The sequence below is a fragment of the Macrosteles quadrilineatus genome, unplaced genomic scaffold (assembly GCF_028750875.1).
Source record: "Macrosteles quadrilineatus isolate MER2022 unplaced genomic scaffold, UCM_ALF_1.0 Scaffold_9__3_contigs__length_116548681, whole genome shotgun sequence".
Classification (NCBI taxonomy): domain Eukaryota; kingdom Metazoa; phylum Arthropoda; class Insecta; order Hemiptera; family Cicadellidae; genus Macrosteles; species Macrosteles quadrilineatus.
The window spans coordinates 69,231,251-69,303,339 of NW_026542602.1; the positions used below are offsets into that span (position 1 = coordinate 69,231,251).

A 72,089-nucleotide genomic window follows, 5' to 3' on the forward strand; every position below is an offset into this window, starting at 1 on the left:
CAATCCAATACCTTAAAGTTACGGATAGAAGACTGTCACAGATCAGAAATAATACAGCATCAGACCCTACAATGGTGAAGCTAATGGATGTTATTCAGAAAGGGTGGCCTTCTTCACGAAGACAGTTATCAGATGATCTGAAAGCATTTTGGCCATTCCGTGATAAGCTAGCAGTTGAGGAGGGTATAATTTCCAAAGGAGAGCGAATTGTAATTCCGTACAGTTTAATACAAGATTTAATCCAAGTTATACATTCATCTCACCAGGGATCAGATTCGTGCATTAGGAGAGCAAGGAATGTTTTCTTCTGGCCGTGCTTAAGTCAAGATGTGAGAAATGCTATAAGCTCCTGTAAAATATGTAAGAAATATGCTCCAAACCAAAATACCCCGCCGCAGCAAACCTGCAGATTAAGCGAATTTCATTTGCCTGATTGGATTTACACTAAAATGTCTCCTTAAAAATATCACATTTATTCCCTATCTAAATAGAATAAGTTAACACGTACTTAGGTTTGCTGCAACAGGGAGGGTAAAAGTTTTTTTTATGTAAAATGTTAATAGTTAGTAAGAAATAAAAGATTTGTCTAAATTTGGGCAAAATGTGTTAATATACAAGCTAACTACAAAGTTTACTTATTCTCCATAAGAATAACTGGGAATTTTTAATTTACAATTTTTTTTTAATTTTCTCCGTAACCATTAGGCGCATTATAACGCTTTAGTATCTATCTATCTATCTATCTATCTATATTAATGTATATTAATTACGTAAGCCGATTCTTTGCGTCAAAATTGTGGGCGACTGGGAAGTCGTAAAACGACGGGAGAGTGCTCATATTAAAGGTCTTGATCCCGTGACGGCGGGAAAAATAGTGAAATTCCAAAAATCTTAACACAAAATTAGATATAACGTAAAATGTTCTCCATAAGAATAGTATCAGAAGGCATTTACTGCTGATTTTTGTTTACTTCACTACTACAGCTGATCGTGATTTATCATTAAGCAAGTAAGCTTACATTTGGATTACTCATTTGCCAGTCAATTCTGCAATGTAATGTATACTATATAAAACCAACTACATAAAGGGATAAAGTTACCCTTAATAATCAAAACTTTTTAGCTATGTCAAAATTGAAATAAATTGTTTTCAAGATTAAAGAAACGATTCGAGATTAAAAGAAGATCTTCTTTGTTTTGATTTCAAAACTTATGTTAAAGATTTATTCAACACTTTTTTGTACATTTACTAACATTTATATTTGAGATTTATTGTAGTCGTAGTGTTTAATCAATATTTTGTATGAAGTGGAATAACCTCAACGGTTAGGCCTACTCTTAGAAAACAATTTGGGAATAAAGATGAAGTAGGTTCGTAAAGTTGAAATGAAATGAAATAATATTATGTATTTCCAAACTGCTTAGTACAATGTGTGGTATTTACATAATTATTATACAAACCTTAACTTAAAAAAAAATAATTACAAAAGTATACTATATCTAAATGGCACAAAGAGAAAAAAAAATACCTTATCAAATTATGAGGAAAATGTCTACATAGGCAGGGGCCTGTGCGCAGACAAGAGTTGCGGGTAATTTGTATAATGGGAAATTTAATCTTGAGTGTAAATGTTAGCACGTCTTGCTGGATAAAAATTTTTGTCTTGCTTGGAACTGGACTACGATATTTTTATGAACTTAACAGGTATGTTCGTTAAATACTTAAGTACTTTGTTAATTTCTCCAAACAAAAAAGGTTCAAATAATATAGCCTAGCATGCACAGTAGAAAAGAAAACACCTATATACAGGGTGTTCATTTGAAAACTTTCCATATCTGTTGTGTGCAAAGGTAAGGCTTTTAACACTTGTTTGTTCTCATTTCCCCCTAATTTGGACATGCCAAATCCAATAAAATTATTTTCAATTTTGAAAAATGCCCCAAAAGGGCCCAATTTGGGGGGTAGGGGTGCTTTTTGAGAAATTTTCAAATGTAAACATGGGTTGTGTGATACGTCAATTTAAAGGTCTAATCACCCCGATCATCTTGGTGCAAAAAAAGTTCAATTATCTTTAACCGTATTTACAGGGTGGGTCAAAACGTTTTAAAAAAGGACTTTGAAGTTAAGTACCGTATTACCCTAACTACTGAACGGAACAGCACCAAATTTCTTTCCAAGCTTATTCTTGAGCTATTCTTTAAGATAACTTGTAGGAAGGGCATTTTCCAAGTTATTTTCTAATTTTTAAAAAATCTCAAATTTTAAGAATAAAAGAAAGCTGAAAACTCAAAGTTCTTAAATAGCAAGGTATAACAAATTTCATACCACGTGAAAGGTCCTTTTTTAACAAACATTTTACGTATTTAAGTTTTCTTTCTATCTCTTACCGTTAAAAAATTACAGTAGAAAAACATAATTTTCCATGGTAAAATTGTATCTAGTTTTCTAATAAAACAGCCAAAATTCGTCTCTAGACACATTAAATGGTGCAATAACTGAAGGAAACAATTCATAATTATTTTTAGGCAGATAGGCAAACAAGTCATTGCGTTTTACTTTGTGAAAAACAAGTTTTATAGCTGATTAGAAAAACCCAAGCGTGGGCCGCTTCCTGTAGTACCATTGACTAGTCAATGGTAGTACTAATTTCAAAAGTACCATTTCCTGTAGTACCTAATCAAATATGGTGTAAACTTAAAAAAATAGACTTTATTTTACTTATTGGTCATAACAAAAGTGTTCCAGGATAACTGCAAAGTGTTTAACAATAGATATCCAGGTATAACCTTGAGTCATATGGCTGTAAATGATTTAGTTAGGAAGTTTTCTGAAACTGGCTCAGTTACCAATGAGAAAAGAACAGGATGAAGGGTCCAAGATGAATTCTGACACACGTAAAAGTAGTCGATCAATTTGTTATGAATCCTACTACATCGTTGAACAAAGTGTAATGTGTTTTATTAGAAAACTAGTTATAATTTTACAATGGAAAATTATGTTTTTCCACTGCAATTTTTAAACGGTAGTGTTATATAGTCAATGGTATAAACCGTACGGCAAAGTATAAACCGTATGGCAAAGTATAAATATGCAGCAATTAGCAGCTTTCTGTACTATAAACAGTACAAGGAAGCCAACTTTGTCGGGTGACTGCAGGAAATAGTTATTTGTGTAGTGGTGAAAGTGGCACTTTGCTGCACACGAGAGCAATGTTTACGCACGAGCCGCAGGCGGGGTAGCGGATTTTTATCCCCCTGGAATTTTACCCCCTGGGCAAACGTGACGTCACAAACCAGGGGGTAAAATTCCGGCCGCGAACTTTTGAGTTTCGCGACATCAGCTCGATGGATTAAACGCGGAATTAAACATATACTTTCACGGTTGTGAGTTTAATCAGAACACATCAAATTATAAAAACCTAGAATGTACGGCCCGGATTTTTACCCCCGGAATTTTACCCCCGGAATTTTACCCCCCGGATTTTTACCCCCGGAATTTTACCCTCGGAATTTTACCCCCCGGAATTTTACCCCCCGGAATTTTACCCCCTGGCCAGATATAAATTAGTGAGAATGATTAATTATCGTCATTCAGTTTTAATTTAATGGTAAACATTTTATTATTAAGTAATATTAAGTCTTAATTTATATGTAACATTGACTAATCGAACAGGGTTTTAATATTAATTTTGAGATTCGAGTGTCAGGATTCGATCTTTGAAGCCAAGTTGGTTAATATGATCAAAATAAAACAGCGAATTCTGTTTACTTAGTTGAGATTACAAAATAAATAAATAAAGATAGGCTACTAAATAATGAAATGTTTACAATTAATTAAAAACAGAAATAAGAAAATCAATCATTAAATTTCTAAAATCAGCCAGGGGTAAAATTCCGGGGGGTAAAATTCCGGGGGTAAAATTCCGGGGGGTAAAATTCCGGGGGTAAAAATCCGGCCCGTACATCTTCAGTTGCCTAAACGCTAGTTATATGGACAGGGGGTAAAATTCCGGGGTTTATTGCTAATCTAATTAATCACGCTCTGACTATTTTCATTAGACTTCCAAATCCGCGAGGGTAAAATTCCGGCCGCGAACAAACTTTTGGCCACTCAGGTTACTACGTCATAGTGACGTCAGATTTGCCCAGGGGGTAAAATTCCGGCGACCCCCGCAGGCGAGTGTGGAATGATCTCGAGGGGGTAGCGGATTTTTATCCCCTTGGAATTTTACCCCCTGGGCAAACGTGACGTCACAAACCAGGGGGTAAAATTCCGGCCGCGAACTTTTGAGTTTCGCGACATCAGCTCGATGGATTAAATGAGGAATTAAACATATATTTTCACGGTTGTGAATTTAATCAGAACACATCAAATTATCAAAACCTAAAATGTACGGCCCGGATTTTTACCCCCCGGAATTTTACCCCCGGAATTTTACCCCCCGGAATTTTACCCCCCGGATTTTTACCCCCGGATTTTTACCCTCCGGAATTTTACCCCCTAGTCAGATGTATAAATTAGTGAGAATGATTAATTATCTTCATTCAGTTTTAATTTAATAGTAAGCATTTTATTATTAAGTAGCCTCTTAATTTATTTGTAACATTAACAAATCGAACATGTTAATAATTTTAATTTTGAGATTCGAGTATCAGGATTCGATCTTGTAGGACTGTTGGTTAATACGATCAAAATGAAACAGCGAATTCTGTTTACTTAGTTGAGATTACAAAATAAATAAAGAAAGAAAGGCTACTAAATAATGAACTGCTTACAATTAATTAAACACAGAAATAAGGATATCAATAATTCCATTTCTAAAATCGGCCAGGGGGTAAATTTCCGGGGGGTAAAATTCCGGGGGGTAAAAATCTGGGGGTAAAATTCCGGGGGGTAAAAATCCGAGGGGGTAAAATTCCGGGGGGTAAAATTCCGGGGGTAAAATTCCGGTTTATATCGCTAATCTAATTAATCACGCTCTGACTACTTTCATTAGACTTCTAAATCCGCGGGGGTAAAATTCCGGCCGCGAACAAACTTTTGGCCACTCAGGTTACTACGTCATAGTGACGTCAACTTTGCCCAGGGGGTAAAATTCCAGGGGGATAAAATTCCGGCGACCCATCTCGAGTGCAGCAAAGGCCTTTTCACTCGTGTTACACATTATATTTTTCCTGCAGTCACTATAAAGCATATAAATAATTAGTCTTTCAAACACTATGCAACACGTTTTTAGGTTCAGCTGGCAACACAAATGGTGACCTAGAGAAAGTAGTACCCGCGGTCCATATCACTCCGCTATTTTTCCTCGGCAAGAAATGTGCTCCGCGTTTTGAGAATATAGTTCCGTATGTTTTTGTAATTTGAAGTGGTTTCCGCGCCTAAAAAAAAAATGCTTAAAAGGCATTTTCTTGTTTATTAAGATCGTAGGAAGGTTTTAAAAACGTTTAAAAGAAAAGTCCAGAAAGTTCAGAAATACCGAAACTATAAACACGAAATGACAGGTTAAATCGTAGTTATAATAGTCAAACAGCTGCTCATAGTATAATTATCTTTAAGTGTTGCCAACCTATTTCCAAGCGTACACGGATTACGTGCATAATGGAACCACGCTGTTTTGTGTTGTTTCGTTGGAATCCTGATGTGCGGCAAAGTGTAAACCGTACGGCAAAGTATAAACCGTACAGCAAAGTATAAATATGCAGCAATTAGCAGCTTTCTGTACTATAAAAAGTAGGGTAGAGTGGGGGAATTGGGACCCGGGGGTAATTGGGAGCTATTTTTTAAAATTTTTAAATTTTGTATTATTTATTTTCTTAACAAAATTGTAAATACGTTGAAGTTTAGGCATTCTAAAGGGGTTTCATCACAAATTATTGGGTAATTGTAATCTTGTGTTTAATGTATAAAAAAAATAAAAAAATTAAGCCGTGTTTTTTCCCGAATGTTAAACATATGGCAAAACTTCAGCGTGGTAGTATTTCGAGCTATTTTTTATATATTCTATGAATTAATAATCATACCAAAATGCATTTTTTGACACATTAAAGGTTTAAGCAATAGTTTGTTAGGGCTTTAAAATTTAAAAAAAATTATAAATTAATTTTATAATTTTTTTTTAAATGGGTCCCAATTACCCCGGCGTGGGGAAATGGGACCCATATTTTTTATCCCACATATAATTAATATTAATATTATAATTAATCCCACATATAATTAATCAATAATTTATTAATTGTGGCTGCAGTGGTGATTATCATGTATTATGTGTAAAAACAGAATTTTGAAGTAGGTCCCAATTACCCCAGCATGGAGTAATTGGGAACCAGTCTCATCGCGTGGTTACATCGGTTTGGAATCACAGATGTACAGAAAAGTGAAAAATTTATTTTACAACCACTTGATAAAAAAATAGGGCCTAAAAGAGTGAGCTAAGCCCATAATTGGCCTGTTTTAACTTATAATTGGACTGATAACAACCATTTATTAGAAATTCTTTCGGCTGAAAAAGCGAAATTCCGGAAAGTTTGCATATGACCAGAGAAGAAGTTCGACATAAAATATACTTGTAGTTTTTTTTTATTTAACTATACATGTCTATTAACAGTTTAAATCTATATTTTCTGGCTGTTATCTGCTCTGATGGTTAATTTTTCCTATTTTATTTAGAAAAAAGTGTAATGTTTTGGAAAAAATAGTTTGAACCGTTCTAATGTCCTAAAATTTTTTTTTTAATAAAAGTATGTTGCATTTTGTTTATTATGTTTTCATTTTCAGAACCCTATTACCCCCACAAATTAATATTAGGTGCTTATGGGTATAAGAAGACAAATTACAGTTGGAAACCTTGTGCATGCTCATATTTTGATTTTTTCTGACAATAAACATATAATTGAAAAAAATAAAAACGTGGGTCCCAATTCCCCCACTCTACCCTACAAGGAAGCCAACTTTGTCGGGTGACTGTAGGAAAAACAAATTGTGCTACTCGCCTGAGAGAGAAGAAAAGAAGTAAAATGTTGCTATTTGAACTTTAACCAGTTCAGGCCAATTTCAATTTAATAATTGAATTTAATAGTGGAATGTGGAATTGTCTCCAAGTCTCCTCAAGTCCTCAATTAGTGTCTTTGCGTTAAGTGCAGTCTTTGATTAGCTTTAATTGAGTGGTACAATATTAATATTTGTGTTCAGTTTCAATATCAGCCGTTTCAGTTTCGTTTCAGTGTTTGTCTGGTACCACCATTAGTACAAGCAATAAACTTCGTTGTGTATCATTGTCAGTGGCAATGAGGGGTTATAAACAAAATCATAACCTCTCTTAGATGTTATGATGTTATGCTAGTGATTTTTAGTACCGGTAACTAAAACTAAAACACTGTCGTGGATAAAGTAACTTAAGAAGTGTAAGCAACTGATACTGGTATTGTTATAATTAACTTAAGTTATTAATTGTAAAGTCGTTATTATGAGTGAACAAGAAAGGACTCTTTCAGAATTTTTCAAATATTTTTTTGCGACTCTGTGTTCCTGGAAGTCAATAATGGAACAAATTAGTTTATTTTTGAGCCCTATATTTAGGCAATGTGAACAGTTGAGGTTATGTGAAAGGTAAGCAGATTGTTGCACACAGGCTAACTTACTTGATTGCACGTAAGTTAGACCTCCGTATCTGTTGGCACAAACAAACGAATGAAATTATTGGCTGCACTTTACTTTACGTCCTACACTCATTCGAATGAAACAACCGATATTTTCATTTGAATGAATGTAGGACGTAAAGTGAAGTGCAGCCAATATAGCCTATTGAACGATATATCGATTGAAACAAACAAATAGGTAGCCTAATCAATATTTTCATTTGGTTGTTTGTGCCAACAGATACGGAAGTTCACCCTAGATTGCCATTAGCCTAAGTTAACAGTAGCCTACATTATCATTCTTATGAAGAAAGATAATTAAGTTAAGTTCGGCCAAAGTTTCTGTGTGGGCGACCAGATCTGGATGGGTCTAGGAGAGGGTATTTTTGTGAAAACATTTGTGTCATGCTACTCTCTCACCCCTACCCCCAGCACTGCCAATAGCCGGTACCCTTATGTTTTAGTTCGGCTAGTAGCGATCCGTCCATATCCACAGAAGTTTTGGCCGAAGTGTACCATAGCCTAACTTATATTGTGTTGTAGAAGTTGCGGACCTACGGTCCCTCCATGTCAACCAAAGCTTAAGTTGCATTCCCCACTTGCCACTTGCTAACTTACTAACTAGGCCTAGTTAAGCCTATTACTTAAGTTACCTTAGATGTCCTTGACCAGGCGCAGGAGCTTTTGCCTAATATTAGAGCCTGGTTCATCACTTGGCTGCTTTAGAGCAAACAGAGCCCTTCTCAGAGGTTTTACAGTCTCATCAGACTGGTTGCAAAGTTGTTACTCCTTATAAGCTAGTCATTGGCGATTCCTACCGTGTGGAGTTGCTTCCTAAAATGACCGTGTCCAGTCATGAGAGCAAGGAGGCCTACTTGACCTGCCCTCTGCCCAGCTGAAGCGAGTGAAGAGGGTGCTAGGTTCTGAGAGCAGTTTCTTATCAAGTGATTGTCCAGGATAATTATTCCAACACTCTAGGTGTTTTTCCCTAAACTAAAACACAAAAAACCCATTGAAAACCTTGGCTTCGGTCTAAGGAATGGCATGCTTGCACCTTTTTTTTTGAACGCTCGTTACCACCCAAGTTATGCCTGCATCGCTCGGAACCTAGCCGAGAGTTAGGCTTACATAGTGGCATGTGGTAAGTTTGCTGAAGGTGCTGAAGCAATCCCAAATTAGATTTGAAGTGACTTTATTTGAGTCAACAGCTTTAAGAGCCACCTGACGATCAGACACTAGGTTAGCTTCTTGTCTTGGTAGCGTCTGGCCAGTCCTAGGTTGGCGCAAGCCAAGATGCCACAGATTTCTTCCCGGAAGATGGTTCAAAGTGATCTCAGACTGCCAAAAAGTTATTTTCTGACTGATGCAAACTGTAGGCCTAGGCAAACTGCATAAACTTACTCCAAAGCCTGATTTTCCATTGACGAGAGAGTCGTCTGTACCAGACAAAGCTCTCTGTTTCTGGGAGTTACCCTTTCTGATGTTTCAAATTCTAAGGTTTCTGATGGTTCCATTGCAGCTATAAAGTTTTCTTACGATTCTTGACCTGCAGCTTGTCAATATAGTCTATTTTCCACGAGAGAAGCAAAGTCAATTATTCACTAAAAGATTCCTGGCATAGGTTCCTGATAGTGATTGTTTACACTTAGATTACATACCGAAACAAAACCTTGAATATGATTTTAAGCAGCAAATCTTATAAAATTGACTATGAAACCGGTAATGGGAAACTAGATAACAAAACACAGTTAGCAAAAGAATTGAAGAGCAGCACTAAGTTACTGAGAGAAAAGGTCAGTAACGCAGCACCCACCGTTATGCATAAATGTTCTCATAGGACTCAATATAAAAGTATATAGCTTAAAGTCCCGGGTAAGACCTAGATCTGGGATTAATGTAGCCTACTATTTAATTTTGATGTCCCCACAGGTCAAAATTACAATCCGTTTACATTCATACGCCTATCGGTGGTAGGCTTCATCGTATTCATTAGTAGACGATAACTTGATTAAAAATAATCTGATTTTTTTGAAATTTCTTACTTAAATACATCTAGGTTTATTCTAATGATTTTGCGAACCAGCTTAATTAGACTATTGGGATGGGATTAATAGGAGAGTTCACGGGGTAAAAATTTGGTTTTTCTACAGATACCTGACAAAGCAGACTTTGCACTGATTATAGCACGCCATGTAGCTAGGCCTTACTGCCATATTTACTTACCTACTTTTGTTGCACTCATTTTAATTTGCTGCACTCCAGTATTCCAACCAAACAACACAAAACAGTGTGCTTTTATTGTATGTAATACATGTACCCTTGAAAATAAGTTGGCAACATTCACTTAAACATATTACAACACGATCAGCTGGTGCAGTGTTTCTCAGCTTCTGACTAGAGCCTATTGATGCTACGACTTAATTCGTTGTTTTGTGTTAATTCTATTTTCGTTTAATGCTTGGAATAAACCTAACCTAAAACGTGTTTAGTGTTTGAAATAGGCCTACTAATTATTTATAGCCTTAGTAACTGTAGGAAAAATATAATGTGCAACGTGAAAGTATAAAGTGTCACTTCGCCCCTAGTTACACTAATAATTATTTCCCATTTTCCCCTTTTAAATATATATATTAAATTTGCAATTTCCGGACTATTTTGTGGAGCTTTAAAACCAATTAATTTAGTAAAATTGAAGCTTGGTTACTGTAGGCCTATGTTAATGGTTACGGACTGTAGTTCAATTTTTTCCTATATAATTTATCTTAGAATAACTTTTAATTGTTGTATTTTGCTTGTTTAAAGTTTGATATTTGTTTGTTCATATTTCTATCAAATCTGGCAAATTTATTTACTGTGTTCAATAGCCTCAGAGGTACTAAGCTATGAACATTTCACTAAAAATAATTTTAACGTTTCCTGCAGCAAAACCAAATATTCATTAGGTACACCTAATGTTCTGTAGAGAATAAATTTGATAATTTTAAGGAAATGTTTAAATGAAAATAAAATCAGGCTAATGGAAATTGGCTTAGTCGGCAGGTTTTCTGCCGTGTAGCTGGATCTATATGCAGAGCTCGGTTTGTAAAAAATGAGGTGCCGGAACTGTCACTAATTTAATGTGATTTGTACCTATTTGTGCCAATTTTATTTTCTTTCCAAAAGAAAGTTAGCAGAACTCCGTTCCGCCGTGTTCTTCCGCAAATCGAGCACTGTCTATATGATAATGAGTACCACAGCAAGTTTTTCTAACGCTAGCTGTAACTTTTTCAAAACTGTGATGCCTCAGGCTAGGGACACACGAGCTAGCAAAATTTGCCGGCAGTTGGTTCCGTTGGAGCCGGCGATAGTTAAAGTACACAGGAAGGCCCGGAAGGACACATTGCGCCGGGCCGACGAAACTGCAGTGTCCCTGTCCTAAGTATCTTGTATGGTTTAGAAAAGAGAGAACAATGTTTAATTTGTTATTTGTTTTGTTTAAGAATTATATAGTTATTTAAATGTTTGGTTTCAGAGTACAACTGGATGAAAAGTTTCTTCAGAAATTCCCCTGTGTCAAAACAAAACTGTTAGGAAAGATTCGATTGGGTATAGAAGAAGAAATCAGCTCCGTTTCTAAACTTGAGTAAGTTGCAAATAAAATAAAATAAAACCAATTTATAATACAATGTAATGAATAAATAAAAAAAACTATGTACTTAAAAAAACAAGTTACTACAATCCCAAATCTTTACAATCATTAAAAAAATATAAAAATGTAACTGGCATTAGTAATAAGCGTAATCGTAATAAGCGTTATTTCACACTTTGCCTGATTTATTTTGATAATGTAGGCTACAGAATGCCTGTTTGGCGTTAAAAAATACTTTACCGGTAACATATACAATAAATGACATAATTTAATTTTGCATATATTGGTAAACAAAATAGTTGTTCTCAATTTTAGTTGACTGTACAGTTTGAGATATTTAATAGATTCTTTTTTCAGAACATGTCTTTACCTTTACATTTATACTTTAATCTCACCAATAATCTGCCTTTACTATTCTTTTCTTAGCCCACATTATGAAATTAATTTCTACTAAATTTCTTAATTAGAAAAGGCTTGGAACTATTGACATTTTACTTACACTTTGTCTTCTTTTTGTTTCAGAGAAGAAATGAAGAGTCACGTTGATGGTTTGAAAACCAGACTCACATCAGTGGAGAAAGCCTTTTTAAAGTCTAAGAACGAGGAGTCGTCAGATATCAATCCGTTGATACCATCATTTGATGACCTCTTTGAACATGCGTCAGATATTTGGAAGTGTTTTCACATTCTGTATCCTTTATCATGAGTTTACTTTTGAGCATTATTTACAGTTTAATGTTTTACGTATGTTTTCTAATCAGCAACCTTTGTCAGTAAAACATCCTGGTTATAAAAACGACCAAATCAAGTTTGATAACAAATTAGGCTTTTGTACCTTTGTCTGTAGTACATCATTTTCATCCACTGGCTAGTTTTGTTGCAAAGGTAACATTGTCAACTCGTGCAAACGTAAACGTCAAAATAAATATTTACTTAAAACACAAACACGACTTGGGCAGCTTGTTTGGATTAAAGTTTAGTAAAATATGAACTTATGGATTTTACTCATTTTTATATTGAATAAAATTAAGACATCTACAAAGAATGGTATTTATTTTGTATATATCTTATGTAGTATCCTATAGACTTCAAGTGGAAAGAGTGGAAAAGCCCACAAAAAATCAATATGAATATTTTAATAATATAGATAGCCTAGGTAAGAAATATTATTGTGGTGATGAGTTTTCTTGACACCAAATTTTAGATGGATGGGCCTGAAGACATCAATAGAAACTGTTAATTATTCAAGTAAAAGTTCTGTTAACAAAATATCTGAATCTCTGCAGAAATTTGAAAAGTTTGAACACCATTTCAATTGTGAGTATTGTATTTTCAAGTTTATTTATACAATTTTTATTTTAGTGAACATTTTTAGCTTTTATCACATTTTGATATAGTAATGTAGGTATTAATTAAGTCTATAAAAAGTAGATAACTTAAGGTGAACTGGTGTGAGGCTTAAAAGAATTTCAATGTCTAGTTAGACATATTAAAACTACAAGCAGAAGTGTGATAAAAAATCAGTCGAGCTTCAAAAATGCTTCATTAGAAGAGGTATGCTTTTGTAATTTTAGTTTAAATGCAACAATCGCGTAGTGATAGTCTTTACGGCACGAGTAAAAATTCACTTAAAGTAAAGGTGAATTACGCAAGTAAATTATACTGGGTACTTTAGTTATGACCATTTCACAAGAACTATCCGACATTCTCAAAATCTTACAATACACCTTCCTGCATTTGTTGGTTAGGAAATCGTTTAATTCTTTTTAGGTTAAGGAAAGAATGTATGATTTTCCGGCGGAAATCGGTAGATTAACAATTTAAATGGTCGTTGCCAGCTGATAAGTTGGCATTCAAGGCATTACAATTTTCTCTCAATCCTTGAACCCAATTGGTCTGTTACTTATACCATACTGGTGATGTAATGTTAACATTTTCAGAATGAATTAAATTTAAAAATTCCTATTTTATTCAAAGCTCCAAAACAATCAAGCCTACTTACGACCATTGATTAAACCATTAATGGGTATGCTTTGTTTGTGCTCCAATATAAACATAAAGACAGTGAAAAAATGAAGATCTCCAACGACACAATAGAGATTAATGTACTGTGGTTTGCGTCGTTGTGGGAAGCAGTCTGGTCAGTAATTGACTCACTGTGGTTGCAATAGCATTTTCCGATCGTAGGTCTTGTCATCCTGGACAAGCCACCGACATGGTAACAGACAACCGGGGATCGGAAAACGCTGTAGCAACCACAGTGAGTAAAACATCAGCCAGGCGTCACTGTGCTTCCCCTTGGACTTTGATTCCCAAGATTTTAAGTCATACAGGGAACAGTCATTTTTCAAAAGAATTGTTTAGCACCATTTACATATTACTTCACGGATACAGTGTGACAAACCTTTATATTCTAACTCTTTGATAAAACAAAATTTATATAAATCTTTGTGGGGCAGCCTTTAACCCCCCCCCCCCCCCCCCAATTCCCTCCGTATGGCCGCTCATGCTTCCCCAGTTGATGTAAAGTGTTAAAAAAAGGGCATTCACATTTCTAGGGTTTCCCTCCGTACGCAAGACACAACTACTTCATATTGTAAGTAATCACATGTTTTTTCTTTACTGCTCATCTAACACCTCTACAATACCTTTGTTGATGCAGATATATAAAATTATCTATTTTTGTTGCAGATATTGCGGATTTGACCCAGTACTTGAGGACATGACATATTTTCATCTTATCAGCCGAGAATATTCTATACACCTTGATATTGTCGGAAAAAAGGTATCATTCTGTAACTGTAGACTTTTCATACTAATAAGACTTTGTATCAATTACGTTGTTATTTTTTTTTCCTTAGTGAGTTTGAAAATCCAATATTTTCACAAAAAAACCCCTATACATTCTTAATATTAATCCAAACTGCCCTCAAAGCATGGTCAGTTAAAACAAACTGTATTTTTTTAGAATTTTTACGATTGAGGGTGGATAATCCGATTATCGGATAATGCAAGGTCGGTTATGAGGGGGTCTACTGTATAGTTGTACAAGTTGGTAAGATCAATGCCCTCTCTTTGGCACAACAAAAAATGTACACAATTAGTTGTTGTGTAATCATAAGAAACCATAACTAAAGGCTAAATATTTATTTGATTTATATTTATAAAATAATAAGATAAGTAATAATGCGTAAAACACAGTCTTTTTTTGGTCCTTTAAGTCACCGTTTTCCTCTTCCAGCTGTGACGTCACTTGATGATCTGAAAAAATAAAATAAAAAATAGAGTATTGATTAATGAGTTCGCTAAAATCATACGACTATATTTAGCTAAACACCTTTTTCATGTTGTGAAATATTACAAAATAAATACAACCTGTTTGACTGTTAAGAATAAGAATAGAAAAAGAAGAATAAGAATATGTTTATTGTCTTTCAGGCTACATAAGCATTGACAAAGTCATATATATTCAGCAGAAATGCCAAGTCACTATTCTACGTAGGCCTAAGGGTAATAGGGATAATAGGTAACATCAGTAGTAGAATACTCATTGACTTAAAGATACTTTGTCAGCAAAGCCAGGCGTTCGTGTTTTTTATATAGCCTACTATTAAACTTTTGAAGAACCCCACGATGAGGAATATTTAATGACTTTTGACATTCTTCAGACCTGATGATGTGCTTCATACAAAGCACAAAACTATATAGGATTGCTTTGGACAGTTACAAGGTAACACAAACCCCTATACGTTTTAAAAAGCAAAGCCAGGAAAGTTTGTTTATAAAATTCAAGATAAGTTCTGTTAAAACCTTGTATCATTAATACAATTTGTTGGCAACAAATTAACTATTAAATCACCTATGAAAATAAGTCATAAGTTTCTTACCTTGAGTTTCAATTATTTTATATACAATCAGTTATTCCTATTCAATGGATTTTGTCCAGCCCATGTTCGATATATACCTGTGATAAAACATGTAAAAGTAAATTAAAATCTTCCCACAAGACATTGGAGGCTGTTTATTTTTGCTAAAACATGTGTACCATGTACATTCATGTAATTTATATTTGAATCCTTTCTTTCCTGTTTAGTTGAGGAAATTCAACAAATTTTAAGCTGATTAGAAGGGAATAACTTCAAAAGTATATCTATAAACTGGTTAAAGTTGACCAGGCTGTTCTTAAAGTCCAGTACAGACCGTTTCACCGTACTTGGCGTGTAGGGGAGGCAGTGCGAGAGAGACAGGAAATCTCCCCCACCACGCTTCCCCTCCAGCCGTCAAGTACAGTCGCCTGCTCGCCTCCACTCCAATACAAATACAAACTCTACCAAAACCTTGTCTCCATGACAACCCGAAAAATACAAAAACGTAAACATATTTGACAGCTGATGCTAGTTCACAACTTCAGCATTTGAACGTGACTGTACCGTACCGCGAGGCGTAGTGGGGGAAAGCTCTCAGTGCGCATGCTCCAGCGAGACGCCAAGCACCGTGACACTATCTGTAGATGATAAACAATTTAGTATTTCCTTAGTTTTATGATGATTTACTTTACTGAAATAGTGAAATATAGCTATGGGCAGCTTAATGATCATGCAGTAGAGCCAGATAGTCACTGGATCAACCCTGAAAAAGGTCAGTTGTGTCACAAAAGTCAGTTGGTGTGAGGAAAGTATGTAGGTAGCTTTTTGGTAGTTCGAAACCGGACCCAGCTGTCCCTGATCCAGCAACGGTAAGTGCGTTATGGCTTCAAATAAATGATCCTAGCGGTGAAACAGCTGATCTTGGTAATAAAGCCACACAGATCATCACATACTTTTCTACACTCATCCTTCACTCATATTTGGGTTAAAATATGCACTTAGGTGGCGTCCTTATCATCTCAATAAATTGTAATTGACTGATTGGTTCTCAACGAGTGCAAAGCACAGGCATAGCAAATAGTTGACATTTAAAGTATTACCATGAAACGAAGGTGGTTCAGGGTTAGCCGTGTGTTCTAGATCTCTGTAATAAGAGTTGTAGGCCAAGACCAACATGAGAATGCAGGCGACCATCGCACAAACACACACCAACGGGGCCTCACTGATAGCACCGAGCATACTCCTGAGAAAGTAAAACCATTGACTATTGGAAGGTAAAACATTACTGGTATTCTTGATATTGGATACTACAAGCATTGACTATTGGATACTGCAGTGCTTGATTTGTAAAAAAATTGAGGTGCCCGAACTGTACCTAATGTGATTAAATTTATGTACCTTCTTTTTATGCCAATATTTTATCTTCCCGAAAGAGAAGTACCAGAACTCCATTTCGCCGTGTTCCACTGCAAATAAAGCACTGGTTATAGCTATTATTTAGTAAAAAATATTTTGCCATCCAAGAATTTTTTTAAATTTGTTTTACAAGCAACCCATAAAACCACTTGGAAGGAGATAAGACCTATACAAGGCCTATATAAGCCTATATAAGGCCTATACAGTTTCCCTAAGATAGAGGTTTTTGAGTTTCTACAAAATGAGCAGTACAAAAACTTCTTTGCTAACTTGTTTTACATTTTTACCAACTACTTATTCCAGACCTGAATGATTTGTACCCTTAACAAAAGCTGCTACTTTAGTACTAAAATACTGAATAGGTACCCCTTGATATTTTAAGTGACTCACAACCAATATGTAAACAATCCACAATGTTCTCTACAGCTTACAAAACACAGACTGCCTAAATCAATTATGAACTTATATGTTAGAGATAAGAAATGTGGAGGCCTACATCATAACACAAGTGACTCATACATATTGTGTAAAAAAATCATCGTTAATTTAACAAACAAAAAAATATCTTAAGAGTTATAATAAAAAAAGTACAATACCTGCAACATTGGTGAAAAAAATTTAAAAGTGCAAAAATAAGATGAATTAAATTTATTTGTTGATGTTGTTAATTTATAGTAAAAAGTTTCTAAAAACCTCATTGGATTAGGAAGCTTGAAGAAAAGTGAAACCTTAATAATGTGAATTTTAATCAAGTAAAACTCCTCAAACTAAGTGGTACTTTTATGTTCAACATGTTCAAATGTTCAAGTGTGTTTGTTATTTTCGTTCTCTATTCTACCCAAATAATAAATATAGATTTTTTTTCAAATTTGCATTATTGACAAAAAAGTAACAAGTAAACTTTATTATGTGGATGTGTATTCTGTTTGTTATCAATTATTGAAATCAAATAGTGATAGTGATCTACTCATAACGCTAACATCAGTAGTGTTTGCTAGTTTACCTTTTGTAGGAAATCTCATATTTTCACGGTATGTATAAACAAAACAAAACCACCATTCTGATCTATTATATAATATTAAAAATATAATATTTTTTAATTTAACATTGCTCAAATATATTTCCTTTTTAAATTTTAATTTTTTGGCGATCATACAATGTCACAAATTTTTAAGCTAAACAAATGTGCCTATTTTTTGTTGCTAACCATGTTGATGGGTCATACCAGTCACATAGATGGATCACAATAATCACAATAATAGATCAATAATGATCACAATAATAGATCACAATAATCATAGATCACAATAAGTCATTCCATTAGTTTCATTTGGTGAAAAGTTTTGTATAGTTAACTGAAATTAGTACGGTAATTTAAATAGGAAAAATCTGTTGTTGGCTCACATCAACTACGATGATTTGGTAAAAAATCTGGTGGCAACCTTAACATGGGGATGGAATGTCTTGTTGCATCATTAGTCAAAGGTTCTATACACACATTTTAATTGTTTACTTATTCTAACAAAGTATAGTACGTAACTTACTCAATAACTCAATAACTCATTTATTGAACCAAGTAGACACAATTACATGTATAGGTTAGGTCAAAATAATATAATATGCATTGGAATTGAACTTAAAATACTACAAAACATACATGTGAAGCATGTGCCCATGCATATTCTGGAGGTGTTAACTACAAGAACAAAAATGCTAGGTCAACAAAGGTATTTTATAAATCTTAAATTTTTTTAGAGATAAAAAAAAATTATATTGTTCCAGATGGATATTATGCTGATAAAGGCAACTCCCATGTTTTCTATATTGGTATCTTTCGTCTGTATTCTCTCCACGTTGTTTGCTTACAACAAATATTTTGAGCATAAAGAGTATGGACCTCATCCTCTTGGTTAGTATTTGAATCTTTTTCTGCCAAACTCAATGTATTGATTGGTTATTTAACCAATAATTAACAAACATGGGGGTAGGGTTAATTAATACTTATACAGTACTTCATTAAAATAAACGGTATTAGCGAATTGGCACATACTTCATCCAATATGCTTGACATTAAAATTGAACATCCAAGTACTTTTATGAGTAAAAAGTTCAAAATATTTTATTGGGTCACTGGAAGGGGTAACTATGGGTTTTTATAGGGAAAATCACTAAAATCTCACTAGCTTTTGAAATGTAACTTTAACGGGATTGGTCGACTTGATGCTTCAGTCTCATTGGTGGCGTCATTGCGACCAGTGCGATTAGTGTTCCATTGTTGAAGAACTCAAACTGGTTACAACTTTGGGGGTTGTGCCATTTTGTTTAAGTTCATAAGGACCATAACTTGCTAAATTTTACAAAATCGTCCCAGTAGTTTTTGTGAAAATCAGATTTTTCCTTTTTTTGGGTTTTGAGAATCACAATTAACAACTCCTAAGGATGCCATGAATTAAGTATGTACAAACCAAGTTTCATCAAAATCGCACTAAAGGTGTAGTTTGTATCTCTGTTACTGGGGGAGAAAGCTGGTCTAGCGCAGGACATCGGTCTCTGAGGTCCCGGGTTCAAATCCTGCTAAACCACCAGTGGATTTTAACTGTTATTATGCCACAACCCCTAGGTTTAGCCTGAAGTAATGTGAAAAACAATCCCGGGCTCTTGCCTAGTGTCCTAGGACTAAAAAATTTATCTGTTCACACTATATGTATGGGCAGAAAGAAAAACTATCCAGGAAGTTTCTTTGGTTTCCCCTCCATTACCGCTGTTTAATTAAGATAAAAGATTGTGAGGTATAAAAATAGAGTCGGGTATGATGTTTACGTCAAGACAATACTTAAATGCTCAAGATCCTAGGCATTTACTGAGATATAATTGAGAGTATGTACATTGTTATGTTTATCTACAGCTGTGGTATTTTCACCTTTCTTGAAAGAAAATGTTTAGGCCTTTGGATTAGTAGAGACTTATTCTAATTTGTGAATAGTTCATTTTGAAAAATGCATAAACTATAAGTTCCTACTCACTCAAATAAGAGAAAAACTCTATTCTCGAAAATCGAAAAAAGTTTCAAACCTTTTTCGATTAGGTTATACACTTATTGGGAGTAGATTTTAATAAATATGCCTCATTTTAGTTGATTTAAGGAGCCATTATCTTGTCTGGAGTTGGCAAATGGGCTTTTAGCAAGTTATATTCCATCTAAAACGTTGTTCAGCAGACATTGATTAAACAGAGTTGTGTCGTCTGTTGCAGATGGATCTGTCAACATCACTTCAACTCAAACTACCGTCCAGACCTTACTCAACACTACTAATTGACTAAATTTAAGCCGTTATGGTTAGGTGTTATAAAATATTAAAAAGTTATTTTGAGAATTTGTGTTTTATTTTACATGAATAAGGTATCATAACCGCTAAATTTATCAGAATGTAAAAACAATTTTGTGAAGTGCAAGTTGATTTGACTTAAAATAAGTAGTTGTAGTATCCAAAGTCAATGATAGAGTTAGTATATTAGTTGCATCTTCTTGGGTCAGTGGTGGTTCTTAGACCCTGTCAAGGATGTTTCTAGGAAAGGAGGATCCTCCACTCCCACTTGTCCTCTCCTGAAAAATTTGGTATTTTTAAAGCAGTATTGTGACTTTCTAGAGCCATTTTTATGGCAAGGGAATATTGTCTGAGCATCAGTCCATTACAGAGATGCATTACCGTATCACATCGGAGATTATAGACTGGCCAATAAAGGAGGATGCAAACATTTCTGAACGTTTGGTAGGTGATCCTCTGCTATGAATGCTGCTCAGATTCAACGTCTGTATCATCACCAAGTGTTAATGTTCTAAGTGGTAAAAACTGCAATACATTGTTGGGGTCTAAAAGAAGGCACCAGTCCCATGTCCCTCCCAAATTAAAGTGCAGTTCAAAAATGTCCATCACGCTCAATGTGCAAAATTGAGAGGAAATTGAAATGAAGTCCAGTCGTCAGCGAGCCATTTCCTACCATGAGATGGCTGCGTTTTAGTCTGAGGAATCGACTAAGACTTTTAAAATGACAAAACTGCATGGAGGAATAAACCTTTGCTTCTGCTAACACAACTGCAATCACAACATTGTGGATGGGAAGGTTGTATTATTTTATTTGTATTTGTGACTTGTCCAACAAATAAACTGAATCATAGATAAATCCACATGTGCCACTCATTTGAAATCAGTAATTTTTATCACATTAGATTAACGTATGAAAAGAAATGTTTTGGATAAAGATGTCAGTAAGTACCATTATTTTTTTAAATCCTACTAATCCTACTAATATTATAAATGAGAAAGTTTGGATGTATGGATGTATGTTTGTGACAAGTGAACGCGAAAAATACTGGTCGGATTGGGCTGAAATTTGGCATGATGATAGCTCACATTCCCGATTAACATATAGGCATATTCTTATTTCAAAAATCCTTTTGGGCTCTGCCCCAGTGGCTCTGGAGTTTCCCATGTTAACCTTATGAGAGATGGAATTATTGAATCTTAACAGCTGTTTCAATTAAACAAGTTGGTTCTGTTCTATGCTGTTCAATAGCATTAAAGTTACAAGGATTACCAACAGGGTGCAGCACTATTATTTCTTTTACATTTATGACAACAGCTAATTTGCAACCAAAAGGTGAGTGAGCGTAGCGAAAGAACTTCAACCTGGAGGTGAGTGAGCGTAGCGAACGAGCTCCAACCTAAAGATGAGTGAGCGTAGCGAACAAAATTCAACCAGGATGTGATTGAGCCATGCGAACGAGATAATCTTGAAAATTAAGAAGTTAAACGGGACAAAGCCCGCGGGTTACAGCTAGTAGTAAATATACTAGCAGTTACCCGTGAGTTTATTTTACTGTTTATTTAGCTACGCTAAACAATCTATATCTATCTATATATATATATAATAGGCTAAGCCGTTTTTTGTTAATCGAACTCCTCCGTTATTATTCGCCCGATTTTGACGTTTGAGGTCTCAAAATAAAGGTTAAAACGTGTAGTTGTGCCCAACGGTATTAGATTTTTTGATAAAGTTGTTGGCAAGGGCGTCAGAGGCCCTTAAAGTCAGTTTTTTCTCCATAAGGATAACATGGGAGATAATTTTTATTTATAAAAACATATGTTTTTAGTTTAAAATAGTGAAAGTCTACTACATAAGAAATTGGTGTGTATTATGCCTGTAAATGTATATAAAGTTTAATAATGTTTTGGGTAAATTAAAGTGTACTCATAATGGATCATACTACCGGTACTTTATTTTAATGCCGAGAATAGTAAAATTTCGTTTAGAATAAGCTACCATGATTTACAACTGTACTGTAATATTTAAAATCACAAATCTTTGACATTCATTATTTTGACATGAAACAGCTGATCTACCAGACAATTTATTTATAAATCAAAACAAAACAAAACCTCTACTACAAGTTTGATGCTATACAAAAATATAAATTATTTGTTGTGTATTCTAAAAATGGGACCCCAGAAGATTTGTCTGTACAATGTTCAGGTCTTGATCCAATAGCCATAGCCACTGATTGATCGGGCAACTTACACACAGGAACACTGTAACACAACTGCAGTTCGCAGCTCACACGCCTGTTTTGAAGGTAATCTTAGGCCTAGGCTTCAGTATTCTGCTGTTGTGGTAAGGTTACACTTCCATACTTGACATTTTTACGAGAATTGAAGGTGAACGTCTCGGTTTAGGGAACAGTCAAAACTTCGAGCAGAGCTATATGAATCTTCATGACGCAATACGTGCACGAGCAGAAAATGAAAGAGTCCAAATAGGCTAAAGCTGATGGATTCCCTATTTTGCCAGCAAGATTGTTTAGAGTTGGATGCCCTGTTGATTTCATCCACCCAAACGTCGTTGAAAGTATACAAAATGGTAAAATGAAAGACCGCTATTTTAGCGCCCAAAAAAAGTGACTGTAATTTGATCAACAACAAAGTCTTGCATAAATTGCCAGGTGAGCCCAAGGTGTACGAAAGCATTGATAGTTTGCTTGCAGATAATTTAAACGCCCATCTAGAATGTCCAAAAGAGTTTTTAAACAATATAGAGGTCAGTGGATTGCCAAGACACAGATCTTAAACAAGGGGGCAGTGGTTTTATTGATGAGGAATATCTATACACCAGAGGGCCTCATTAATGGAACAAAAGTGAACAAAACGTTTAACAGTTTAATAGAATGAAAAGTCCTAACTGGTACAAGTGAGAGGGACATATTTTGATTCCGATGATAAAAATGTGCCCGTCTGAAACAAACTTACCATATAAAATGGGAAGATGCCAATTTCCATAAGCTTTGTCATTTGCAATGACAATCAATAAAGCACAAGGGCAATCACTTAAAAGAGTGCCCTAACACTGTTCTTACCCAGACCAGTTTTCAGTCATGGGCAACTATATGTTGCTTTAAGTAGGGCTACACATTTTGATGGTGTATGCATATTCATTACGGAAAATTCTGACCAGGTGATTTCACGAATAAAAACTTAGTAGCCTAAGTTATTCAAGGAAGTTCTTTTGTACCTACATAAAATATATATTTTTGGGATTATTTTTAAAAGGGGTCTCTTCAAGAAAAATTTTTATGTTCTTAAAATATGATATATATTGGTTTTATTAAAATGTTTTATTAAATGTGTTTGAAATCTTAAAATAACTATAAAATGCTTGATAACTTATTAATTTACTAAATATAAGACATGTACAGCTAGAAAATGGATGGTCTGCTTTCCTTAAAGGCTTCATTCATTAATGTATTTTACTGTATTTAAAGACTTAGGAGTCAATGTATAACACGATGAATTTGTTTTCTAAATTCATATGTTTTTTTGTGGCGCATTGAGCCGCACGGGTTCACTAGTTATTATTTAATTAATTTAATTTATTATTTAAAGAATTGTAAGAAAGGATATGTAATGAATGCTTGGGAAGAATTGTATATTTATAAGGAAAAATGTAAAGATAGAAATAAGTTGATTAATGAACAAATACATTTTGATTCCAGTTGTACTTATAAAAATGTATTGGCCGGTGCTTCCGGTAGCCAATAGGGTATAAGTAGGGACGCCATTCAAGATTCTTGTCATTCACCTATTGGGTCTGATGATGATTGGAGTGTCCAATCGAAATCGATCACCACTTACCATCGTTTTTGTATATTTACCGTCTTGTGAGTAACAGTATAAGCGTAAATATATGTTTTAAGTGTTATAAGACGTTTCTTTTATTTACTTTCCGTAAATTTAATAACACGTACAATGCTGATCAAGAAGTTATTTAATTATTATTTTAAATGGTAATTTGTTCTTTACAATCTATATCTGTATATATTTATTAGGCTTTTTATGTTTACATACTTAGTACAGTAGGGTAGAATTTAAACGTTGTTGAGTGCACAGGTGAGCTGCGATTGGGGTTTAAGTATTTGGACTTATCTAAAAGTAAAATAGTTTTCTTTGCTGCGTTCTGTGGAAACATTGAGCCGTATTAATAAAGAACCCAGACAGCACACTTTCTCCTCAGGACATCCCACGGATATTGCGACAGGATATGCAAGATATCCCATAGTGGTCCTATGGTCAACTTGGGATATCACAGGATATCCACAGGAATGCCTAATGTCCCCGCCCGGGGATGTCCTACGGATAAGCTCACACGCATATCCATGGGACATCCGAGGTCATCCCAGGGTAGTCCTCAGGACATTCTCAGGACATATGGGACTACTATGGGATGTCCCTGGGATAAAGTGTGGTCTGGGCCTGAACATAAAAAACACAAAATAATATAGATTTAGTATGAAAAGCTTAATTATAAGTTTAGTAAATTGATTAAATAGTTAATAAACACAAATTTTGAAGAAAAAAACGAGAAAAAAGTTTTTGGCCCAGACGGGTTTTGAACCTGGTACCTTCGCCTTGTGAGCCTCTTACCTTACCTCCTGAGCTATCTGCGCTTGTTGATTATGGGTGTTTTCAAGTGGTTAAAGAGTAGCCGACAGTTGCAATGGTCGCAATACTTAAAATATTTTTGATACTACAGTATAGGCTATATATGGTTCTGTTAATCTGTTTAGACCTCAAGTAGTTGAATTGTTCAATTCAATTCAATTCATTTATTTCCACGGTAACACCATTTTTACAAGAGGTACAGTAAGTAGTAGCTATCAAACTCAAATTTAACAACAAACAAAGGCTATTCTGAATAAATTACAATAACAAGAACAAGAAAAACATAACAATGAAGATGGAAACCATGATAAACTTTTTAAAACAATAACAAAACAAGACTTAACAAAACAATAAATACACGGTTTGGAATCCTCTAAGCAAGACTTACATGACAAAAACAGATATAAATACTAAAGTGACAAAAATAAATAGCTGATCGAAGGTTGAACACAGTGCCGTTAACATGATGTAAGCATTAACTACAAATTATTTACAGAGAAGAGGCGACACAGATTGGAGCGGAAAGCAGCCACGCTGGAACGGTGAAAATCCAACACTGCGCCGACCTCGTTGCCGACCCGCAAAAGGCGAGGGATAGTGCTTCGCTGTAAATATACAGTATTGTAGTGCCTCCGCTCAAACGTATCCTTGGATCTTGTGCGGACAGGAACGTGGAATGGTATTCCTCCCAAAAGCTCAGGGCAGTCGATATTTCCACTTACAATCTTCATGAGAAACAGAGCGTCCGAAATTTTCCTCCGATCTTCCAAGCAGCATAGATTAAACTGAGATCTGATGAGATTCACGGGAGCATCAAGGTAGCGATATCCCATTCTGCAGCCAAGGACCCTAATGAAACGAACTTGAACTCTCTCCAGCGAAGATATGAGTCCAGTCTGATATGGAGCCCAGACAGGAGAGTTGTATTCGAGGGTGGGACGAACCAGTGCACGAAAAAGCAACACCAAGGCATTAATGGAGAGTCCTCGAGTGAAGCGGAAGAGAAAGCCCAGAGTGGAACTTGATTTGTGGCAAATTTGTTGGATATGCTCTCCTGGATGAAGTGTTGGTGTAGCTAGTGTTTTTCTGGTAGTTGGAGAGGATACTGGTATTTGAATATAGATTATTTAATCACCATTAGATTAGCACTGTAATAATTGATTGTTATATGATTAAAATTAGTTTTTTGTTGTTTTATTAATTTAAAGTTATAATTAAATTCACATTTCACACAACTATGATAGAACTCTAGTTTTCCTGAACTCAGTGGTAGTAATATGTCAGTAAAGTAAAGTCAACCCTTGCTAGCCATAGTATTAACAAGACATATTTTCAATCTGGGAAACCTTAAACTTTTAAAATAAATTATAAAACCTCAACATCTTAATGCGTAGGAATCTTATTTTTAGAAAAAAAAAACAGACCAAAATTATTTGTTAAATAATGAAGACGGCCCAATTATAAATTCGGAATTACTGAAAATAATTACATCAAGAACAACACTGTAACATATCCAAAATTCAAAAGATTAATTTTTCTAATATTATTTTTTATTTTTCCAATATCCTTTAAATCATCTGTTTTAACTTTGTTTAAAATTAATTTATTAAGTAAATATTTACTTTTTGTACTAGTGTAAACACAGCCTGAAGATGGAAACCAAGTTTCTGAAAGCACCAGTGAAAAAAACAAATTATTATATATTGGCCTTGTTGAACATTTCAATTTAGATATACTGTACATTTCATCAGTGGTAGTATTTTTTTTCTTCAGTTTGTTCCCGGGACATTACGGTACATTACAGGATATCCAGTGGATTTTGTACATGTCCCGGGATGTCATGGGACATTCTGGGATATCCTATGGCATTCGTACATATCCCGGGACTTTACAGGATATCCTGAGGTTAACTTACAAATCCCGGGACATTATGGTATATTGTAGGATATCCTGTGGATTTCGTACTCGTCCCGGGATTTTGCGGGATATCCTGAGGATAGCGCACATATCCCAAGACATTCTCAGGACATATGGGACTACTATGGGATGTCCCTGGGATAAAGTGTGCTGTCTGGGAAGAGGTAAACCTTTTACTTGCGAAAATTCAAGGAAATCCTTCTATCTGTATTAATAAAAACTCAAGCAAAACCTTTTACTTTACAAGGAAAAGGTAATCTATAGAAAGTTGAGGTTTTCCTCGTGACTTAAGTAAATGGTTATTAATAAAACTGACCATTTACTTTTTCTTTGAAGTAAATCCTTCAAAAATGATGCATCTGATCAGTAGCAGATTATACGTTTAAGTAAAAGGTGTATGGTAGTTTTACAGTGTGGTGCTAAATTTTAGCGAATTTCCTAAATAGGGAAAAAGCTATTCCGTATGTCTCATGGTAAGACCTAGACCCATGACCCATTTACTTTTCCGTTTTCAGGTCCCCAGAGGCCAAAAACCTCCTCCGTTCAAATTCATATATATGTTTAGCACGATAACTCGAGCAAAGGTGATCCGTATTTGATTAAATTTGTTGCAAACGTGTAAACCTACGTTTATTCTAAGGGATTCGCGAATCAGCATAATACTTTATGGAAACGGGGGTTTATGGGCGGTTTTATGGGGTAATTGGATTTTAACATTTTTTACCCTAAAAACATAGAATTTAGCAACTTCTTTCAAAGCCATTTTGTAGAGTTTAAAAACACTATTAATTTAGTATCGAAGCGATACTATGCGCCTAATGGCTACGGAGAAAATAAAAAAAAAACTGTAGATTAAAAATTTCCATGTTATTTTTATGGAGAAATTTTTAAACTGTTGTAGTTTTCTTGTTTATGATCCTTTTTTGATCAAATTTCCATTCATTTCATACTAAACTATTACATTTTACAAAAAAAAAAACACCTTTTTACCCTCCCTGTAGCAGTAAACCTAAGTACTCAGTTAAACTAAAGCTATATAAATAGGGAATGAATGTGATATTGGAGACATTTTAGTGTACATCCAATCAGGCAAATGGAAATTTACTTAGTCTGCAGGTTTGCTGTGGCGGGAGTATTTTGTTTACATCCTACTAAGCTATCAACATTTCAATAAAAACACACCTCAACACCTTCCTTGAATCATCAAACCTAGCTACTAGTTAAAATTAATATTATTTAAATAGGAAATAAATCTGACAATTTTCAGGGAATATTTTATAAGAAATCCAGGCAGAAAAGGAAATTTATTTAGTCTGCAGCTGCGGCGAGGGTACCTGTGGTTATACCGTACTGCATGCTATCTACAAAGCATATGATGATATGATGATTTCTATAAACAAATTTAGCCCGACTGACTATTATCATCAACCAAATTCTATGTCTAGAAAGGGGTTAAGATTCTGGGGGTAAGATTCCGGCCCACACACTCTAGATTTTATAATTTAGTTTGTTATGATTAAATTCAAAGCCGGATGTTGGCACGGAGTTTGTACAGTTAAGCCTTCGAGGGATATCAGTACACAAAAATGGACAGGATCAGACGTGTAACATGTGATGTTCCTAAAGAACCATTTACTTCCGAGCAGAAGGATTTGCTCGTAAGTAAAAGGTAATCATTATTAATACGGTTTGAAGGATATGCTTTTACTTTTACCTTTTACTAGAAGCAAATGCTTTTGCTTCATACCTTTTCCTTTTGAGCATATCCTTCTTTTTATTAATACGGCTCATTGTGGAACTATTCCAAATCATGACTAATACAGAATGTTGTGGTTATTCAAACCAACAGTCGGTGAACGCGTGTAAATAAACATACGCTTTTAAATTTTATTTTATTTATTTGTAAACATTGTAGTTCTAAAAGTCTGACATTGGATCCCTTAAAACCCTTTGGGGCGGAGCACTTTTGACGAATCTGCACCAAACTTCACACAAACCATCCTTGAATAATGCTTAATAATGCCTGAAAATTTCATTACAATATGTCAAGCGGTTTCAGAGTTCATAAGGTACACACTTATATACATACATACATAGTTTATCTTAGTTTCTCTTACATACACATAGTTACATAGTTTCTCTTTTATAAATATAGATTTATTTCTTCAGATAGTTTGTATTTGACCATAATTCATCATAATCAAGTATATCCATCATCATGACCTGTCCAATTCCAAGGACTACATGGGACACAACATGTATCCTACCTAATGTTAGTGCTTATACAAATTTTATGGAAGTTAAAATTTGCTCATATTACTTTTGATGGCTGATATAACCTTAGTTCAACGGATTTAGTCAAATCAATTAATATCAACGACACATCCCATAACATAATTTAATTAGTTACAAATGCAAATATTACCATTTTTTAAAATATACTTTTAAAAATAGTTTGAGTGAGATTGACTTTGCTCACAGACTTTTTCGAGACTAAATAATAACAAATTAGAACGCCTTCGCAAAGCAAACGCAATAACAACGCGCTCCTGTATTGCGGGTATTGTAGAGACTTTCTGGAGGCGTTTTCGAACTTTGGACAACTCGAAAATCGGTAAAATCGGGTAATTCGGTAATTTGTTTGCCCGTTCCCTTTATTACACTGGTCCTTGTGTACCGGATTTAATAGATTTTACTGTATATGATACTGTTAATACTGTTAATACTATTCGATGAAATGGCGACCATACATAGTAGGTATTTTAAGCCAAGTATGAATGGAGATGAGTGTAGGATATAGTCGTAGTACTCACTGGTGCGGACGTTAATCCACACCAGGGAGTATCACATCCACAGTGCATGCCTATAAATATCCACAATTCGTGACCTCCTAGTAGCTGGATTACAGGACGACGCCACCCGTCCCTATCACTCCTTTTGTATCTTATAGACTGTTTTTGTTGTGATACAGTTAGTTGTGGAGTGCATGTTACAGTTTTACATTAAAGATGTCTTATTTATTTGTTTCTATCATGCTAAGATTTTCATATAACGATTTAACTTTCTGTAAGTTTTGTAATTTTGTACCATTTTTTATAAACCTTTGTAATAAATAATTAGTTATTTTACTTTTGTTGTTTTAATAGTGCTTTATTGTTATATATTAAAGGGGTTGTAAAGCCCCGCAAACGTATAATTTCCGATGTAAATGATATCTATAATCTCGACTCGAACTTAAAATCCAGTCTCGTTTATCCATAGACTTCACTAAGAATGATTTAGGAGGATAATCATACTACATCACGTTGTATCAAAATTAAATGGGGATTTTCTTTCTTGGCATAATAAAAGGAATGATTTATTTTTAATGCATTCTTCTACAATACATGATGGTACTTTTTGAACTTGTGAAAATACCATGTTATATTGTATTAACAATAAATTCTATCATACCTAGTTGTATGCTGAATTCTTGAAAGTGGATTACAGTTAAGTAATAATTTACTAGTAGCCTCAAAATTTAGTAACGGAAATTCTGTGATTGGTTGAATCAGGTTGGTTCATATTCATGACCCGTTAATAATCCAGCACTAATTATGATTATAGTGGCTTAGACTGTCAGAATTAATTGTAGCGCTTAAATACTCATAAACTATCGAATTAATAATTGGTTTATTATTGATAGCTTTAAGAAGAGATTAAGTTTTACATTCTATTTGGGATTAAATCAATTGCACCTATTCTTTTTTTTATATTGCTTTTTGAGGGATAGAAATCTTGGTTATGTTGGACCAATTTAGACTTTAGATTATTGGGGTTTTATCCAATCTACAGTACAGGAATTTTAGATATACTAATCAGTTGTACCACTTTGTTGAATTCTTGTCAATGTAGTTCAACTAATCGATAGCATAATGTACACTAAAACAATCATAATAGACAACATGATTGAACTAAACAGTTGCTTTGTTGCATTGGCAAAATTAAGACGAACAATATAGGCTAGTTAATCACAGAACAAAAAGTGTCTTTTCAACCCTCGCACCTTTTCCGAAACTTAAGTTCGGGTGCAAAAGAGCCACTTTACGCGTTATTGATGAAATATACTATTTCTGTGATTGACCTAAGACAAAATATTTTCACACAGCTGTATTTCGATGATTTGTTTCAACTTCCCATATTGCCTATTAAGTAGCTTATCTATATAATTAGCTGAAATACTACACGATACCAATGTAGTCCAACGATTAAGTGTCGTGAAATCAATTAAATTGATCATTACCCAAATTAGCAATGTTTGAATATGATCCCCAATTAAATCACATGGTTCAGTGTGTTCTGCCACTAAAATGGAGTAATAACAGCCTCAGGTGGGCACGTGTATAAGCTGCAATCATAGAGGCTATGACGGGAATTATTGGTGCAATATTTGACATGCAAAGAGTAGTTAATGATTTTGTTAGTAATCACTTGACAAGCCGTTGTGTAAGGTTAAAGTGTACCAGTGCTTACTATTCTTATCTTATAATGTTGTGCAGTTTCTGTATTTGTGTTTTTTTTTAACTGAAAGGAAAAAAAACTATTGAACCCATTGGGCTGAAATTTGACATAAAAGTAGATCACAAGCCAGTATAGGCCAAATCTTGTCTTTAAAATCCCCAATTGTTATCTGTAGCAAATGTTTTATACAAACATAAATCAATACCCAAGAGTTAGAAAATTGAATACTCACAAAAAAAACTTACTTTCAAATTATTTATTGAACAAATTATTTTGAGATTTTCAATCAGATAAGCCAATAAAAGATATTGTTTTACTCAAGCTTACTAGCCCGTGATCCTCTATATGGATTATCGCAACTGAAGTTCGTGGCAACTCTTTGATAACTCAGATTGAAAACGTGAAGTGCATTATCTGTTTCACAAACATATAACATATACTGTGAGACTGGTATATCTAATCACTATTGTTGTGCTTTATCTTTGTATACGAGTCTTAGTCGATGTGATCAAAACTGGAAACTTATGTAATGGATACACTTTTATTTTTTAATGGATAATTTTAGGTTTTAAATTTGTTTGGATTCAAATTTTCATGATAATTATTAATATATGATTTTGGAGTTACTTGTGTCTTAAGAAAATGTGAAAATGGTCGACTCACAGCAAAAATGTTACAAAAAAGTTTTTGTAGGATAAAGGTATACATATTTCTAACGTGTTTTGTTGTATTTTTAGATAAAAAAAATACATTTATTGTTCGAGATGTTTCATCTCAAGAATGAATTATGATTTTCTCCCATACTAACATCCTTTTGGTGAGTTTTAGCAAAATACCCATTTATGGAATTAGCTATTGTCTATTGTAAAGCAAAAGAAATTTCTAATTTTTTTTTTTCATAGATTTGTTTGCAAATTTAATGAAAATATTAATTTTTGGCGTTTTTTAGAAGACGCACTTCAATGTTTTGTTTGAAAAAGTGAAACTTTGGATGAACTTACAGTATTATAATTATTAAAATTTTGTATTTCAAATAATATTATTCCAATTGCTACATCTAACTAACCCAAAACTTGAATTACAGTTAATATTGTCGTAGTTCCAAAAATATTTAGAAACACAGAGGATACGCGTCCGGTAACCAGACGTGGATTAGGCGTCCGGTAGGGGGTCCCGGAACGCCATTACCACAATGATACAATGTTCAGCCATCAGTGTTCGTGGTGTAGTGGATAGAGTGCTCGACTGATATGCGAGAGGTACACGGTTCGAATCCCATCGGTAACTATAACTTTTTGTCACAGATTTTGCTTTGAATGTAATTTCTTCTTAACTGTACATCTTTTGTTAGAATTTTTGGCATTTATAATTTTATGTTATGAAGAGAATTGAACCTTCATTTAATTTTTTTCACTATCAGCAAGTTTGGTTGGTTAGGTTAGGTTATGACAGTAACTGCCGGACGCCTAATCCACGTCCGGTTACCGGACGCGTATCCTCTTCGATTTAGAAATCATTCGGTAATTTTATATAAACTGTTGTATTTTCATTATACAATTTTTATGTAGGATACTGTTAGTATGAATAATACAACAAATAATTAATAAAAGAAACTAAGCATATTCAGCATATGAGAATAATTACTCTTATAGGCCTACCTAATCATTTATTTATCCTTTATCCTCGTATTTTATTGTTGTATTCTGAAATAACAGTAGTTTTAAAACGTGCATAAAAAGTCATTAACATTTATTCAAATATATTTTGACTTATAGTTTTTGCCTTATTTTTTAAACATTTTAAAACATAAAGTCATACCAATATGCATGGCAAATATTGGCAGGACATAATACATAAGGGTCGGGATCTGGATGAGCGTGCGATTATTATTCCCAGCTTGTAGTAGGATATATGTGATCTACCATAGAGGTAGGTTCATTTAATTCATCCCTTTGTCAGATGGCATTCGGACAAAGGTTCGGGATGTTATATAATGGAAAATAATACAGTTTTCAATTCTTTTCATATTGATTTCTTATTTTTTATTTTCCTCTCTTGCATATTTTTGGTGTAGTTTTCATGTCTAAGGAATTTTTTTTTTTTACTGTTAAACCTAAATATGAAAATGTTTAAACATTAATTGATATTTATAAATCTTAGAAACAGCTAAAGCTGAACTATATTGCAATATTTATTTTATTCCAATTACATTGCTCGATTCACTTGGATTGCTGGAAGGATTTGGATCTTGTTAAAGATTTTATTATGTTAAACACTGTTTTATTACCTTACTACCCTAAAGTAATATCGATTAATAGAAAATGTAATTGTATTATAGCTTTGTATATTTCCAGATGAAACATTAATAGACGAACGGACTAGAGTGAAATAGGTTGAAATTGAAGCTATTATTATGCAAGTTCGGCTTAATGACGATGACTAGATAGGGAATACTAGCCCCAATTCCCATTAGACAGGCAGAGCTGCATCTGTGGTAATTAATATAATATATATTTTTTGTATTTCAATTTCACGATAACGTTTTCAGAATATTTTTATATCAAGTAACATTTACCACAAATATTAAACAATACATCTGATAACATACGCAAAAAACAATAAAATGTAAGCATAATTGACAAATACATAAGTGGAAGATTTTAAAGAAAGATTTAAGCTTGATTTTAACGTTAGGTTTATAATATTATTCACAGTAAAACTCAAATGTACCTACTTAAACCAATTGAGGAAATTATAAAAAATAATAAGTTGTACACAATAAAAAATACTATTAACAAAACTTGCAGAGTAAAAATTTTCGCAAGAGCTAGAAAACAGCAACATGTACTCATCGTTATTTAGTGAGTGAGCCGGCGAACCGAGCGGAAGAATAAATTATAAATAGCGTGTTGCTCTTTTTGCATTTCGCGTACACGCACGGATTTGTGTAAATATTGTATTTTCGGCCATTTTTATGTTCGTGTCATCAACGATTCACACATACTCTGCGTAATGAAACTAGATTTATTTAGTATAGTATTAAAATATTTAAATTATTTCGTGGAAATGAGTAGTGTATAGTTATAGCTCGAGCATTGATATATAACTACTAGTTATATATCAATGAGCTCGAGTCCTGAAACTTTGCCAGAAAAATGATTTTAATGTTATTTTTATTTTTGTTTGTATATTTTATTTGTCTAAAACAAACATTTGCCGTTTTCATATATGTGTTTTCCCAGCGCAAATTTCTTGACATGTTTTAGACATAATCGGGATCACATTACCCATCAATAAATGCTATGAAACCTAAATTTTCATCAGTGGTTGAAAATGCCAACAATAATCCTTTAAATCTCAGAATTATACAGCCATTTAATAAGGAATTTGAATCTAACATTCACAACGCCAAATATGTATTAAGTGCAAGCATGCTAGTAAAGAATTCGTGTCTATCGTCCATTTAATTGATTGTTTCTTCATTCCTCTTCTGAGAAAATAAGAATAAGCATTCTCATTAAACTGTCACGAACTTTCCTCCCATTAAATTTATAACAATGATACAAGTTCTGCTCTTGTAATTTGGTGGAAGTAATTATGGGACTTAATGGGGAAAAATATACAGAAAAATTTAGGAAAAAAAGTAATTGGTTGTTAGTTTTTTTATTGCTTTAACTAAAAACATATGCAAACCAAGCCACTGAACTAAATCTTAAATAAAAAAAAAAAAAAAAAAAAAAAAAAACATAGAAGCTTGATTATTAAAGAACGAAATAATCTAACTGTTCTAAGAGTTGTTTTATGAAACCTAAAGGTTTATGGTTACTTGGGAGTTTATATTTCTTGGCCATTTAAGTATTTTGTTATTACTCCGTTAAGGATGATTGTGTATTTGCCTAATGCTTCTCCTGTTTATAGTAGCAATCAGGAGGAATACTTTTTTAATAGGAGGTAATAAATGTAAAATAGAAGTATCCTTTTATGAAGTAGTATTATGATTTTTTTTCCAGATTAACCATTACGATGTTATTGATGTTTATAAAATCTAATAAAAGTTTGGGTTGTTTCAAAGTTCGTATTACATGTGTTTCAATCTAGTTAAGTTGATTTTGATATTTTATGTGATAATTTATTCTTTGAATAACTTTAAACAAAATACTGTCCACTGCACGAAATTCAAAATAATATTCACTAAAAAAATGATGAATCATTTAATATATAATAGTGTCTGTTAAAGAGTTACAATTTATTGTTCGATACAATTTCGATGGATTCAAATGTAATTTGATTGAAATATGAAGCAAATCAATTTCACCATATTACGTTAAACACGACTCGCCTGAATTTGACTCGAATTTGACTTGTCAAATCCCAATCATCATCATAATATGAGTAAACAATGCACCAGACGGATATAAACAGATGTCTAAAGTTCAATCAATAAAAATACAATTTTAAAATTAAAATTAGATTAATTGGGGACTAGAAAATGTGTTTGTAAGCCTTTACACTAAATCACGATGTTTTTACACAAACTCTATAGTATAATCCACGATTGGTTCAAATTAAGTTTTGTGTCGTAATTATCATCAGAAATGATAATCATCGACTACTTATTTAAACAGATGTTCAGGTTTAATTATCAGTGTTATTAATTATTTTTATAGTTAGTTAATTGTTGTTAAATTTGTAAATATTTTTTCGTGGATAAAAATTGGTCCACTGGTTAAACAGAATCGTATTGAATTCTAATACCAAACCAAATTGATTTATCAGATTACAACTATAAACACCACAAATTGAAGGATTATAGACACTGATGCAATTTTCCAATGAGTTAAACGCAATTGATATAATCGTCATTTAAAACCAGTTATTCATTTTAGTATCCTCAAAATTTTAATATATATTGCTTCCACGAATTATTGAAAATACAATCTGTTTACCCAACTAGGCTTACAACATTAATGTGTCACATTGTGTAAAAACCCAGTAAAAGTATAAGTAGGGTGATAAAAACAAATTGAACAATAATCAAAATAGTGAGATTGTGACACAAAATTCTCCATGGAAATGACAAAAAACATAATCAGTTAACTGATACATGCTTTCTTCCGGTAGCTTATCAACAACCCTTGAAATGGATAAGGGGTGGATGTAACTATGACATGGGTAAAACCACAAAATAATCTAAAAAGGTCATTTAACCGTAATATGTAAAGAATTTAAGGTTGTTTATTTTAGTTTAGAGTTAAAAGGCTTATGAGTTGAGGCTTTTAGATTTTAACATTTTACGACCTATATATTTAAAAGCATTATTTTGGCAACAATTCGTCTATTTTCAGGGAGAGTCACACAATCCATATGTATAACAATAGACACAAAAACCTAATTAAGCCCACTATCCATAGATTAACACTATTTGAAGCACCACCAAAATATATTGGACCAATAGTGTACAACTTAGTTCCTGATAATAAAAAAAAATCACCAATCCAAACATTCTTTTTATTCTTTATTCTTTATTTGAATTTTTAAGTGGAAATTTTTAGGATTTTGAGTATTAAAATTATTTTGTTTTAATTTCAATACTACTATTTAGATTTAAGTATTATACTGTAATTGACAAATATCTATCATTTTGTGATGTAATGGCATTCTGTAAATAAATACCCCCGCCGCAGCAAACCTGCAGACTAAGCGAATTTCCATTAACCTGATTGGATTTACACTAAAATGCCTCCATAAAAATAGCACATTTATTTCCTATTTAAATAGAATTAGTTTAACGAGTACTTAGGTTTGCTGCAACAGGGAGGGTAAACAAGATTTTTTTATAAAATGATAATAGTTTAGTAAGAAATAAAAGTATTTTCCAAAATCGATCAAAATATGTTCATAAACAAGCAAACTACAACAGTTGACTTATTCTCCATAAGAATAACATGGGAATTTTAAAATTACAATTTTTTTGAATTTTCTCCGTAACAATTAGGCGCATAATCACGCTTCAATATACTAAATTATTTGTTTTTTTAAGCTCTACAAAATGGTTTAAAAAGAAATTGTGAAATTTTGTGTTTTTAGGGTCAAAAATGGGAAAAACCTATTTTTACCCCATAAAACCCCCTATAAACCCCCGTTCCCATAGTCCGATCATGCTGGTTCGCGAACTCATTCAAGTTTATCCCGCCTTACACCTTCAAACCAAATTTTATCAAAATCGGACAAAAATTACTCAAGTTATCGTGCGGATGGACACACACACACACACATATATATATATATATATATATAGATATATAAAAATTTGAACGAATGGTGTTTTTGGCCTCTGGGGACATCAAAATGAAAAAGTAAATCGGTCCCGGGCTTAGGTCTTACCATGAGACCTACGGTAATAGCTACTTCCCTATAGGGAAATTCGCTAAAAAGACTTCAGCATCCTACATTTTCGTGAAAATAGTGAGAATCGTTTTTTTGTAAAAATCTGGGTTTCTGTTACTTTACGGGGTCTATGAAAAAATTACCATTTAAATATAAATTTCGAAAAAAATTAAAAAATGCCTAGAGGTACTATGGATTAGGCATAGTACCACTCTACCAGGTTTCTTAAAAATCGAACCAACTTGATTTTGACGAAAATAATACATTATCCCTAGGGAAAAAAATGGAAATTCTAATCAATTGATTTAAGTGATTACTTAGGCCTAACCTAATACACTAAAATATAAAAATCCAATATAAAAAGTAAAACAGTTGATTCAAGTCCATATATTCTAGTGAAGTAAGGTACATCAAGGTGTGGCTGTGTTAGTGGGCTCGCGCTGAGCCTCATGGGAGGAGATAGATAAATAATAACACGCCATGCTTACAGCAACACTTTCAATCACTCCCTGGGGTTTATAGGTCTTCATATTGCTATCAAAACTTTCAATATTATACTCTCTGTTCTGATAGGATTTTTTATTTTACAGCCCAATCAGTTAGAAATCTAATGCACATACAACTCATGTTTGTTGAAATAATGCACTCTTACAAATAGGATTGTGGAATGGTTTGAAATGTATTGTTGGCAAAATTATTGTTTTGAGAGTGGTCCAATGATTCTGAAACAGGTTATAAGGATATCCTGTTTTGTTTTCTTAATAAGTGATTAGTGTAGAATTTGGTCACGGTATAAAAATACATAGTTGAAAATAATTGGTGATTGGAACGACTTGTGACCGGAACTCTAGGTAAAAAGTCTTACGCTTTGACTACAATCATTTGAACACTCCAAGGTTAGTTTCGTATTTGCAGGAGGTTTTGTTATTTGTTGAATTCACACTGTATTAAAAACCTACAATAATCCTTGATGGTTGATTATACCTCTAAAATCAGTCAATAATTTCTATTATTTGTATGATATAAATGGATATTATGTGTGAATATGACCTAGTTTAACGAGGTAATTGCAATTTGGCTTCATTACAGTGAGGTGCATAATGACAGAACTAGAGGTGGATCCAAGACAGTATTCCTATGCTGAGGTCACGTACTAAGTGTATTGACAGCGCAAAGCCAATTAATTATATGTTTCCAGGGTAAAGAGAACTCTTGGAAATTATCACATTACATTGACAATCATATGTATAATTGGTACTATTTTCTTAAATCACATAACATTTATGATGTAAGAAATAAATCAGTGTGGTCATTAACTTTTTACCGTATGTTATTATGTTATTAGGTACCTAAATGTTTCCCTTTACATTCAAACGTATTCTATTTGAACAAACTTCGGTTAAATAAGTACTTCGGATTGCTGCTACTGGGAAGGGAACTGTAAATATAAATATTTTTTCGAAATATTCCCCATTTTTAAGCGTTCAACAAACATTTTTTTTACTTCAAGATACAAATCTATTTTTTGTAAGCTCTAAATCTTGATATATAGAAATTCAAAAGTGTAAACAAATTTCAAGTTGTATTGTTGCTTGATGTCTTACAATAACATTATTATTTATACACATCAATCCAAATATAATGGATACACTGAAGAGTGAAGTTTTCAATTAACAAAAATTGAATAAATTATTTATCAATTGTTTACTTTTTTTTCTAAAAAATCGTTAACCAGATTTAAGTTGAACCAAGTTTTTTATTTGTCAACTTTTTATACAAAGACGTTAGTTCCTAAACAATATTAAGACATTATGGTTTAGCAAAAACTTTTGAAAATACTTAGATTTACCTTATAATATATATTATGTCACGCAATTTGTATCACGCCTATACCTATATTGTATAATATATAGATATTAAATAAAACAAAAAGGTCCATTAGTAGAATAGATTATTAGGTATAATAGACGCATGACGTTAGTTTATAAACTGTGGAACAATAAGTATTAACAGTAAATGAGCCATAACTAGTTTTGGAAATTAACCTACCTGATAATATAGTTTCCCATTGTGTCGCTGTGTAAGACAAACACACAAATAGTACAAAGGAAATATTTACAAAATCCGTATATTCTGTCCTAAATTCTTTTATACAAAACCTAACCTTTTGTTTCCAACAATCAAAATTACATGCACAAATTTAATAAACTGTCATAAAGACGTAACTAGTTACAAAACTACTGTGACTTAAATCACATCTATTTTACAATAAGATTGTAAATTTCAATTTAGGAACCAAAGTTAAATAGGATTCATTTGGTTATTTTGAAAGAAGAACTGTTGGAAAAAGAAAATATATAAAAAGTTACAAAACTTTTTAAGTGTACCAATTGACAGAAGAAACCTTTAACACTTCGATCAAAAGACAAACGAAAGCGAAATCCCTAACCACGATAAAAACAAAATAATTTCCAAATAATTCTTTAGCATTCTCAATCCTTATTAATACACATAATTTCAAACTATCTATATTTCTTATAAAATACTACTCAACATTTTGGTTTTCCTAAAAACAATAATTTCATCATTTAAATTTGCGTCAATCTATAAATACATTTTAATAAATATGATTTTCAAATGGTTTATTCATCACCTAAATCGTATTTGAAAAAAAAATTGAACGATTTAGTACAGTAAATGTATTTGATCGGTCACCCTCTTCACCCTCCACCCTTTAGCGCCTCGACGCTGGAAACTTCAGTATGGTGCGCGCCCTACGAGCGTCCACTACGTAACATAAACGTCCGTTATCACGTGCGTCATAGTGACGTCATCTAACATGTGAGTAATTGTTGGAATTAATTAATAAAATTCCATTATTTTCTGTGTGGTAAAAATTAAAGTTTACATGTAGAGGGTTTGGGAATTAATTCTTGCATTTGACGAAATACCTCCGCCATAGCAAACCTATAGACTAAAGAAATTTCCTATTTCCTGATGGGAATTTCACTTTAATATTTTATAGAATATGTCCGACCCACCTCCTAAGAAAACCCCATAAAGAAGGACATAGCCTATGTATGCTACAGTAAAGGTAATAAGGTGTGATTTTGGTTAAGGGCTTAGCATAGGATGAAATAAAAAAAAGTATAAAATTTTATCAGATCTATAAACAAGCAAACTACAACCCTTTACTTACTCTCCATAAGAATAACATGGGACATTTAAATTTAAACTTATCCTGATATTTCCTCAATAACCGTTAGCTGTGCAACAACACTTCATTATACTAAATTATTGTTTTTATCCCTACGGAATGATTGAGAAAAAAATACAAAATTTTATATATGTGAACAATACATTGGGAAACCTAAAAAATCTTATTATTGTTTTTAAAGAAATAGCACACATAAAATTGCATTTATCAAAAAATTTCACCTCTGTTGTCCGCAAAATAATTTCTCAGCATATAACAACTAAATAGCTAAGAATTTCAAATTATTCTCAAACCCAACCATTCATAAGATTCATCGCCTCAAAACAATTAAACAGAAAGATTATTTTGTATTGATTAGTGCAGGCGTTAGTAGGTTAACACTTGTCATTACATTTCAATCGTAGAACAAAGTTAAATTATTATCAATAAAATAATCCATTATAACTGACTTACTAAATCAACACACCATGGTAGGTAGATTAAGGAAAATCATGAGGGTATAAAAATGTGTGAAAGTTTGTTCATCAACTATTAGGTCGGAATCTACTAAAATAAACCCAGTCATTTTATTAGGATATCTCTTTTAAGGTTGATTTTGAAAGTATCTTAGTGTCTATAGTCAATGTTTATTTTCAAAACAAAATTGTGATAAGATTGGAGATGTCAATTTAGGAACCAAAATTAATAATTTTGATACAAGTTCGATGCTTAAAGCTGAGATAAAACGGGAAGCGGAAGGTAATAGATATATAAACTTTTTCACGGTATATTTATGTAGACACCATTAAGCAACAATTCTTTTATCACAGGAAAAGTATCACAACTGTAGTCTTTATACACTTTTGAATACCCTTAGCTGTGTATGAAGCACTACGATAAACAATATTTAAACAAATTTACAGCAATTTACTATTGCAGTTGAGTATAATATTCATGTTTTGGCTTACCTTTTTACTGAGGATAAAAAAAAGGAAAAGGGGAAAACTGAGTTTGCTGTTAAATTTAATCATTAATTTCAAGAATTTAAATAGTTTCTTTACATGTAGGTGGTTTCAAGGAGTGTATATACTAGATCACAGAGACACTAAGTTCTTAATCAATGCAATATACACTATAATCAATGGTACCGACACTAAATCAGCTGTAGTCAACTTATTTACCAAGCGTCATGAAAGTTTATACGTTATTAAGATCCTCAAACAGGTTAGTTTATATCATTACAATAATTTATTTGATCTATCTTTGAAGGATTTTTTACTTATAAGTACAGTGACAAGCAAGCATCCCAAACTTGGCAAGAACTCCAACAAGTTTTCGAGAACATTTTAACAACTTTCTTTATCAAACACATGTTTCAGTGTCTTCCCCAACTGTTGTCAAGGTGTTGTTTTGACAACACTTTGTAATTTTTCAGATTTTAATAAAAATAATCTTCCAACAAGGTCCATCAGTTATCATTCTGTAACACTATGAAATAAATAAGAGGATACATGCTAAAACCTATTACTAATAAAAATTAAACATCGTAAAATTAATAAAAACAACAACATTTTTGTAGAATACCACCTTTGCAAATGCAATACCACTTGTACGAATAAAATAACACATTCACGAATGCAATACGAACTTTACAAAAGCAAAACCACCTTTAAAAATGCAATACCACCTTTACGATTACAATAAAATCCTTTCAAATGCAATACCACCTTTACGGATGCAATACTACCTTTACGAATGCAGTACCACCTTTATGAATGCAATACCACCTATTCGAATACAATACCACCTATGCGAATGCAATGCCACTTTACGAATACAATAAAACCGTTTTGATTGCAGATCAACTTCGAGAATGAAATACCACCTTAACGAATGCAATAACACATTTATAAATGGAATGCCAACTTTACGAATCCAAATACCACCTGTACAAATGCAATACCACCTGTACGAATGCAATATCACCTTTACGTATGCAATACCACCTTTACGAATGCAATACGACCTTTACGAATTCAATACCACCTCTACTTCTGTGCAATACCACCTTTACGAATGCAATACCACATTTACGAATGCAATACCACCTTTATGAATGCAATACCACTTTAAAAATGCAATACCACTTTACAAATGCAATACCACTCGTAAAGAGCGTTCAAAGAGAGTTTGAATGCACACTGCACCAAACATGCTTCTGTGCTAATAGGATACAAAGCACAGGAGATAAGCACTTGTGGTTCCTAACCATATCAGGTGTATTATGGGATATGTCTCCTGATGTATCACGCTTGCTTGATATCATCAATTATCTTAACAACATGGAGTATGGTGTTTTAATGTCACGTTTTGAGTATAGTTGTATATAACATACACGTGATTAATAAATCGATATAGGTTACTTTGGTAATAGTCTTCAAATTAAAGTAACACCCAAGCTAGAATCCATCTTCAATCTATATATGGGATATCTCTGTTAAATCCCCTTTTCGTCCGTTCTACTTAACAGATTTTTACGATTTAGTTGTCATTTTCAAGCTTATGACCTAGCGGAAAGAAGAATGGTTACTAAAAAGGTAGTTTTAGGGCTTCCCTTTAGATTATGGATTATTTCTAGAGTTCAGTTTTAAACATCCAGTGATGCTGGACAAATTTCTTAATGATAATCTTATGCGAGTTGTAGTTAATAACAGGCGATCCTTTAGTTAAATGTTTAATCACACTTAGATTCAAATTTAGACGATCGATACAGTGATATATAACTAATTGCTTGCCGTAGCTTTGTATAATTATGAATATTGATTATACCCTAAGTAATCAAAATATCAATGTTCAAATGTCAATAATTTGAGGTGGGGATGCCACCTAGGTACGTATTTTAACCCAAATATGAGTGAAGGATAAACTAATGTAGAACGTTGTGAGATGATCTGTGTAGCTTTGTTGCTGATTAAGACCAGCTGTTTCATCAGCCAGGATCATTTTATTTAATGCCCACTGATCAGGAACAGCTGGGCCCAGTTTAGAACCATCAAATATTCTCAGGAGTGAATATTTTATGATATTTTAAATCCTGTTGAAATTTAAAATGGTATTTATTATACAGTGTGGTAGAAAAGTCCCGGAACGGTTAAATATTTTAAAATATAATGCAGATAGAGCTAAAATACTTGGTACAAAGTTACAGGGCATAAAACTCTATTTTTAACACATATTCAGTGATCCAATAACTCTTCAGGGGGATGGCTCACAAGGAGTCGGAAGAAAATCTCAAATAGAAGCATATGCACATCAAATTAAAGTTCTTTTTTAGTAGAATACAATGCCGCAAACCGCACTTCAAAAGGTTGATCCTGCGCAAAATGATAGTTGTTCAAAGATTCATTTAATTTACATTGCTATTATGCGCTTAGTCTTCAGGGCACAGCCCTAGGAATCGGAAGAAAATTGTTCACGTAAGTATAGGTCGATATGCACATCAAATTAAAGGTCTTCACTAGTAGATTACGATGCCGTAAATTCAAGCTCAAAAGAATGCCTGAGTAAAAAATGACAGTCGTTCAAAGATTCAAAATGGCGGATTCAAGAAATCTTTGAACATCTGCCATTTTGCGCAGGATCAACCTTTTGAAGTACGGTTTGCGGCATTGTATTCTACTAAAAAAGAACTTTAATTTGATGTGCACATTGACCTATGCTTCCATTTAAGATTTTTTTTTCAACTCCTTGTGGGCCGTCCCCCTGAAGAGTTATTGGATCACTGAATATGTGTTAAAATAGAGTTTTATGCCCTGTAACTTTGTACCAAGTATTGTAGCTCTATCTGCATTATATTTTAAAATATTTAACCGTTCCGGGACTTTTCTACCACACTGTATATATAAACTGCATAAAGTTCAAAATAGTATTCCTAATTCCAAAATTTCCAAAATTTCTATTAAGGCCAAAGCACCAGGCTATTTCTAGAAGAGTACAATCTATTTACGTAATGTATTTAATCCTTTCGTTTCCAAATTGATTCTGGATTATTCTAAAAGTAAACGATTCGTCAAACCAAATAATAAAAATTGGTTATTAATTCCGTTGAAAAGTTAAATGGGTCATTTTACATTTACAATACATTATTATACTAAGGAGCTATTTAAATGCAACTACACCATATAGCTCATTATTTTCAAATAGCCTTCCGGACATTTTTACATTTCTGAAAAATTTGGCATTTGTAATAAGTATTTCACGACTCCTGGATGAAGTAAAACATTATTTCAAGTTGAAATTGGTAAAAGTTAATGTGGCTTTTGAAAACCGACGGTATTTCAAGAGCGTAAAATAAACTTTCAAACATCAATTAACATTCTTGGTTGGTCCTTGTGAAACTAAACATCCTTCTCCTTACTAATTACCATTTATATCTGCAGCTTCCTGAGAGATCTTCAACGAATGTCTCACTTTTGTTTTCAAGAAAATTTTAACAAAATCTTTAAAGGTAGTTAGTTGCTCAACATTTTCAATGGTAGATTTTTATATAATTTTAAAGTTTTTGATCCGAAAAGTTGGCATGAAGAAAATAAAAAACGGACCAATACACCCCTAATAACCAAATCAACCTGTAAAATAATAGGAAAGTCGTCCATGCTTCCTATTTGATTATAGTGCAGCAACAGTGATTGTGTAGTTTTATGTTTAGAAATTCAGTTAATATACAATTATGAACTTTCTATAATATATGTTTGATTGGTTTTGAAATATGCTACTTCATAAGTGAATATTAGTTTTAACTGCTAAATCTATAATTTTGCCCTACTCTGCTTATTATTTGTATGGAAACATATAAGTGTTTCCTTTTAGTCTAAATACTCATATTTTATTAAAAAATTAGATTTCAAATTGTATTATCTGTTTTGTCAAACATTTGCTTTTCTCATAAATTTAAAATTTATGTGTGCGATATTGCAGTTTTATTAGAATGATAAAATGCAATGTTTTTACAGTTTTGTAAATACAGTAGATTAAAACAAATCGACAAAATGACAGCAAGAAATGTAGGGCTAAGTCTCCAAGGCTATATTCCCTAGAGTATGTCTGCCTCATGGTCTTATGCAGTATTGTATTGTACTATACATAATAGTCCACCACCTCACCACATTGTATTCTGGAACTATTCCAACAATATGCATGTCGGTGTGCTGTCAAAAATAAATTATTTTTTATAAATCAAAACATTAAGGGATACGAAAAAGACTAGGCATGCTAAAATACAATATAACCAAAGTATCAATCGCTTTAGCAAGAGAATGTATAATTGAAATTTTACTTCTTAAATCATATTTATGGTTCAGCAGAATACTAGTAAAGATATATTATGTGAAAGTCCTAAAATTATACAATGGAAATTTGCAATACCCCCACCGTAGCAAACCGGCAGACTAAGCAAATTTCCATTTACCCTAATTCACTTTTTCTATAATATTTCCCCTTATTCCCTATTTAGGCTAAATTAGGTTTAATGCCATAGGAAAGGAAATATAAATAAAACAAGCAATGTTAATTGAAACAGTATCTTCAACGTTTAATGTAAAGGTCATGATAAAGATCTGTTTTGTACATAGCTTTCTTCACATTGGTTTAAATATAAAACTATACTCAATAAAGAGCAACGCTTTAAATTGAAGAAAACACTGTTTCTAATGGTAGTAAAATATTCAAAACAAATTCTTTGACTGTTTTCCAGTCAAGAATAAATGGTAAGTTAATGAACAAGAGTGGCGCCCAAAGTCTTAGTCTTACAAAACCTCTTACAGAATGCAAATGAATGTTTTAGAAAGTCATCATTTCACATTTTAACGATTCGGTAATACTTTTCAGGGTTTATTTTTTAATTGGTGCTTCTCAACAAACAAATAATCTTATTAATCAGCACATTTCAATGTATATAAATCTATTGTCTTTTGAACACATCCCGGTAGAATGAGCAAATCTGGTCATAAATAGGATTATTGCCAACCGTAACAGGCGTATTCTCAGTGCCTTAAGGTACGGGATATTTGGCTGAATAATTTACATAATTTAAATTTTTCCCAATGTCTTAAATTAAATTGTAAGCTAGCATGTTTCAACACCATCGTAAGTAAATAAATAAATTATACATACAACCCCAATTATGAGTTTCCAAGATTTGGAAAAATTAGTAATTTTGAAAAAAAGAAATATAAGTTTTAGAAGAGTTCTGGTCGTTGAAAACGTTATTTGAACAGGATGTTTTAATAAGTTCTTCCAGTTTTAATTTCTAGTAATTGCTGTTGTTACAAGTTGCAAACAATGACAATGAATATAGTTACCTTAATTGCACAATACTTTATTAATACACAATGCATTAAATAATAAGCGGTATACTTCTATTATATTGGTTTTAAAATTGAATTAGATTTTTGCTACAATATTAATCAACAAAATAATAATTATTTTCAAATAGTGCATTTTTGTTAGACACTAAAACTTCGTAGTTTGAGGCAAAATAGACGCACAATAACAAACTATGATTTTTTTTACTTATGCTTAGAATTTATATATATGGTATATGGTATTTCAATGGACAATAAATAAAAAAATGTTTGGACAAAAATTGGATTTTGAAATACTCTAAGTAAAGCAGACAGTTAAAAAATATCTCTAAAATCGTGGAATCAGACATAATATTTTAATTTTTACTTCTCTCCTGAGAAAATGTTACACCGATAAATGTTGAAACGCTTGTAACCTGTCCTGTTGTTTTTTACCTGTGATTCATGTGGTTTCAAATATTTTATTTCAATACCCCCACCGCAGCAAACCTGCAGAATAAGCGAATTTCCATTTGCTTGATTGGATTTTTCTAATTTCCTTAAACATGTCACCTTTATCCCCCAGTTAAATAACATTATGTTTAATTAGTACTTAGGTTTGCTGCGACAGGGAAGAGCATAAAGTATTTTTGAAAATTTAAAGAAATGGATTTTCCAAAATACAACCAGAGATAAGCAAACCGCAAAAACCTGGGACCTGGGAGTTGCGGCATTATCATTTCGATAAAATCCATTGGTGATTTGGCAGGATTTGAACCCGGGACTTCAGGAACTGATGTTCCGCGCCCTAACCAGTAGACCAGCTCTCGCTCCCTTCATATTTTATTTTACAAGTTTTATTTCCTAAAACTTTTTAGGTAGTAAAACCATTATCTAAGAAATGTCCTCGCTCACTCAGGATAACATATTTACATTTAGTTTATTTAATAACCTAAATATAGTTCTTTATTCATTACAAGTATAATAATATAAAAACCCCATTGTTTTTCCATGGTCTACAGTATTTAGTTTTGTCATTATTACAGTATCATGTTAATGGGGACTCCAAGAGGAATAGTCTATTCCCAAGTCGTTTGATCAACTAAGTTTCTGTCCACTAATAATCCCTCGAGTGCCATATGTAGCTCAACTACACTATGTATTATATATGCGTATTAGGATCTAATAATTAACTATTGAAATTGGTACTAAATTATACTGTCACCAAATTATAATTCTAAAATTATTATAAGAGTATTGTAAAGTATTTATGGTTGATTAATTGGGTATCAAACTATCCGAGTTTATCAGTTTATTTTCGTCTTATTTTGACAATACGCCTTGCCATAATGCGTTGAAAAATCATTTACACTTATTTACAAAGTTGGCTATCTTAAATTTGTTTGTTAAAAAGTCCATGATTGACGGAATCTTTGGACTAGATAATTGGACTAGATAATCTTTGGACTAGATAATTGGACTAGATAATCTTTGGACTAGATAATTGGACTAGATAATCTTTGGACTAGATAATTGGACTAGATAATCTTTGGAGTAGATAATCTTTGGACTAGGAAAGATAGCCTATTTTGTTATAAAATGAGGCCAAAGCCTATAATATGATTGGTATGATGTAAAAAAACCAAAGCTGTACAATTAATTAGCTCATTAATTAGATGTTTTAGTGTTACTGTATAGTTTGTAGCTTATTGGAAATTAACTAAAAAAACATAATAAATTGAAAACATAATTGGATTCAAATAAATCAAGCTGCACAATTTGCCTAAACAGATTGAATCCATTAGTTTGTTTTGGCAACTATAATGAGAAACAACTTTATTGCAAACCTAACAAGGAGAAAAACATGGTTCATACTATAATTAATACTAACACTTATATTACGGTGAACCCATATAGACATATTAAAAACACTAAAAGAAAATATTATGAGCTGAAATATGTTTATATAATAATCCATGTATATTTAATGACGATTTTCATCACTATAAAACATTATAGAATGCAAATCAATGACGTTTTAAACATATTCTGTTCGGTATTGGCTACAGAGGACTTCGTAACAAATCGTCTGAAAAAAGGGGTAATGCTATCATTGCTCTAAATAATTCAACAGTTTTTATAAAAAGTTTTTATTGTTTTTATCAGACCATAACCGTGTGCTATATTTTGTGTATTTAGTGAAGGCAGTGTATTTTAAAATTATCACTTACGTTGGATTGAGGCAAGAATCGCTCTAATGGACAATCAAGTTCATCAGAAGTGCCTTTTTTGTTGTGAAAGGTTTTCTTCAGGGAAACTGGATTAACTTCGTAAAGTTTGGCCAAAACTGTCTTTCGGGGGATACGTGATCGAGTAAGATCAAAAGGAGAGTTGATGATACTAGTTGACTTGAATTTTATCTAATTAAACCCCATAAGGTTTCTGCGGTTTATAAACTTCTATGATTGGATAACTTTTTAAAATTTAAAAATATACCCAGTTTTTAGCATGCACAAGGTGTGCATTAAGATGATCTTATTTAGTCTTAGTTATCGTTTATAAGTGTTGTATCGGTAACTATTTGATCAATTACTTAATATCAATTACTTTTAGGATTAGATTGGGAAAGTGTCTATCTTTGAATATCACAATTTGTCATTGTTCTGACTGGAGGGGGGTTTGAAAATTCGTTTTAAAACAAAAACCTATTAGTTTTCAATAATATCCTTTCACAAACGTTCAAATTCTAATATGGAAAATAGCTTTCTAAACATTTATTTGATTCTCTTAGAGACTTTGAAAGACCGAAGCACCATTCTTATTCATTACTCTGCCATTTATTATCCACTCTTGGCAGACGCAAAATATTTGCTTTGACTATTTAATTATTCATTGCAACAGTCAAAGTGTTTGAAAAGCGTTCTTTGAAGTTGCTCAATATTACCAGTAATTTTAACATTTTCCAAATATCTATCATCTCTGTTTGCAAAGAGCACAAGAAAAAATGTATTGAAACTTATATCACATAATTTGACATTAAAAGTCATTTTAATATAATAATGTAAACCTCTAGATTGTACATTTATTTTCTTTGCTTGTAAATAATTCAACATGCAAATTCAAGACAAATAATAATAGTTATTTAATGCTAACAAACTAACATTCACTTCACATCAGAACAATAAAACTCACTAGTAAATATTATTTTCTCCATGACAAAAATAATCAATAAAAGTCATCCAAAGATAAAAAAATAAAAATGTCACAATATCAAACAGCTGATAAATAATTTATATTATAAGCACACTATTGTGAACCGTAACCTAATTGTATTAATTTAATCTATAAATTGTAGTAAGACCTTCGATGAAAACGAATTGTTTATAGTTTATCCCACCGAATATTCTCTACTAATTTTCCTTGAGGAAATGGATATGAGCCTGTTTCAGTCAGCAATACTGTACAATAATCCTATTTGCGGTAAAGTGTGCTCATTATAATGGGATGTATTTGCCCGAAGGTTTGTGTGTATTCAAATAATATAGATTGATCTCAACCAAAGAAATACGTTTAAGATAGTCATTACCAAATTTATTGACAATCAACTATTGTCACCACCGGAATGGTAAGATATAATTATACGTTTATTAATTGTTCACGTTCTCCTACTGCAGTACTACTATATACAGTGTGTAAATTAAGTATTGAAACAAATCTGTATTTTTAAAACCGAATAGATAGAAATATTCTGTTTGTGGCAATAATTGTTAACAAAGGTTCCGCAAATTTTTACATCAAAACTATTTTTTTACCCCCCTAACAGGGTAGTGGGTAGGGCGTGACTCATTTTTTTCAAATAGCAACTCCTATTGAGTGACTTCTCATTTTGAAGGGTTTGTCAAAATAAACACAATTACGCAAATTCGAGGAAGATATCTCATCCCTAGCCAAATTAGGCAACTTTATATAGGTTTTAATTTGCTGGTAAGATTATTTCATTTAGATAAACTTTAGAATGTATGTATTTTATGTAACTAGAGCGCAAAGTAGCACTTTGCGCTCTAGTTACACAAATAGCTATTTCTTTGTTGATTAAAACATTATCTTAAAATATTCTGTAAATTGGTTGACTTTTAGCTGATATGGTTCTACAGGTTCATATTCATATGTTGTAACATGCATTACATAAGTTCAACATTAGTTAATTGCTATGATAGCCATCGCAATGTACAACTTTGCACACGCAAAGCTGTTTATCATAGTTAAAACACAGCGTGAGGACTAGGGAGTATCTACACAGTAGAGTAAATAATATATACATGAGACGTAAATAGTAGCCCTGATTTTTGTATCAATTAAAGAAGTAACCATCGAAAGCAATAGTGTGATCAATTAAGAGAAATATAAGTACTAGCCACGAGGAAAAACGTGGCTTGTCGATAACGGAAGCTCTGCAAAACCGGTGTTACAATAATAATAATTATTTCCATACAAGGTCTAACTTTCACATTACTAATATTTCTCTTAATTTATCATATTTCTCACATTTCATATATTTTTTATATTTCTCTTATTTGTTATGTAGCAATGCATTTTTTGACTTGACCTTCAAAATGCTCAAAAATGGTAGATATGATTGCATTTGCATTATCATTGATGGCAGAAAGATATACCTGTCATGTGAGTGGATAAAAAACAGAAATCTTTTTTCAATTTGAGTAGCCTATTCAAGACATATTCATCACTACGCAACAAATGTAAATGACTTTCGAAGTACACGATTATTGGATAATAAATTAGATGAATGTTGTCACTGGAGAAAGTAAGGTGAACGACTGATAAGGAACTTAACATAAACATAACAATACACATCATGTGATCACTCAGATAAACCCTTTCTCAAGGGAGGAATTCGATAAAACTCCAACTCTTTATGAAAGGGAAGGATCTTTAGTGTATCTTCTGTTAAGACGTTAGACCTAAATTACTTCCATTCTCACCTAGATGATTGTGCAAACGCCATAATTTATCTACAATCTTTATATGAATGGTAAAAACTTAATCTAATTCTCTCGTAAAAGATTAAAGTAATTTGATTCTGTTTTGCTAAATACTTATAGACACAAATGTCTTCAACGTTAGAATAAATATTATAAATTTAAGACAAAACGAACACACATCACTAAACTAAAATTATTAGTGCACTTACATGGATTAAAACTGGCTACCATCTCACTTTAAGCTTTTATGTGCAAATGCCAAAATAGAATGTTAATTGCAATTAAAGTTTATTGCTAAACTTCTCCTAAAAGCGATTCTGAAATTATATCTACATCTAATTTCTAAAGTTCAGTTTCAAGGCTCTCCAGGCATTAGTGTAAGCTACTTAAGTTGTGAATGCTGTCACTGCTAAGCTAAAGACAATTGAATTACACTCCTGGTATGATACAGTTGTCGCTGCAGTTTTATCTATTTTTATGAGATTTAAAAACATTTAATTATATGACATAAAGTGTGTATAGAAACTCTGTTCGGTTATTCTAGGCTTATTGAAACAACCTCATACAGGTGCAAGTTCTAAAACACAAAAAAACGTTATAGGAAGCGCTCAATGTATTTGAAAATAGGTTGAATACGGCCACATTGCATTTGTTTTCAAAATCAGTGGTGCAAAAGATCAAATAGTTTTGACAGTATGTCTACTTTACAAAGCATCCCAGGTTCAACTATTAGACGATAATTACAAAATTACGTGTCCTGAAAAATGAGGACAGTATAATTGAACTGTGTGGCCATACTGTGTTATTTATTCGTTAAAATGTTTGTTCGGGTATGTTTTAAAAACTTGATGACGGCCTGCTAGGAGCGACACGTCCTAAGACTTGGCAAAATCTTGAGCGTCGAAACCGGTCGCCATCCAGACGACCAAGGAGGTAGCAACAAAAAGGTATTTATCTAGAATAATATTATTAAGTATTCTGGAAGTCAGCACCTAAAAAATGAAGATAATTTAAAATTCAAGATTAAAATTTAGGCTATCGTTAAATGGGATAAAAATACACTATGAATCGTCATTTAACACTATAAACTTTCGAGTAACCATTTTTTAAGATCTTAGGGCTGAAATACTTTTGAAGAGAGTCAATTAGTTCTTCCATCTCTATCAAATATATTCTGTGAACGATGTCCTTCAAAAACCTAGATTACTGAATGAGACAATCATAAACTGGCCAGATGTGTGATAACTTGATGTGTAGGGTTTATTTTAAATAATTTAAGTTCAAGTGAAAATCTTATTCATTGTTTGGAGCTCAAACAAGTGTAAAATAGTTTGTACAAACATACAAACATTTAACAGATAAACCTTTCTTCCAATCTTTAACTGATTTCTGACTTTATTTGAGTAGCTTAACGTGGTAAAAATAAACTTCGGTCCCACTCAAATGATTAAACACGTATTTTTACAATAAAAACATACAATAAAAAAATCTAACCAGTATGAAATAAACCCCATAACGACTTATTCTTCATTAAGGTAAGACATCATGCAAATAACTAACAATGATACAAATTAAGGCTAATATTATGGTAACAAGTGTGAAAAGATTGACCTTTATCACTGTTTAGAGAGGCTGGCTGCAAAGCACAGCTGAGTTGGTAACACAAACAAAGTCTGGGATTGGCAACATACCAAGCTGGCCTCAATAATATTTGTCCACCTAGAGGCGTGCTACTTGGTTATTACCAAGTGGGATTGAAGTCCTGCTATTTCCAAATAGTTTTTCATTGGCTCTTATGATTTTAAAACATGTTGATCAAATTTTTTACACTTCCATTAATCATTCATATAGTGTTACAAAATTATGAATATATGTGGTACCCAGTGTAAGGGTAAAAAATCACTCATCAAAAATGAAATAATCTGTTTAAACTATTATTACAAATTTCACATAGTAAAATTCATTCAGAAGTCCATAAAGAAATATATTACATTGCTTAACACCAGAAATGTCACATCTTGATAACAAAATCAACAAAATACACAAAAAGCAAGAGATAATATATAAAATTATTCTTAATGGATAATAACTGCATACAAGTTAACTATGAGTAAGGATATACATGTTATGAAACTTGTAATTTTCCTTTGTTTATGACATGTTAAATTATTATTACTTCCATTAATATAGAAGTTAACTGTAAGAAAGAACCATGAGGTCCGCCTCAATAAAGAATCATTTCCATTTCAAGCTAACTCTCTGTATTTTTACACACAATTCCAATGAGGTGTGGTAAACGATTTCGATACATGATTCTATTTATTATTCACTTGTATGGTATCATTATTCTCAATTACGTCAAAAAAGACGTAGTTGCGTTAGAAGGACAATTAAACGAGAATAGAAATTGGTAACATCAGAGAGGTCCCATAAACGTTTATTAATTTACTACCTTTTTGAATCCTTCAAACCACGTTTTCATTAACTAATAATCAATTGAACGGCAATGTATTTTGTTATCCATGCCTTTTTTGTAGGCCTAAATAAATAAAAATAAAGTGAGTAACTTCATTGGTTACTAAAAGTCAAACATAATTATGCTGATTTCCAGCACGGATTTACATTTTTATACACTTATTGTAGATGAGTCTTCATATTAAATAAACAGAAAAGCAGTTTTCACAATGTAAACGAAATAAATACGAAAACATAAAAAAAACATATGATGACTTTTTGAAAATATTTGAGTTGGACTTAAGCATTTAAATGTTTAACCTGAATTGACTATAACTGAAAATTAATGACACACATTGCTAATGATTAAACGTCTAGCAACATCTTATCCAAGCTTATGAACTACTGAATCACTAACTTTCACTAGAAACTACTTTCTCTATCAACTATTTTCTCTTGAAAGTATTTACCTTCATTATATACAGTTTTATCTATTTTATACAATATCACCCTTAAAATTAAAAAATTAACTAAACTTGATCATTTCACAAGCCATGTTTAAAACTTCAGTTTGATAATTTTATAAACACTATACACTGTCACAATCTAAAATATTCGATTGTATGTGATAACATTATGTTTCATGATATTGAATCGGAAAAATATAAATAAGACTTTTCCCTGAAATTACATTTTATGTTTTACAAATTTAATACTTTAAAATAAAATTAATAAAATTAATAAATTTATATATTTATTAATTAATAATTTATAATAATTTATTAATTATATTTTATTAATAAATTTATTAAAATTAATAAAATTACAAATTTAATACTTTAATAGGACTAGTCAAAACAAACAATAACTTTATTTTTACTTATATTTAAGTTTATTACCTTACATTACATCTAAGATAAACAAAGAAGATAACATTTCAAAATGTAATGGCAATGATATCCGCAATCAGTATGTTCCTGTAGTAGCTACTAATATCAATCCGTCTAAATACCTATCACTTAGTGTTACGCCTAGAGCTGCCATTGTCAAAGTAACCTTAGGGTGTATAGTAATTACTGGATTCGTAATTGATATAATTATATCAAAGAATCTTCTAGGAATTCGGTTATAACACCACATTTGGAATCAATTTTGTTATATTGAACTGTCCACAAAGGATTTGAGGTTATTGAAAAAATAGTCAATAACGATTTTGTAAAACCAGGGTTTTCTAGACGTTTTAACTTAATTTACCCTTAAATTAATAAAATATATACCCCAAAAATTCCTTATATAACATCATCTTAAACTTACTATCAACGAGCATTAAAACATAAATATGTGTTGAATATTTTCTTGATTTTCAACACACAAAATAGTTAATAATCGTACCTATGATTATAAACCATTGAATTTACTGAATTCTAATATTTAATTCAGTTGAAGGTATTAAAGGTTTGTTACTACCATAAAAATAAATGAGACAACTTTTTTAACTTCAATCCATCGATAAAATTATATAAGGTAAAGAGTATTCAAGCAAGCCATCCTAAAAGTCCAGGTGCATTGATTAAAGGAAAGAGTCACTGGAATTTTAATATTCCATTTCTTTCAGAGGAGAGTTTTATCAATAGAACGTCTTATGATTGAATATTTCATGATTAGATAAATAGTAGGAACAAATCTTTAACATTACATTTAAAATAACGTTTTATAAATGTTTTTACTTAATAACCAAACATTAAATAATAAAGGCAGTGTAAGAATTATTATGCTTTTGTATCATGCAAATGTAGTTAAAAGTTCCGGAGGGTAAATAAAAGAAACGTTTTATAACACTTAAAACATATATTTACGCTTATACTGTTACTCACAAGACGGTAAGTATACAAAAAAGTGATGATCGATTTCGATTAGACACTCCAATCATAAAAATTCAGAAATACATTTTCATTAATCGATAGACAATTTTCGCCCAACTGAATTATCTAGAAATCGTCAGTTGCCAATATAGCAAATCATTTTCTAAATAGTTTTTTGCGGCTTTGCCTCGCTCTGCCACTATCTAACAAAATTGACCACCTTCTATACTAGTAGTGGAATGTTAAGTATTAATAATTTAATTTTTAAATATTTAGGCCTGTTTATAGTGACCAATTGTTTTACCAAACATAAAATCAATTTTTGAGCTGATTTAACTATGTGGACCCTATAAGTAAATTATCATTTCACATCTTTATCTTGCATCAAGATATAGTTTTACGATTATGGTCAAAACTAATTAAAGATACTACGGGCTTATCTATCCCTTTCTGACATACGCAATTCCTGTATGGGGTTGTGAAACCCAAAGAACACTGTTTTTGTTGAGACTCCAGAGGAAGGTGATCCGTATTGTGTTCTCCCTTCCAAAACGTCACTCCTGCAAAGAAATATTCAGATCATTCAGAATCCTTACCTTTCCATCCATCTATATTCTGGAAACGTTGTCATTCGCTAAGAAAAACATATCATCTTTCACCACTCCAGTCAACCACAGATATTCTTTCCGGAACACTTCAAACCTTGCCATTCCCCGTCATTCAACTGCATTTTGCCAGAGGCACTTTCACTACAATGCTGTGAAACTCTTCAATAACCTCCCTTTCCCATTACAGGCTGAACAGGATGGGGGTAAATTTAGAAGGGAGTTAAAGTCCATCCTGTTAGATAAGGCAGTATACAGCGTCCGTGAAAACTGGTAGACTTTTACTTTTTGACACTTGTTGAATTAACTTAATTGAGTGGTTGCTTGTAAGTACTTTAGTTGTTTTCACTGTAAGATAATCAATATGTTTTATCAATTATGATTAATTTGACTTGACTAATGCATGTATATGTTGATCTGTTCTAATAAATGACTTATTGACTTATTATTGTTTTGAATAGGAGTCTATTGACGATCGCATTGTCAAACTACTCTAACACATTGTGAGACCACTAACAAATCTTGTAAATCACTCATTTCTTCATGGACGATTCCCCAACGCGCTAAAACTTGCTGTTATAAGGCCAATCCATAAAAGGGGAGAGCACACGAAATGTGACAATTATAGGCCCATATCTATGCTCTCAAGTTTATCTAAGATATATGAAAAGGCTGTTTTGGAGAGGCTTTGGGCTTTTGCCAAAAAGAACAATATAATTTTTAAAGATCAGCATGGATTTGTCAAAAGTAAAAGTACCACGAGTGCAATATTTTCTTTACTGAACCAAGTAGTGCAGGGCCTAGACACAAAGAAACACGCAATGGGTATTTTCTTCGATTTGAGTAAGGCTTTCGACATGGTCGACCATGACCTCTTACTAGCCAAATTGAATGATATGGGAGTCCGAGGAGTTGCTTCTGAGTGGTTTTCGTCATTTTTAAAAGGCAGGAAACAATGTGTTGAAATACAATCCATAGATCACACCGGTTATCAAAGCAGATTTAAGTCTTCTGAAACCCCTGTAACGAGAGGTGTGCCCCAGGGATCCGTTCTTGGCCCTGTGCTATTCCTGCTCTTCATAAATGACCTCCCCTCATGTGTAGCTCAAGGTAAACTGTGCCTTTTTGCAGATGATACCTCCCTGACACTATCCAGTCCTTCCCTAGAGTCACTCGAGCAAATGGCATTCCTCGAGGCGAATACCTTGCTTCAGTGGTTTGATGATAACCTTCTAAAAACCAACACTGCGAAGACCCAGCTAATCAACTTTCGAATCTCAAACAGGTCCAACAAAGATCCGAATCTGTCTCTTCTTCTCGATGAAACCATTATACATCCCGTACAGTCTGTAAAATTCTTAGGCATTCATTTAGATGAATGTTTAAATTTCAAAACTCATGTTGATTACGTAATAAAACGTGCAAGCACAGGCATCTTTGTACTTCGAACATTGGCCACAACAGCCTCGACGGAAGTTCTTCTTTCTGTGTACTATGGCTTAATATTCCCTTATCTAGTTTATGCTCTGCCTGTTTGGGGATCTGAAAACAAACGAACCTCCTTCCTTTTTAAAATGCAAAAAAAAGCCATTCGTGTCATATTTTCACTTTTCAAAAGACGATCTTGTAAGGAATCATTTAGGTCAGCTGCTATTTTGACTCTTCCCTCACTATACATCCTTGAAACCCTTTCCTTTGTAAAAAAACACCAGTCAATATTTAACACCAGCACTAACTGCAGTACATACTCCTTACGTACATCTCACAACCTGAAAATCCCAGTCCATTCAACCTCATTTTTAAAAAAAACATCTTTTGTATAATGGCATTAAACTGTTTAACCAACTTCCCCAACAGCTGAAGCTAGAGACTGATTTACTTAAATTCAGAAAACAACTGAAAAGCATATTAGTTGAAAAGGTTTGCTACAGCGTCCGCAATTTCTCAGCTGACATGTAGTCAGTCATTCCTGTTAGACTAAAGATTAAACAAGAATCAAATTGTTAGTCTTTGTACATATTATTTAGCCTACCTTGATAAGAATTTCTCAGTTTTTACTATTGTTTATTTTTATGACTTTTCCAATACAATGTGTTTTTTGTTATTTTGGAATAAAGAACTTATGACTTATGACTTATGACTTATAACAGCCCTTTACCGAATCAGCCTTCACTCATACTTTGCCAATCATATAGTCAAAATTGAATTTAATTTGTAACTCATGACGATACAACTCACTAATTAAGTTTAACAAGGTTAACTTATCACGCAAATCAGTTAGACGATTCTTGATAATGTTTTACCATAGGTTATGTTTGTAAATTAAAAAACATAATTTGAAATAGTTTAATATCATTTATCACTGAGTGAATAGACAAATATATTTTTAAAAGTGTTTAAATATGTAAATTTATCGTATTAATTTGAGTGAGTGAATTGGTAAAAATATCTACGAAATTGTCCAAAGTAAAATATTTCAAAGTTTTAAGTTTTACTTGATTGCTACAGTTGGAATGTGCTGAACAATTCCTATAATGTATTTTTGAGGGCAACAATAAACTCCGGACATAAACGATTAACTTCAAGGTTTAGTTTATGCATTTGTATCATCATAGCTGGATACCCAAATTTCCGGCGAAGCTTGTTCAGATTTTGGTTGAAACGGATATTACGTCTACTCCGACCATGTTCATCTAGACAATTTCAACCCTATGAAAAATAAAAAGCTTTAAAACATCGTTATGGGTCTAGTGCTGTGTTTTAAACAAAAAATAATGTATTGTAAGATACCTGTCAGCAAATTAAAAATATAGTAAGATAAAACATCTTGTATTATAGTTCCTAAATCCTAAGGCAACTGTGTCATCAAATTACTGGACCTACATGAAGCAATGGATAATTACGTTTTGACTCCCAACTACTGAAAACCAGAATTGTTTTGTTCATAATAATTTTATGTAAAAAATTAAACTAAAAACCTTTCACTACAAAAATTGAACGACCGAATTTATTTGAAATTATGTACAAAAATATTATCCGACATGTAAGAAGCAATGGTATCAAATTAAACCAAATTGTTAAATATTTAACAAATTGTTTACTACGCTTAGTTTAAACCAGGGCTACATAGCCCTGAGTTAATACCCAACTAATATAGGTGTAGGAAGTTTTAGCTTATACATTTTACTTATTCTTATTCGTATCTTTGTTTTTTAACCACTAAAATCTTGTGTCTCATGATCTTATAGCTGTCAATTATTAATGATGTTTAGGAACAGTATTTAGAATATTACAATAGGTTTTAATACTTAATACTTTTCTTGAAATGGTGACCATACAAAGTAGGTATTTTAAGCCAAGTATGAATGGAGAAGAGTGTATGATGAGTGGCGCGATCTTGTTGTCTTGTTAGTGACTAAGGTCGACATATTCCTTAGACACAGCTGTTAATTAGTAGCCCGTACAGCTAATGGCGACTAAGGGGCCTACAATTTATAGTGGAATCCGAACCACTTTTTTCCTTGGTAAATATGAATTGGTCTAATTATCAGAATAGTACTGCGGATAGTCGTAGTACTCACCCGTGCGGACGTTAATCCTCACCAGGGAGTATCGCATCCACAGTGCATGTCTATAAATATCCATAATTCGTGACCTCCTGGTAGCTGGATTACAGGACGACGCCACCCGTCCCAGTCTTTAACTTCTAAAGGTATATCAAAATAGAAAATTCACTAAACTTTTGTTTAACTAACTTACACCTAACTATTACTTTACTTTATACAGGTTTGTTATACATAATATCATATTAGCGAATTTCCCTATAGGGAAGTAGCTATTACCGTAGGTGGCACGGTAAGACCTAGACCCGGGACCGATTTACTTTTTCATTTTGATGTCCCCAGAGGCCAAAAACACCATTCGTTCAAATTTTTATATATGTATATATATATAGACTTATATATATATATATATATACGTCCGTGAACGCGATAACTTGAGTAATTTTTGTCCGATTTTGATGAAATTTGGTTTAAAGGTGTAAAGCGGGATAAACTTGAATGAGTTCGCGAACCAGCACGATCGGACCATGGGAACGGGGCTTTACGGGGGGTTTTATGGGGTAAAAATTGGCTTTTCTCACTTTTGACCCTCAAAACACAAAATTTCCCGATTTCTCTTTAGACCTTTTTAAAGAGCTTAAAAAAACAAATAATTTAGTATATAAAAGTATTTTTGTTTGATTATTAGTAACGGAGAAAATTGAAAAAATTGTAAATTTAAAATTCCCATGTTATTCTTATGGAGAATATTGTCAAATGTTGTAGTTTGCTTGTTTATGGATATATTTTGATCAAACTTGGCAAATTTATTTATTTTGTACTAAGCTATCAATATTTTACTCAAAAACACACTTTATTAGTTTCCTTGTAGCAGCAAACCTAGGTACTCGTTAAACCTAATGTTATAAAATATATTTAACTGAAAATCAATTCAGACAAATGGAAATTCGCTTAGTCGGCAGGTTTGCTGCGGCGGGGGTATTTTATATTCAAATAGTTAGGCTATAAGAACTAAATTTATAACATTAAGAATCCATTTTCACTACTAAAGCAATGATTTTTATCGAAATCTGTTCATCCAAAGTAACAATTGCACTTTTAAGTAAGGCAATTAATGATCCTCTGAATAAATCTTACATCACTGAAAGATGTATTAAAAGACAGTCAATGAAATAAATGGCGCTAGAAATGTAATCAATTTGGTATTGGAGCACTTTAAAGCGACATTAATTGAAATCGTGCTAATTCTTAGGCATTCTTACTTGATTCGGAACTGGTGGAATATGCAATAAATCAGAAAAAAATAGAATCCTGATTCAATAATCAAAGCTTTACAGTTTACAAAATTAAATTTTGTATACAAATTTGCCAAACTTCACACTCCTCAGTATTATGATGAGAAATAGGTTTGAAAAATATTAATCATATTTTATATGTAAATTTAGTTTTGAATTATATTCTGTCAAAGGTACTGAAAATATTCAAGAGTTGTAAGAAATATATTAAAACAATTCTAAACAGTTTTAAGTACATTACAAAGATAGCCTGAGTGTATTCGTAAAAATAAGATTCATGCAGTGAATTTTGCGCAATTTTTTAAAGATGTTTAATATCTTACTGTGTTATTAAAATCTAACAAAAAAATCTGAGAAAATCTATTATTAACGGTATTATATTGATCAGTAGCTAGTTAAACTAACTGAATAAGTCAGTTTTAAGCAAAGAATAGGCCATTGAATATTAATTATGGGCTGAATCAATAAAAAAGTGAGTTCTAATAAAAATAATGGTCTGCATTGTATTTTGTCCTCTTCAAAGAATGAATCAAATTCATATTTACATGGACAAAGCTTTTTAGTATTTGATATGTTTCATCTGCATTTTTACTTGTAATACAATCTTTGAAATATATTTATTTTTGAACCCTGTAGTTTAACACAATCGAACACATAATGTATTGCATTGTTGTCTCTTTTACTGTGTTTCCTTGTCGCAAGTGACACAAAAAGCATATGTGAAAGCACAAAAAAAAGTCAAATAACACTTGTAATAATTATACTTACACTTATACTGTTTACCCACAAGACGGTAAAACAAATAAAAGGTGGTAAGTGGTGATCGATTTCGATTGGACACTCCAATCATCATCGACATCAGACCCAATATACAAACAAAGCCATATTTTAAAAATCCACGTTTTAGCTGAAAAGAAAACATTTCAAGTCTTTAATTTACATCTTTTCATGACTTAGGATTCTTTTGAGGTTAGTTTAGCATTTTATTATTCACTCTTGTGGAACTTATGTGGAAAAAATATAAAAGCCTACGCGTCAATGACATGAATTGAAATCCATATATGTTAAAGTTAAAGTTGCTAGAACTTAAGTTTCTCGAATATCACATCTGATTTAGCCCTTGAGCTGTACTTCTTGTTGAGTTAACAGCTCTATTCATCCTACGGTAAGACACTCAACCGAAGTGGCACTTTCTGTTTTAATGGTAAGCTTTAAGATGAATACCAAATAATACATACAATAGCGCTCTTCTTTTAACAATGAGCTACAATGAAAAATAGTTAATTGATTTCGATCCAAGTTGTAGCATTGTTGCAAAACATTATTTTTCTTTTAATTTTTACAAAAGATTTTGTAAAAATCTTGATATTTTGTCATTAGCAAAGTAGAAGTGTCCCAATCCAACAAAAATCGTTTAAAACAACAAACACAAACACAAAATTTTGATAATTAATGTAAATATTATTTTTTAGGTTAGCTTGATACAGACATTAATTTAGTTAAGAAATTTTTAAATTATTCTTACACATATAGTAAGATTATTGCTTTGTTTGTAAACGTGTGGCCTGAATCCAACCCTACTCCCTACACAAAATTTGACTTGGATAGAAAAAAACAACTGAATAATGGATCATTGAACAACACTTTCACAAAATTAAAGTACTAATGAATAATAATAAACAGTTATTCAAACGATTTTGAATGTAAAACATTGAAGTTACTTCGTCACAGCCACTCACACTGTAACCAATATTGTACAAAATAATGAAAATTAGAGTAATTTTAATCAATCATCTATTCTCAAAGAACTTAAGTCTGACTCAAAAAGGTCCATAGGTCCTATATAAGACCGTTCTTATTATAAGAACATATTATATCACTAATTATATATTTCAAAAGGGCTAGGTTATGTATCCTAAGTACACTACGACTTCTGGCTTTTTTATTAACTTAATGTAACCAGTAACCATATTTCGTAAAGCTATTGTTTATTTGAGATACATAAGAAACATAATTTCATTGAATTGTACAATCGTCATCCATTGTTTTTGGAAATACATTCTTCATTGATATAGGAAATAAATGATGCGTTAAGCAATATCCCGTTCGCAAAGAAAGTAGTTTCCAAATGTTATAGAAACAGACAAGCGTAACAATGTTTTCTGAGAAAAAATCTCATAAACGAACAATGATAAATATTTTTTTAATAACGCCCTTGTGTGGTTCTATAATAATAATATTTTAAAGTCTTTAAAATTTAAAAATTAGTATAGATGTAAATTAAAGTTATATAATTTTACAACTACATTGATACAAAATAATATAAATATAAATGTATTATAATGCAGTTTAAATGACGTTAAAAACACAATTTACTTTCAAATTTATTTTTTTATGTCATTATTTAATAACAATAGTAATAGCTTAAGTCTAGGGATATCGTTGAACAATTTAGGGCTTACATTTTAATCATTGAACCATACGTTCTTATATATCAGAATGATACAACTTTTATTAGATATACAATTGAAAGTATATTGTTAGCAAAAAACCAATCAGGAAAACAATACCAACCTCCAATCTGTAACAAAAACAATTACCATGTTTTTGAACATAATTAGAATATACCCTCTCAACTTTTTTCCCCTTTGAAGCATGAACTAATTGGCATATGAACTTTAGTTTATCAAGTCAATATGTAATGTAGTGGTGCAATGCTTATTTGGTCAATAGGCAATTAGTAGGCCACTCAAAGTCCTCAAACAGTCCTATAATAAGAAATTACATTTCAACGCTTTATAAATAGGTATTTCGTCTCTTTAGCAGATATGAAGATCCTGCATGTTGATTGAGGAGTTAGTGTAGAAAGTGAGTTTGCATAATTGATTGAGATAAAAGTCAAATGTAAGGAGTTTGGAAAGGATGCAATCCCCTTTAAAAAGAGTTTAAAGTTTAAGAATAATTTTTATGAAATCTAAATCATATTGGATTATTTAATTAAAAAAGTTAACTACTGTATTATAATTCCTAAATTGAAGGAAATTCCTTGATAGTCTGGCTAGTAATTAAATAAATATAACGTCTTAGAAACGTGTTGAACTATCAAATGATCTTTCCTAAAGTAAAATTTAAAAAGCTAAACTAATATGAGCTATTTTTACATATATTAGTAAGCCTTCAATGGACGTAGTTCCAATTTATATTGTTAAATGAATAAATAAAAGATTTTTATTTTGTTTAACATTGGATGCAGCATTGAGAACAGTAAATGTGCTTATTGTTTGGCACTTATGCTATCTATGATTTTTTATGATATGCTATATAGATGATATTTTTATGATATGCTATATAGATGAATTTTTTATGATATGCTAAATATGATATGTTTATGATATGCTATTTTATGATAAAACATCCCATAAAGATGAGACCACACGTGAAAATAGGAGTTCATTACGTCTATTGGAACATTAAATGCAGCACAAACAATAAAAATTTAAGCACGACAAATTAAAACAAAGAAACCATATAACCTAACAGCAAGGTTTATGCAATGCAAACCGTGAGATAATAGGAACCCCACTAAGTTACTCCGGTACTTTTAAGTGGACCAATTCAAGTGTTTCTTAAAGAGTTTCTATAGAATGTTTGTCTTCGAGCTCCAAAAGGGAGTCTTTTACATTTGCAAAGTAATTTAGTAAAATCAACCAAATTATGCAATATTGAAGTGCTTAGTACACGTTTTCATCGCAAAACTACATTGTTTAGTTTCAATCTTAGAGGCTGAGAACACTAAATGTTAAGTCACAATCTTTTACATTTCGAAATGTGGTTTTTGTATACATTTATTATATTTCTTTCCAAAAGTTAGTACAGCTGGTTAAATATTTTTGGACTTAGCATCTTATTTTGTTTTATACCAGTATTCATTTTGATGCAAAAAAGATTATGGATGTAAAATAAATAGTAATACCAAACAATGTGAATAAGTAACAAGTGAATTTGACACAAAAAAGAGTGTTAATGCTTTTGCTGCATAAATAGGGCAATCAGAGTTACATTACTGAATATTTTATGTAAAAAGTTATATGTTTCCAATACATTACTTTCATCGTTCATGCCTAATCGAATCTTTCAGTTGTCGTTTGTATATAACTAGTCAGAATAACACCGCTGATATATAAATAACTAAAAAGTTATAATTAAACGGTTAATCAGATTCAAAAGGTGAAATTCGTTTAAAAACGCTAAAAGCCTATATAAACGTATAATTAGAATGAAAATATTTAAAATAAATGAAACTTTGCACTTAAAGACTATTATATTCCTGGTTACGGTCTTCTGTATAAAATGATACGACCTTAGAGACAGTGATTTTCACAAAAATCTTAACAAGGATTTTGTGTTGGTAGGAAGGTGTTGCATAATCCTATTTAGTTGATTAACCCGTTTAAAATATACATCCATACAGCTCCCTTTTCCAATATACATTTGATAATAACATCATTGGTAAAAAAATGTCATATATATAATTATGACAGGTCAACGAGAATTATATCCAACAAGAGATTACTCTTTGCCAAGCGTCTACTATACTTTATTCAACTTATCTTAAAAATGAAGCAAATCCTATCCCAGAATCAATCTTACCGTCTTCGAATCGAGTATTCCAGACTTTTTTGCATACCAAAACATTCGTCTTTTTAAACATCTGTGCAGCAGCTATTATATAGGAAATTTACTTTCCTATAGCATTAATAGAACTCGTTTGTACTATGTTAAGCTTTGCATGTAAACTATTTCGTGTTTAATTATCATGTAAATAGAAGAAAAAGACTAAATCTTTCATGAAAATTATAATTTTCTATTACAACGTGTGCTTGTACGCCAGCCTATCTTATTTTATCGGGCATTGTAATTAATAAATTGACTCTATATAAAAGTTTTGTTTACAAAACTAAATTGACTAAAATTTACACTTTACTTTAAAAATCTTGTTGTTGAAGAACTTTTATGGGCTGTTTTGTGACACATTTCCCATAAAAAGTTAAGTACTTAGAGAAAATAAAGATTTAACTATGAGTTTATAAATACTAAGCATTCCCACGCTACCGAAACGTAACTATGGATCGATCATCATCAGAGAATTACAATTTACTACGTAAAAAAGATTACAGAACAACATGAAGGCAAAGGATTTAAAACATGGCCATACGAATTACTAAGGTGATTACGCACTTCAATGAACTAAAACGTTTGATAAATCAAATTATCAGGGTTAAAATAAATGAGATTTTATTTGGGTTTCAATAAAAAATAGTTGTCAATAGTGTTCAAAGGCCCAGCTTAAAATCTTCAATGGTTGATTTTATACTTACAATACTTGGGATACTACTTAGGATACTTAGGATAGGTATCGATATAAATAATAGTAAAAACAAGATGGACAAAATCTAATATCTTTATAATATACATTATTAGGATACTAAAACGAATACATTTTCGACATGATAATTTATTATTAATACAAAAATATTTTTCAATCGAATACATAAACCACGGAGAAAAAAAAAACTAAGCTATGTTACGCATAAAAATTTATGATAAACGTCAATCTTTTAATTATTTTTACATTCAATAAAATATGTTTTAAGCTAAGTGAACAAAATGAAAGTTTCATGTTTGTTTGATCACTGTCTAAACACAGAATATTCTATATTCTGTGTATAGTCAATGGTTTGACTCAAAATAAATACACAGCAGACGCCTCGTTCTGGAAGAAACAGTTTTTGATTCTCGCTCTGAAGAAGTGATTGCTATTGAGATAGGGTTCTCTCCATTACAGATGTAAATAGAGGGAAGCACCATGAGCGTGGAGATCAGTCAACAGCACATTCTGTAGAAAATGGGGTTCTTTTTGTGTGATATCCTTCCTCGTTCGTAAGACATATTTTTGGATACAAAGTAACCCAACGTAGTCTATCCTAAGCACAAGGGAATATAGTAATATGTAACGATTTTTCAGAAAAAATACGTATATAAAATAGCCAAGCTCAATTTTTGTATTCTCAAATTATTTTTGTAAAATATTTCTATATTCTGATATTAAATCATATTGAATGTTGAACTATTGCAAGCAATAAGATAGGAATTCTTTGAAATCGATTGAAGATTCAAATATGCAGCTGGAATTTTAATGCTTCATGTGATTCCTTACAAAGACTGCAAAGGTTTTCCATTATAAATTTTATGTCGTTTTCAATTTATAGTCGTTTTAAATAGTTAAGTAAACATTTTATTTAGTTTTGTAATGACTGTATAGAGTACCCAAATGAAATACCAACATAAAAATAAAGTAAATAGTTTTTGTACTTATAACTTAAGATATTAAAACAACTATTACTAGTATTCATATTTTCAAGTATAATTTTATATATTTTTTAAAATGTGTGGAATGCTATTAATATTTTTTTATGTCAATGAATTCGGCATTGAAAATAGCACATTATATTGATATTTATTTATAAGAAGATTGATTTATTTATAAGAAAGATAACTATTTCTTAAATCACGAGAATAGAAGAAGCTTATCTAGTCACAGATAGAAGATAACTAGTTATTAACCATTACACATTGTATGGTTGTTGTATCACTAATAATTTTAATGTTATGTTAAATATACTTAAATGTGTTCCTTATAAAATGTATGAAAACTGAATTAGAGGTTATCATACCTGTATGTATTAATTTGTAAAGCTTGGTAAATATATCAGTCGAGACCTAATTAAGTATCAAAATCAAGACTTAAAAAAAAATAGTTATTATGCTGGTAACAATCCTCAAAATCTGTCGCGAAATTGAATAAAGGAGATATATTTTCAAATTGTCTCTTAGATTATTTTCAGTGATTTCTTTGGTATTGATTACTGATATAAATCTTTTGGCAGCGATCTAGTTTAGTCGTAGAGCGTGGGACTTCGGCCCTCAAGGACCCGGGTTAAAATCACGCCAATAATCAATGGATGGATGTGAAAATGATCTCAGGCTAAAACTAGCATTAGCGTCCCAGAATGTAAAGGTGGGGTGGCAAGTTCTAAATATTTTAATGCTCAATCATCTATTAATATTTTAACCATAGATATTTTATTTATATTTTGCTATTTCAAATATAAAATAACGAAGATGTTTAATACAATCATTAATACAACTGATTTATAAAGACAAACAGTCTAACTAATTGTAGCTTTTTTATTTAGTACAAAATTTGTCAACTCTTATCTCTTTAGAATTTTTTAAATCTTTTGATTCCCGAAAGACAATTGAATGGTATTAGTGTAAAGACTTAGCATATTACTGGAATGACTCCAGAATGCATTGTAAGGTGAAAAGACTATTATTTATAGTACAACACTGCATACAACCAAAAGGCAGATATACACTTGGGAATGCTGCCTTTGAGACTTACCCTACGTTTCTTGTTACCGTAATGAAGTTTTCGTCAACGTGTTGTATTTTGTCGACCAAACTCGGAAATGATTTACATTTCCTAATCTAGAATAGAATAGTTCTACAACATTTGTTTTGAGGCTTAAAAAAATATAAAAACCAATTAACGATCATAATAACATAAACATAGACTTCCTTACGAACAAATAAAATGTAAAATACGCCATAAAAATCGTGAAAGTATTGTAAAATTGTTTTTAGTTTTTATATTGAAAATTTACAACTCAAAGATTTACATATGCAAGAAATATTTTAAATAAGAGTGTAAAACTACTGTACAGTTTACAATTATATTTTAACGATATTTTTAATAATTAATACTGAGTAATTGACCTACATCATTAACATTTTTTGTTAAAAATATTATTAACAAAAATAATAAATATTATTAAGACATAGATAGACATATTTATTTACAGTAGACATATTCACAACGTGTTTAAACAGTCAAAATTTATCTTGCAGAGCAGTTGTCAAATTGAAAAGAATGTTAAAGAGTGTACATAAAAGTATAAAAGAAAATTTAATTATAAGTTGATAGTCCTAAAACTAATATCATGAAATTATGACAATTGGAAAAGTTCATCAAATCAGAAATTTGGACGTTCTTTAATTTGAAAATTACGAAAAAAGAAGAAAATTAGAATAGTTGTTCTACATAGCATTAGGTGAAAACATGAAATTTAGACAAAAATCTAGTATTATACCGTTGACGAAGGTAAGGTGTAAAATTCTTTTAGATCATAAAGATTAACAGCGACTCATTGGAGAATTTTCTGTAAAAGTATTATATGGATTAAAACGCAGTTTCCAATAATATAAACGAGTTTTTCTTTAATTTTATATCAACCTTGATATAAAAAAATATTACCTTTTTGTTTTGAAAATCTATATAACAATTGATTTTGATACCATTACGGTAAATGCGTTATTTATATAGAATTTTGTTAACTTCAATAAATTGTGTTTAACTCTATTAGATGATGCCAAATTAAAAACCGTATATTTTATGTTTGTTTTTCCTTAAAAGAACCAAGATTATTTTATAAGGTTTTGATAAATACGCCATGAGAGTGTTTTTGTCAGGACAATATAAACCTCGAAAGAAAAGTAACAACGTTTGCTTATGACGCTAAAGACGGCCCGGCGGCTTAAAAGTAGGCTAATAAAAGAAATTCTTTGAGGTAGTTACTTATTCTCAAACCTTCTTATTCTCAAGCCTCGGAACTTACCCGAGGGTCATTGTGATTTTTTATTATCGAAAAAGAACCGTTTTCTTTTGAAACATGGAAAAAGAACATTATGAACTAACGATTTTGATTAAATTTAATAGAAATAGGAATGTAAATTAACGAATATAATGTTTTTTGCAAATTTACGTGTTTTAGGATTACAATAGAAATGAGAAGATTCTTCTCCAGGTTTAAAATATCTTTTAAAAAACCAAAATATTTATATTGTTTGAAGTTTGTTGAATCATTAACCATTCTGAGTTTTTACCAACCATTATGTTAAATGTAAGAAAAATAATAATTTTCTAAACTGAAGCTTTGTTGTACAATAAATGGGTACAGAGGAAATCCTGAAAACTATAAATTTAAAATGCCAACGTTATTTTCATGGAGAGTAATTAGAACACTATTTTAGTTTACAGATAAAGATATTTTTTTTAAGTTCGAAAACTTGATTTATTTAATACTAAAATGTTACCAATTTACTAAAAAGCTAACTTTATGACCTTTCCTATAGCAGCAAACCAAAGTAATCGTTACCTCTAATAATATTTAAATGGAGAATTAATACAAAATTATTAAGGAAATATTTGCGAAAAAACAATTAGGCCGGTGGCGAATTGTTGCAGGTGGTGTATATTTTCTTATTATGCAAATGTAAATGTAAGTAAGACACTAAGTTACTACGTAGGCCTATGTGAAAATTTCAGCCTTTTTATAATCTACAAAAGTTAACTGTCATAGAAAATATATTGCTTATTGACGTAGCGGCAAATGCTTTGATTTAAAGTGTATTTAAGTGAACTTTGTTAATATCATCTAACGTGAATTTTATGTTCGTAAATCACATGTCTAAGAAAACAATTTTGGTCAAACTCTACGAAGTTGATCCAGTATTTGGGGGAAATGTTACAACGTAGAGAACTCTTCCTAATGAACCTGATTTACAACTGTGTAAGAACACGTCTTCCACAAAACCTACGACAGTGATAATTGAACCAATTCTTGAATACCAGAACATGGGCTGTTTGAAACAGTTATCAAATTCTATTACAATTTGGCAAAAATCAATGATTATGTTTATATGATGGTGATTGGCGTTCCCAATCAAAATCGATCACCACTTACTATCTTTTATATATTTACCGCCTTGTCAATAACCAGTATAAGTGTAAATATGTTTTAAGAGTTATTTGACGTATTTTTTTTAAAATTTAATTTATAATTAATCCAATACTGTTGCACACATTTATAATGATTTAAAGATTTACTGACGGTTTAAAGAAAATAATAATATCCATTATTGCATATTACTGTAAACTAAAAGAGTGTCCTTTAAATTTTTTAAATATTTACACATATAAATCGTTAGCATATTTTTTGAGTGTCTAATTTACTTTTGTGATAGCCATTTTACAAGTTTTTAGAACTATTATTTTGTTAAAAACTCCCTAATTCTCAAAACTGATTATGATGTATAATTGTGATAGATTCAATTTTCCGCTTAGTTAACCCTAGCTAGCTAATTAATTGATTGTGAGTGATGATAATTTTGGATTAATTGCTTCTACTTTGATACAACGTTGAGTTTAAATGAATTTAAGTATTTTTAAATTAATTCCAAAAGAGAGTGTAAAATGTTTCCATGCATAACTTGTTCTTGTATGTTTTTGATTTCGCTTGTTAATACAG

At 31.9% G+C, this 72,089-nt stretch overlaps 1 protein-coding gene and 1 long non-coding RNA gene across 4 annotated transcripts; one reads left to right on the top strand and one right to left on the bottom strand.

The window, feature by feature from the left end:
* Positions 1-7,046: 7,046 nt before the first annotated feature.
* Positions 7,047-19,920, top strand: LOC129003231 (uncharacterized). 2 transcript variants are annotated; one of them, XR_008491630.1, is made up of 7 exons: positions 7,047-7,609; positions 11,150-11,260; positions 11,789-11,956; positions 12,471-12,583; positions 13,958-14,051; positions 18,331-18,457; positions 19,801-19,920. XR_008491630.1 is itself a non-coding variant. In XM_054431523.1 (5 exons), exons 1-5 carry the CDS (start codon positions 7,467-7,469, stop codon positions 13,990-13,992), a joined length of 570 nt encoding a protein of 189 aa, XP_054287498.1. In that variant the 5' UTR covers positions 7,047-7,466; the 3' UTR covers positions 13,993-14,104. The 2 variants fall into 2 exon arrangements, 1 of the variants encoding a protein (XP_054287498.1); XM_054431523.1 differs by lacking the exons at positions 18,331-18,457; positions 19,801-19,920 and having other exon boundaries at positions 13,958-14,104.
* LOC129003232 (uncharacterized) lies at positions 14,400-17,003 on the bottom strand. Of its 2 annotated transcripts, none has more exons than XR_008491631.1 (4): positions 16,939-17,003; positions 16,233-16,375; positions 15,154-15,230; positions 14,400-14,527 (listed from the first exon to the last, which is right to left on the bottom strand). It is a non-coding gene; the product is annotated as an uncharacterized LOC129003232 (long non-coding RNA). The 2 variants fall into 2 exon arrangements; XR_008491632.1 differs by having other exon boundaries at positions 16,915-16,979.
* Positions 19,921-72,089: the final 52,169 nt, after the last annotated feature.

What these genes read in the sequence shown, in the direction of transcription:
- LOC129003231 (XM_054431523.1), top strand. Translation starts at nt 7,467, where the DNA reads ATGAGTGAACAAGAAAGGACTCTTTCAGAATTTTTCAAATATTTTTTT. An exon ending in AGCTCCGTTTCTAAACTTGA is followed by an intron (nt 11,261 to 11,788) that starts GTAAGTTGCAAA and finishes TTTTTGTTTCAG; the next exon opens with AGAAGAAATGAAGAGTCACG. An exon ending in TGGAAGTGTTTTCACATTCT is followed by an intron (nt 11,957 to 12,470) that starts GTATCCTTTATC and finishes ACCAAATTTTAG; the next exon opens with ATGGATGGGCCTGAAGACAT.